Below are 72,089 nucleotides of genomic sequence, written 5' to 3'. Positions count from 1 at the left end.
CCACACTTAAATCAAACATTGTCCTCAATGTTTTAAGCATAGATTCACACAAAACATAAGTAAACTCACAAAAAGCAACTAAACATACTAAACATGGCATAATGTAATTAACAAAGAGAAGAGTTTAGAGACGCAAATCTGGTTATAGAGTATAAATTCCATCTTCTCCTTGGTAATTGCATTGAGGCTTTGATCTTTGTGATTCCACAGGCTTCCTCTTGAATTGCGCTGCTCCCATCGTTGATTTTCCTTTGTGCTACTCATGAACTGGGCAGCAGGCTTCTTTTGGTCTCCCCCGAAGGTCTGAGCTTACTCCTTTGGTCTGTTTCTTTGTTCAATCTTTCCAATTCGTATTGAAAAGGGTTGGAGGATAACTCAGCCTACGTTTGTCTCCACATGCTTCAATGTATCATTTTCCCTTGCCTTACTTGCTCCCCTTTGCAGAAGTGGTCCCTTCTCTGGAAGTGTATCAACCGTTGAAGATGACTACTCGAGAGCAACGCTAGGTAAGCAATCAGGAATGGATTCCAGGCAGTCGGTTCCAGAACAGAAGACTGACTCCAAGTGCCGGCTGATTGCTTCTTTCACTTTGGTATGCGAGTAATAACAAAGACAAAGGAAAAGACAGGGAAAGAGCATGATATAAGATACTTTTGCTTTTGACCTTGATGATATGAGATACCTTTGCTTTAAAGAAGCGGTGAATGAATCAGCACATGCTTCAATCTGCCGTTTCCTCCTGGGTCATATGTACTCCAGGCATCTGGTATCATCTTTGGGGAAGAAGAAAGAATTGAGTATTTCGAAAGGCTTTGCTGGGAGTGCGCCCTCAGAGGTGAGGGAGAGTTGGGCATTTTCTTCAGGTTTGCCTTGCCATAAAAGACGAAGGTCGACATATATAGAGATAATATCAAGTGGTGGTACTTTTTACCCTTGTCGACAAACGTTTTGATCCCGCAAATCCGGCTCTTTGAAATAGTGGCGCCTCTTCGATCTTTGAATACGCCTCTTCGATTTCTGAGCAGGCGCCCCTTCGATTTCTGAACGACGCCCCTTCGCTTTCTGAACGACACGTGGTAGTGCAGATGCGGCTCCTTTTGACAAAGCTGCACGCGTTTTCTGAAAAGAAGAGAAAGCGTCGCCGAACTTTGCGCTTGTCGGCTAAAGATGTGTAGATGCGATGATGGCCTCCACGTGTTTTCAGCTTTGTCAGAAATCTTTTGACAAAGTTGAACGCGTTTTCTGAAAAGCCGAGGGAGCGTCGCCTAAATTACGCCGAAAAATCCGGCTCTTTGAATCGGTGGACGCGTCATCTTGGCTTTTTATAGAGCTATCAATCACCGCCAACAACACACTCTGAAGATTTCCCATTCTTGAAAATCGACTCCGGCCCTTCGAAATTTAACTCCAACCCTTCTCTTTGAACACTTTTGAAAAATGGCAAACTCATCGAACCTTAGCTTGGAATTGAGCCTTAGCAGTGATACGGGCGCGCCGCGTCAAGGTAACGTATGGCGCCCTTCTTTTTTATCTTCTAACGGTCATCTTTCAGGTGAAGACTCTGTGATGCAGGACGCCACAACAGCTACAATAGTAGCTAGGAACCTCCTCACTCCAAAAGATAGTAGGCTGCTGTCAGGACGGTCCGATGAGTTGGCCGTTCAAGAGTCCCTCGCACTTAGTGTTCAGTGTGCGAGTTCTGTGTCCAACATGGGCCAACGCCTGCTTGCCCGCTCCCGTCAGGTGGAATCATTGATGGCAGAGGTGGAAAGTCTTAAGCAGGAGATCAAACTGCTTAAACATGAGAATAGAAGTTTGCACGTGCTTGCCAACAACTATTCGACGGGCATGAAGAAGAAGCTTGATGAGCTGCAAGAGTCTGAGGGTCGAATTCACAATGACCGTCAAAGGCTTGCGTCTTATCTCCAGAGGCACCTTTTTCCTGGGTCATCCAGCGCTTGGCCAAGTATTGAGGCCTGGAATGCTCTAGCTCCGATGCCTCCCGCTTCTATGGCTTCCGCTCCGATGCCTCCCGCTTCTATGCCTCCCGCTTCTGCGCCTTCCGCTTCTGCGCCTCGTAGTGGGGCTTCACGTAAACAACCTTTGTGAAGCTCCACCTTTCTCCATGTTTAGTATCTTTTTTTTTTTTTTTTTTTTCATTTTTTTTACATAAATAAAATCAAACGGCATGGAATTTATCTTTGAATGGGCGGTGATACTTGAAATGATCCGGTAATAGTTTAAATTCCAGATTGGGTGCCTGAATCATTAACCACATGTTAGTATAAAAGAAAATTGAAATTCGGGGAGGCGGCTTACCTGTGTGCTCCAAAATGAACTCCAGAATAAACACCCCTTCGAAAGTTATGACTTGTCCCGTGTCATAAAATCCAACTTCCTTGGGAATTGTGGTTTCAAATATGTCCTCTTTGATGCCTTCTACATCTTCTCCAGCCACTACCTTCTCTTGAATCATTCTTCTTGGTGTACAAAGTCCTTTGAAGAATTCAACACCATCTAAAACTTGCTGTGTTGCACCAAGAATTTGAATAGCATTTTGCACCTTTGGGAAGGCTTCCACGATGTCCTTTTTACTCTCTTCTTGGTTGGGAATCAAAAACCTGCTAGGAAAAGGGACATTGGGTGGAATAACATCAGAATAACATGGAGTTGGGACGTCCTTACTGGTGGTGGGTGGTTTAGAGGGCTTAGGGGGCTGCGGCAAGGGTTGTTCTACCCTTGCCGTGTGCATGTCTTCTTCCTCCTCCTCAATTAGCAGCTCTTCATCCACTTCTAGGCTATGTTTGGACATTTTTAGGTCAGCTCCAACCTCCATAGCACTTCCCAAAGTGATAGCATTATGGATTTCAAAATCTTCCTTCGAGTTTTCAATAGTTGAGTTGGAGAGTTCACTTTGCTCTTGAATTTGTTTCATGAACTCCATAATCTGCCCAAATTGCTCGTCCAATTTACCCAACTCCTTGCCTTGATTTTGTGACCCCTGCGCCAAAGAGGTTAGTAATTGAAAATTTTTATCATTATCCATGGACATACTTGAACTTGATTGGAATTGTTGTGGGGGAGGTTGTGGTGGCTGCATAGGTGTTGTATTGAACTCCTCATATGGTTGCCAATATGCTTCTTGTTGAGCCTCCTTGGCTTGATTTTGTGACCCCTGCGCCAAAGAATTTATTTCATTAAGAATTTGATTATAATCTATTGGCGAACTTGAATTTAATTGAGCATATTGCATATGAAGTTGTGGTGGCTGCATAGGTCTTGAATAGAACTCCTCATATGGTTGCCAATATGCTTCACGTTGAACTTGTTGATCTTCCCACCATATAGAGTTTGAATGATCCCTCCAATCTCTTTGTGGACATTGATTGGCTTGAAATCCTTGCCTATATGAAGCACCAAATGTAGGGACACTCTGCATTGTGGTCCTTTCGGCATACGGCGACAATTTAGAAGTAAGATTTGCCAATTGAGCTTGAATGCTAGCAAAATCCATATCTTACTTCTCTAGTACCTAAATTCAAAGAAAGAGAACTAAATCAAATATCAAAAGTAACAACAAACAAAGAAAACAACATTAAGTTAGAAACTAAAACGAAAACAACTAAACAAAAAAAAAAAAAAAAAAAAAAGAACCAAGGGATTAGCAACTTTGCTAATCCCCGGCAACGGCGCCAAAATTTGATGCGAGAATTATACGCGCATAAATTAAACCCTCTTTTTGACAATTGTAGTATAAGTATAAGTAGGGATCGTTCTGGACCGGGGATTAGGAGGGATTGTTAATCACTTGGATTTGACTCAAAAACGTAAAAACACAAACTAAAACACTATACTAAACTCGAAGAATTCAAAACTAAAAATAAGAAAGATTAAGACTAAGACTTAAACGAAATATGGGGGGATTGATTTTGGACGAATTTAAACTAAAATGGATAGATTGTAAAGAAAACAAATTGTAAATATGAAATTGACGGAAATGAATTGATGGTATGGCTAGCTAAGGGGTTCATCTCCATACATGTTACACTTGCATAATAAAATGATTTCTAATTGTATTTCAATAAACCATGAATTCTCAACACCCCGGGTTAATTAGGTCCGCTTAAATTAACCGTCAAGTTTTCCTTAAGTTAATGAATTGGATGATTGCATACGACAACCCAAAGCATTCCTCACAAGTTCCCTACATGAATTGCATAATAGAGATACAAGCAAGAATCATTAAGCATCATGAAAACTATAAGTGTTGACGAGGCATTCGTTACTATGATTGCATGAAACTTATGCCAAGAATTTGTTTAACGCGATTGTTTATAAGCAACCTCCACTACTTGTGAATATAAGTTCATAACTATTACGTGAAACTCACTTATATTCTAGCGTCAAATTCATGCATGAAAATTAAGCGTTCATTCTTAATAAACATACATAAATAGGTTATCAATCAAACAGTTAAACAAATTGAATTCACAATTTATGAAACGTAATTAAAAGTAATCAAATCATATTACAAACATAAACATAATTTCGAATCACCCCCAAGCTAAAGGGGGGTTTAGTTCCTCATACAAAACAAAGAGAATTGAAATTAAACATTGAAATCAAAGAAACGCCTAAACATTCCAACAACTCAAACTTGAATTGTATGAACGTTTAGGCCCTCTTCTCTTCCTCTTTATTGTAGCATAAGGTCTAGGGATAATTGGTTTGGGGGATGGAAGTGTGGAATGGAAAAATGGTGTTTGGATTATAAGGGGAGAGATGGGAAGCTCACGGCTAGGGAAGGGAGAATGTGTTTGTAATGTGTTGTGTATGAAATTGAGATATTCATGAATGAATGAATGCAAGGGTATTTATAGGAGTAGTGGAGGGAACATATGGCTATGTCATTTGTAGGTGGATGTTGTAGGTGAAGTAGGTGGATGTTGTAGGTGAAGTAGGTGGATGATATGTTAAGTGATAAGTGATAAGTGATATGATATGTGGTTATGATATGATAAGTGGTTAAGTGGTGATGATAAGTGATAAGTGATTAAGTGATATGATATGTGGTGATGATAAGTGATAAGTGCATGTGGGTTAACTAATGAAGGAAATGCATGTGCAATGACAATGTGTTAGAATGGATGTGTGTTATGCATGGCATGATTGGGATTAGGAAAGGTTTAAATGTCCTAAAACTAAAGAGAACAAGGTTCCAACACTTTGGCTCCAATTAGGTCTTCAATTTCGTCCAACACTTTGGCTTCAAGCATAAGCTATCCGTCCTTAGCCCAAAAGTGCTCCAAAAGTCTCCAAAATGCATCTTTTTTTGCTCCCTAAGCCCTTAGAACCTGAAAACACACAAAAGAAGCATAAATAACTAAAATAACTAAAGAAACATAACGTAAATGTACGAGAACAAGCCATTTAAGTCGCATAAATATGCTCCTATCAATTACTAAAGGAATGAGACTTAAAAACGAAGGGGTAGGAGAGGATAAAACCCATGGCATGCATGTGGAATTCCATGCCGTGCCTACATGTAAAGATGAGGCCGACATGGTTGTTGCCCTTGAGTCGTTGCCACAACATTTTGGTAAGCCTCCAAACCCAATTCCAATTCATGTTTCTACTAACAAGTTGTTACCTTCAGTGATTCAGGCACCCATTCTTGAGCTTAAACCATTGCCGGATCATTTGAAGTATGTTTATTTGGGAGAAAATGAGACGTTGCTTGTCATAGTTTCCTTATCCCTCACGACAATGGAGGAGGAGAAATTGATTCGGGTGTTGAAAGAGCACAAAACGGCCATAGGATGGACCTTGGCCGACATCAAGGGTATTAGTCCTACAACTTGCATGCATCGCATACTTCTAGAGGAGGGGGCTAAACCAACTAGAGAGGCTCAACACCGGCTCAACCCTTTAATGATGGATGTTGTGAAAATGGAGATTATCAAGTTTCTTGATTGTGGGGTGATCTATCCTATCTCGAATAGCCGTTGGGTTTCATCGGTTCAAGTTGTGCCAAAGAAATCCAGAGTGACTATGGTGAAGAATGCCGAGAATAAGCTTGTGCCAACCCGTATCCAAACAGGTTGGAGAGTGTGCATTGACTATAGGAAGCTCAATGCCACTGATAGGAGCATATTTATGCTACTTAGTTATGCTGTTTCCTTTCATTTAGCGAGTTAATTACTATTTATTTTAGTCATTTAAGCTATTTTCGTATGTTTTTAGGTCCTAATGGCAATAGGAGCAAGAAAGGGCATTTTCAAGCTAAATGGAGCAGTTTTGGGCATGGATTGGATAGCTTAACCATGGAGCAAAAAGGATGGACGAAATTGAAGTCAAGAAGGGCTAGGAAAGGCTACAAATCTGGAGAAAGAAGTCCAAATGCAAAGAAGATAAGGAAATAGCAAGAAATAAGGAACCTTATCCAACCTTATCTTATCCTATCCTAACCAATCTTATCCTTTCCTAACTCTAACATTATCCTATCTTACCCTATCCAAATCAGGTTAGGACTTAAATCTAGCTAATTAGAGGGGATTAGTTACACATTTAAACACCTATTTCAAGTTCTAGAAGCCCTATTTTCGTGCATTAAGTTTATGCCACATGTAACCCTTCTAGAAGTTCTAGAATCTGTCACAAGGACCATTCCTTGTCCTCCTTGGAATCTAATTGAAAGTGTCCTTGTTCTTTGGTGATTTGAAGTCCTAATTCCTTTCCTTTTCAGCCCAAATTCCTGCCTCCTCTTCACCCTATAAATACTTGATGCCACAACACTCAAAAACCACCACCCTCTACCACAAATTTACACCACACCATCCACCACACCTCAAGAGCCTAAATTCACGCAAATCCCCATTGTTGGTAGCAAGGAAGGAAGGAGGAGCCACCTGGAGTGTTTCTAGGTGTATTCTATCTTTATTTTTAATGTTTAAGTTTAATTATCTTTGTTTTGCGAACATGTGGAACTAACTTCTTTTTAGTTAGAGGTGAATTCGAAGCCACGATTATATGTTTTATATGAACTGATTACGTCCAGTTATTGTTTCTTAAGGCATGAATGTGATTTGCTTATCTAAGTTATTAAAACTTGTTTATGTATGTGGGTTGGGGGTCGACACTTAATTTGCATGCATGAATTTGATGCTAGAGTATAAGGGGGTTTCACGTAATAGTTATTCACTTATATTCACAAGTAGTGGAGGTTGCTAGTCACAATCGTGTTAAGTAAATCCTTGGTATGAGTCTCATGCGGTTCATAGTGATGAATGCCTTGTCAATGCTTATGATTTTCATAGAACTTAATGACTTTTGACATGTATCTCTATCATGCATTTCATATAGGGAACTTGAGAAAGATAATTTGGTTTAGATGCGTATTCCATCTAATTCAATGAAATAAGGAAAATCTGATGGTTAGTTGTGCGATGCAACTAACTTGGGGCATTGTCATTCATTATCTAAAGGAATAATAACTGGAAATTGGTTCATATGCATATGTGTCATGTGTGGAGAATGACCCTCTAGCTAGCGTATCACCTATTGTTTTCCCTAATTTCGTCCAAGTTGTTTAGAGTCTTTATAATCTGTTTGTTTTTACCTTAATTTCGTCCAAAATCCAATCCCCCTTTACGTTGTTGTGTCAAATTAGTTAGAATCTGTCCAAGTTATGTTTTTAAGTGTTTTGAGTCAAGTTAAAAGTAATTTTCGTCCAAATCACCTTTAGAGTCTAGTTTGAGTCTTTTTTATTGTTTTGTGTTGTTTTGAGTCTTTTTAGTTTGTTTTGAGTCTTATAAGTCTAGTTAAGTGTTTTTAAGTGTAGTTTTGTGTTTTTAAGTCAGTTTAGAGTAGATTAGCATCCCTTCTAATCCCCGGCCTAAAACGATCCCTACTTTCATATACTACAATCATAGGGTTTTAATTTGAGTGTTAGAATATTTCACATCAAATTTTGGTGCCGTTGCCGGGGATTAGTAAAATTGCTAATCCCTCTATTTGTTTGTTTACTTTTTTCTTTTGATATTTGATTTAGTTTTATTTTTTTTATTTCAGGTACTAGAGAAGCAAGACATGGAAATTGCTAATCTTCAAGCTCAAATAGTGAATCTTACTTCTCAGTTGTCACAGTATGCTGAAGGGTCCACAATGCAAAGTGTCCCTACATTTGGTGCTTCTTATAGGCAAGAATATCAAGCAAATCAATGGCCACAAAGTGGTTGGGAGAATGTCAATACCTGGGGTTATCAAGATCATAATCAATCAAGGAACAATTTGTTTTCCAACTTGTACAATTCAGATTGGAGTGATCACTCAAACCCTATGTGGTGGGAATCTCAACAAGTTCAAAACGAAGGATATTGGCAGCCATATGAGGAGTTCTATTCAACGTCTATGCAGCCACCACAACCTCATATACAATATGCCCAACCAAACTCAGGTTCGTCAATGGATTGTGCTCAAATTCTTGATGAATTAATTTCTTTGGCGCAGGGCTCTCAAAATCAAGCCAAGAAGGCGCAACAAGGAGAATATTGGCAGCCATATGAGGAATTCTATACAACGCCTATGCAGCCACCACAGTCTGCCCCACAACAATACCAACCAAATTCAGGTCCGTCATTGGATTATGATAAAATTCTTCCAATACTAACTTCTTGGGCACATGAAGTACAAAATCAAGCCCAAGTGATGAGCGAATTGAAGAATCAAATAGGAGAGATCACGGAATTCATCGGGCAAATGCAAGAACAAAGTGAACTATTCGACTCAACTGTTGAAATTGTTGAATCTATCACCTTGGAAAGTGGCATGAAGGTTGGAGATGCACCCAAGACCATCTTTGCCGCAACCCCATATGCCCTCTATGCCATCCACTACAACCAAGGTAAGCCCAAATTCAATTCTTCCTAATCCCATTCCACCAAATGTCCCTATTCCGTGTAGGTTCATGATTTCCACGGAAGAAGAGAGTGAAAAAGACATCTTGGAAGCCTTTCCAAAAGTGCAAAGAAATCAAGTTCCAGAATTGTCCAAAGAACTTCGTACAACAAAAAGAATGATTCAAGAGAAAGAAGTGGCTGGGGAATGTCTAGAATTCATTAAAGAGGATATACTTGAGACAACAATTCCCAAAGAAGTTGGATTTTATGACACGGGACAAGTCATAACTCTCAAAACACCAAATCTAGCTGAATTTTCTAGTCCTACAACTTACGAAGGGGTGTTTATTCTTGAGTTCATGTTGGAGCACACAGGTAAGCCACCTCCTCGAATTTCAATTTTGTTTTATACTAATATGTTGTTGATGATTCAGGCACCCAATCTTGAATTTAAACCATTACCGGATCATTTCAAGTATCACCTTCCATTCAAAGATCAATTTCGTGCCATGGGCTCCAATGAAGTTTAAAGAGAGGTATCGTCCGGCTAGAAGACGTTAAAGCAAGCGCTTCTTGGGAGGCAACCTATGCATGCAAATAAAGAAGACCTAGGAATCTCCAACACTCCATAACCAGATTTGCGTTCCTAAACCCTACTCTTTATTGCTTTTACTTTGCCATGATTGTTGTGTTTGTTAGTTGTGTTATTTGGTTGTTTGTTTGTGAGTCTATGCTTAAAACATTGAGGACAATGTTTGGTTTAAGTGTGGGGGGTTAAATAAAGTGTTTTTCATGAAAATTCGTGGGATTTTATCACCTATCACTTCTAAAGTTGTTATTCATTGTTTTTAAGTGTTTTTAGTGCGTTTTGAAGTATTTTTAAGTGTCTTAAACGGAAAATCCGAAAATTTGAAAAAAAAAATCGAAAAAGAGTGTTTTAAAAACCCAAAAAGAGTTGTTTTTGTTTTTATGTTTGTTTGTGTCTTAGGATACCTTCCAACACAATGATAAGGATTTGGTTTTGAATTGCATGACTATTAAAGAAAGTTACAAACATGGATGGAAGTTTGATATGCTCTTTGGTTTTTGCTTAGTTGTAGTTAACATTTACGAATTCACATGTAATCACAAACGGAAAAAAATCAGTTTTTGTAACATCCTTGAAGGAAGAAACTCAAACTAACGCTACAACCCTGAGAGACTTGAGCCTAAACTTTGTTTGGAGAGTTATTAATCTGAGATGTTTTTGTTTTCTAAAGTCGTTGCATGATCTCATTAATTCTTTGCTTGGTTACTACTTAGAATGCGTTTCATCACTATAGTTCCAAATACTAGAACTCATGCCCATTTCATTCAAAGCATAAAATTGATTGCCTAACATAAAACAAGATGAAGTTGTTTAGTTAAAACGAGAGCCAAAAAGCCTTACCCTTTGCATATGTATTGTATGTTAACCCCTTTGAGCCTTAGTTAGCCTAATTTTCTTTGTTAACCATATTATCCTTACCTAGCCTAGAATAGGACTATCCATACCCTTGTTCTTAAAGTATAGTAAAGCATGGATGGATGATTTATGTGCCAAAGAAAAGAATAGGGCACGAAAAAAAAAAAAAAAAAAAAAAAACGTGAAAAAGAAGGAAAAGAAAGAAAAAGGAGTTGAAAATAAGTGAGAATGAACTCACAAGTGTTGATTGTTGAAGAATGGGTCCAAAAGTTTGAATTTGACCCTGAGTTTTGTGTGAAGTTTCCCTTGGTGTTCAAAGTTGATTTCTGCATTCAAAAGTGAATTCTAAGTGTTTATTTCATTACTTTGCTTACTATTGCTTTAAGAACTTTTGTTTATCCTTACCTTTCTTTTCTAGCCAATACCCTAGCCCCGTTACAACCCTTAGGCTTCGATCTTGATTGTTATGTGTTTCAATATGTGGAGTTTAAAATTGGTTTGAGCATATGGTATCCTTGGTTCTCGCGTCTAAGTAGTGGCATTCTATTCATGGGATCGTATACATGTTAATAATTCCAGAAAGTGCCTTCTTTGATTATATATGTGAGTATTAGTCTACATGTTTACATCAATCTTCTCACATATACCTAGTGTAGGGAGTGCAGTCAGAAAATCTGTGTGAAAATAGAGAGTATATCCAGTGAGGAATTGAGGGAATTCTCTAAGGCATGTTACTACATTCAAAATCATGTTTTAATTGATTAAATGCGAGCTAGTGAGTTGTAACTATGATTAAGTATATACTTGAGGGTAGGGATAACTAAAATCTATGTATGTGGTGTTCTTTAATGTGTCATGTTCATTAGAAATCCCTGAGGTACATGTTGGAAGGTCTAGATTGTGTTTTGTTTGTTTTGTTTATTTCGTTTTGCTCGAGGACTAGCAAAAGCTAAGTGTGGGGGAATTTGATAGGAGCATGATGCGAGAATTACTTGACACTCAAATTAAACCCTCGTTTGACAATTGTAGTAGAATGGATAAGTGAGGGATCGTTCTAGACCGGGGATTAGGAGGGCTTGCTAAAACCTTCTAAATTGACTTAAAAACATAAAAACTAAATTAAAATACTCTTAACAAGACTACTATGACTCAGAATGGCTTTGAAAAACTCAAATTGTCTAAAACAATCAAATTGACTCAAATAGAAGCTAGAACTTGATTTAGACGAATTTGCAATTGTTTATGACTCCAAAAGCTTAAAGATACAAAAATAAAACAAATACGAATGATTAAGACTTAACAAAATAGGGGGGGAATTGTGGTTGGACGATATTAAATTAAAAAGACAGAATATAATTAAAGGCAAAATGTAAATATGAATGTGATAAAAATATGGATGATGGAATAGCCAAGGGGTTCTTCTCCACACATGTTACACTTGCAAACAAAATTGATTCTCAGTTGGTCTTTCGATAAGTTGTGAAACTCAATGCTCCAAGTTAATTAGATCCGCTTAGATTAACTTTCAGATTTCCCTAAATTCGTTGGATTGAATGGAATACGCATTACAACCAAATTATTCTTAATCAAAGTCCCTAACTATGGAATACGCATGATAGAGACATTTAACCAAGATCATTAAGTTCAACGGAAATCATAAACATCGACGAGGCATTCGTTACTATGGAATACGCATGAAACTTATGCCAAGAATTCGTTTAACGCGATTGTTTATAAGCAACCTCTACTACTTGTGAATATAAGTTCATAACGATTAGGTGAAATTCACTTATATTCTAGCGTCATATTTATGCATGAAAATTAAGCTTGCAATCTCAATGAACATACATAAATAAGTTATCAATCAAACAGTTAAACGAATTGAATCCACAACTTATGAAATTCCAACCAAACGTAATCAATTCAAAATGCAAATATAAACATAGTTTCGAATCACCCCCTAGCTAAAGGGGGTTTAGTTCCTCATAACTTTGAAATCAAAGAAACACCTAAACATTCCAACAACTCAAACGTGAATTGTATGAACGTTTAGGCACTCTTCTCTTCCCTTCTCATACGTACAAAACAAAGAGAATTAAATTTAAACTTTGAAATCAAAGAAACACCTAAACATTCCAACAACTCAAACTTGAATTGTATGAACGTTTAAGCACTCTTTTCTTCCTCGTTGTTGTAGCACAAGGTCTAAGGTGAGCTTTGGGGATTATGTGAAGTGTTTTGGAGGGATGGGAAGTGGTTGGATAGTGGCTGCAATGAAGGAGAAAAACTGCACAGAAAATGGAAGTGTTTGTAACTGAAAATGTGTATGGAAGAGTGAATGAATTTTGAGGAGTGTTGGATGCTTATTTATAGGTGAAATGGGGGAACAAAAGAGGGAATATTGCAGCTAGGAGGGGATGAATGATTATGGGTGCATGTGTTTGGAATAATGAAGGGGGAATGTATGTAATAAAACAACTAGGAAAAGTTATGGAAAGTTGGAAATGGGAGTGGGAACTCACGGCATTGTTGGGTTGTTTATGGGAGAATAAATGTATGATAATGGCTAAATAATTAAAGGGAATGAATGGGAGTGACACTAGGTTGGTTATGCATGTGAATGCAAGGAGGAAAGCTGAAAATGCAAGGGAAGCTCACGGCACAATGTTGTTTTGCTTCTTGAAATGCATGTGAATGCATTTGAGTGTAATATGAAAAGAATGACTAATTAATGTATGTAGGGTTGATATGCATGTGAATTAGGTTGGAAAGAGGTGGAAGTGGAATGTTATGCAATGATAATGTCTTGTAAAGATGCTAATAAATAATGCATGTAGGGTTAGCTAGGTTGGCTTTGTTTGGGTGCATGTATGTTAATGGTGGTTTGCATGTGAATTGATGGATTGTTTTTGATGGAATGGATGGTTCTTTGCATGGCTATAAGGGATAGAATAAGAGAGAATGGGCTAGGCCCTTTGTTTTATGTCCAAAGTGAAAATAAGGCCTTCAAATTCGTCCAAACTTTGGCTCCATGGATAAGCTATCCAATCCATGCCCAAAAATGCTCCAAATGGCCTCAAAATGCACTTTCTTGCTCCCTAAGCCCTTAGAACCTGAAAACACACAAAAGAAGCATAAAGAACTAAAATAACTAAAGAAACATAACGTAAATGTACGAGAACAAGCCATTTAAGTCGCATGAATATGCTCCTATCAGAGCATATTTATGCTACTTATTTATGCTGTTTCCTTTCATTTAGCGAGTTAATTACTATTTATTTTAGTCTTTTAAGCTATTTTCGTATGTTTTTAGGTCCTAATGGCAAAAGGAGCAAGAAAGGGCATTTTGAAGCTAAATGGAGCAGTTTTGGGCATGGATTGGATAGCTTAACCATGGAGCAAAAAGGATGGACGAAATTGAAGTCAAGAAGGGCTAGGAAAGGCTACAAATCTGGAGAAAGAAGTCCAAATGCAAAGAAGATAAGGAAATAGCAAGAAATAAGGAACCTTATCCAACCTTATCTTATCCTATCCTAACCAACCTTATCCTTTCCTAACTCTAACATTATCCTATCTTACCTTATCCAAATCAGGTTAGGACTTAAATCTAGCTAATTAGAGGGGATTAGTTACACATTTCAACACCTATTTCAAGTTCTAGAAGCCCTATTTTCGTGCATTAAGTTTATGCCACATGTAACCCTTCTAGAAGTTCTAGAATCTGCCACAAGGACCATTCCTTGTCCTCATTGGAATCTAATTGAAAGTGTCCTTGTTCTTTGGTGATTTGAAGTCCTAATTCCTCTCCTTTTCAGCCCAAATTTGTGCCTCCCCTTCACCCTATAAATACTTGATGCCACAACACTCCAAAACCACAACCATCTACCACAAATTTACACCACACCTCAACAGCCTAAATTCACGCAAATCCCCATTGTTGGTAGCAAGGAAGGAAGGAGGAGCCACCTGGAGTGTTTCTAGGTGTATTCTATCTTTGTTTTTAATGTTTAAGTTTAATTATCTTTGTTTTGCGAACATGTGGAACTAACTTCTTTTTAGTTAGAGGTGAATTTGATGCCATGATTATATGTTTTATATGAACTGATTACGTCCAGTTATTGTTTCTTAAGGCATGAATGTGATTTGCTTATGTAAGTTATTAAAACTTGTTTATGTATGTGGGTTGGGGGTCGACACTTAATTTGCATGCATGAATTTGATGCTAGAGTATAAGGGGGTTTCACGTAATAGTTATTCACTTATATTCACAAGTAGTGGAGGTTGCTAGTCATAATCGTGTTAAATAAATCCTTGGTATGAGTCTCATGCGTTTCATAGTGATGAATGCCTTATCAATGCTTATGATTTTCATAGAACTTAATGACTTTTGACATGTATCCCAATCATGCGTTTCATATAGGGAACTTGAGAAAGATAATTTGGTTTAGATGCGTATTCCATCTAATTCAATGAAATAAGGAAAATCTGATGGTTAGTTGTGCGATGCAACTAACTTGGGGCGTTGTCATTCATAGTCTAAAGGAATAAGAACTAGAAATTGGTTCGTATGCATATATCATGTGTGGAGAAGGACCCTTTAACTAGCCTTTCACCCATTTATTTCACTTAAATTCGTTTTTCCAAAGTATTTTCTACAAAGTTTTTGTTTTAAGTTTTAAATTCGTCAAAAACAATCCCCCTTTCATTTAGTCTTGTTATTTGAGTCAAAATCTGTTTTCTATGAGTCTTTTGAGTCAAATTAAGGTTTATTTTCGTCCAAAACACTTGTTAGGTCTAAAATTGAGTCTTTTTGAATGTTTGTCGCTGTTTTGAGTGTTTTAAGTTAGTTTAGAGTCTATAGAGTCTAATTTAGTGTTTTTGAGTCTTAATAGTGTTGATTAGCATCCCTTCTAATCCCCGGCCTAAAACGATCCCTACTTTCATATACTACAATCATAGGGTTTTAATTTGAGTGTAGAATATTTCACATCAGCCACCACACGGAAAGATCACTTCCCTTTGCCATTCATTGATCAAATGCTTGAAAGGTTAGCCGGTCATTCTTTTTATTGTTTTCTTGATGGTTATTCGGGATATAATCAAATTGTTAAAACTCCAGATGATCAAAAAAATACTACTTTTACTTGTCCATTTGGTACTTTTGCTAATCGTCGAATGCCATTTGGTTTATGTAATGCACTAGCCACCTTTCAATGATGCATGGTAAGTATCCTTTCAGATTTTGCACAAAAGATTATTGAAATTTTCTTGGATGATTTCAGCGTGTTTGGTGATTCGTTTGATGATTGTTTAGATAATCTCACATTAATCTTGAAACGATGCATTGAAACTAACCTTGTTTTAAATTGGGAAAAATGTCATTTTATGGTAAAACAAGGAATAGTTATAGGACATATTATTTCGGCCAAGGGTATTGAAGTGGTTAAATCCAAAATAGATCTTGTACGCTACTTACCCTCTCTTACTTCGGTTAGAGAGGTTCGTTCTTTTCTTGGACATGCAGGGTTCTATAGGCGATTCATCAAAGACTTTTCTAAGATTTCTCAACCCCTATGCCGACTTCTCCAAAAGGATGTACCATTCAAGTTCGATGAGGAATGTGAGAAGGCCTTCAAACACCTAAAGGAGATGCTTACTTCGGCCCCTATCATAGTTCCACCAGATTGGAGCCTTCCTTTTGAGCTTATGTGTGATGCCTCATATTATGTATTAGGAGCTGTTTTAGGCCAAAGGAAGAACAAGCAGCCGCATGTCATATACTATGCATCTCGGACCCTAAATGATGCTCAATTGAACTACTCCACAATGGAAAAAGAACTTCTTGCTATTGTTTTTGCTTTAGATAATTTTCGTTCTTATTTACTTGGTACTAAAGTTATTGATGCGTGTATTATACGCACACAAACTAAACCCTATTTGTGTCAATTGTAGTAATGATGTAAGTAGGGATCGTTCTAACCGGGGATTAACTAGGGGTGCTAATCTATTTTGAATTGACTTGAAAACACAAAAACTAAATGTAAAGACTCTTAACAAAACTACTATGACTCAGAATAGCTTTGAAAGACTCAAACTGCTTAAAACAATCAAATTGACTCAAATAGAAACTAGAACTTGATTTGGACGAATTTGAAAGTGTTTATGACTCCAAAAGCTTAAAGATACAAAAATAAAACAAATACGAATGATTAAGACTCAACGAAATATGGGGGAAATGTGTTTGGACGATATTAAATTAAAAAGACAGAATATAATTAAAGGCAAAATGTAAATATGAATGTGATGAAAATATGGATGATGGAATAGCCAAGGGGTTCTTCTCCACACATGATACACTTGCATACAATATTGATTCTCAGTTGGTCTTTCGATAAGTTGTGAAACTCAATGCTCCAAGTTAATTAGGTCCGCTTAAATTAACTTTCAGATTTCCCTAAATTCGTTGGATTGAATGGAATACGCATTACAACCAAATTATTCTTAATCAAAGTCCCTAACTATGGAATGCGCATGATAGAGACATTCAACAAAGATCATTAAGTTCAATGAAAATTATAAGTGTTGACGAGGCATTCGTTACTATGGAATACGCATGAAACTTATGCCAAGAATTCGTTTAACGCGATTGTTTATAAGCAACCTCCACTACTTGTGAATATAAGTTCATAACAATTAGGTGAAACTCACTTATATTCTAGCGTCATATTCATGCATGAAAATTAAGCTTGCAATCTCAATGAACATACATAAATAAGTTATTAATCGAACAGTTAAACGAATTGAATCCACAACTTATGAAATTCCAACCAAAAGTAATCAATTCATATTGCAAATATAAACATAGTTTCGAATCACCCCCTAGCTAAAGGGGGTTTAGTTCCTCATAACCTTGAAATCAAAGAAACAACTAAACATTCCAACAACTCAAACTTGAATTGTATGAACGTTTAGGCACTCTTCTCTTCCATTACAAAACAAAGAAAATTGAATTCAAACATTGAAATCAAAGAAACACCTAAACATTCCAACAACTCAAACTTGAATTGTATGAACGTTTAGGCACTCTTCTCTTCCTCGTTGTTGTGGCACAAGGTCTAAGGTGAGCTTTGGGGATTATGTGAAGTGTTTTGGAGGGATGGGAAGTGGTTGGATAGTGGCTGAAATGGAGGATAAAAACTGCACAGATTGGAAGGATATGCACGACAATGGATGTGTATTTGTGTGGTGTGTTGTGTTGTGAATGAGATGAATCCATTGTGGCTAGGTTGCATGCTTATTTATAGGTAAATGAGAGGGAACATGACAGCTTGGAATAGGTGGAAATGTGGCTGCAAGTTTGGTGAATGATTATGAGTGAATGCATGTGAATGTGGCTAGGTTGGAAAGCTGGAATTTCTGGAATTGTAATGTACCCCACGACATTGATTGTGTTTGAGTGTTTGTGGCTGCAATGTTTGTTGGTTAAAGATGCATGTGGATGTATTATACAATGGGAAAGTATGTGATTGACAATTAGGGTGAATGGTGGCTGCAATGATGAAGTGTGATGGCTGAAAATGCAAGGGAAGTGCACGGCATTGATTAGTTTTAGGTGCATGTGGCTGCAATGTTTGTTTGATGATGATGCATGTGATGGGTGGGAACAAAGGGGGAAACATGGCACAAGGGTGCTTGAGTGAATGATTGAATGTGCATGTGGATTAAAGAATGAGTGGTGGTGTAATGATGAAGTGAATGCATGTGTTGATGACTAGGTTAGTGGGTGGAAATCTGAAAATGGCATAAGGGAATGGGAGCTAATAAATAATGCATGTAGGGTTAGGAAATAAAATCATAACTTAAAGGGGGATGATTAAAGGGTGTTGAAAGGTTTTGCATGGCTTTGAAGTGATTGTGGATTGGGCTAGAGTTTAAGTACATGAAATGGACCCAAATTGCTCCTCCTTGCATGGCAAGGAATGGTGTTTGTGTTAAGCCCATGGCAAGGTGTTATGTGATTGGGTTAGGGCCATTATTTTGTGTCTTCAAGTGCATACAAGGCCTTCAATTTCATCCAACACTTGGGCTCCAAGTATAAGCTATCCATCCTTAGCCCAATAGTGCTCCAAAACACTCCACAATGCATCCTTTCATCAAACACGCCTTAATATCCTGAAAACACACAAAAGAAGCATAAAGGACTAAAATAACTAAAGAAACACAACGTAAATGCACGAGAACAAACAAAGTAAGTCGCCTAAATATGCTCCTATCAAATACCCCCACACTTATCTTTTGCTAGTCCTCGAGCAAAACAAAACAACAAAAGAACACGAAACTAGACAAAACGAACAAAACACCACCTACACCTTCCAACAATCGTCTCACGGATTTCCAATGCACATAACAAGTTAAAAATCATTATTCCCACAGATTTTAGCCATCTCTACACTTAAGTACATTTTTAATCATAGTCACCACATACTAGTTCACAATTAAGCATTTAAAACACATTTCGAATGTAGTAACATCCCTTAGAGAATTTTCTCAAATCCTTACAAGATATACTCTCGTTTTTCACACAGATTTTCTGACTACACACCCTACACTAGGTATATGTGAGAAGATTGATGTAAACATAAAAATGAACACTCACATATATGTATTTCAAAGGAAGCAATTTCTGGAGTTAATAAGGATGTTTAGGTATGATCTCATGAATGGAATGCTACTACTTAGATGCAAGAACCAGTGACACCATAAGCTCATATCAATTCCAAACTCCACATTATTGAACACATAACGATCAAGATAGAAGTCAAAGGGGTGTAACGGGGCTAGGGTATTGGCTAACAATGAAAGGTGAAGGATAAACAAACATTCTTAAAGCAATAGTGAGCAAAGTATTTGAATTAGGCACTTAGAATTCCCTTTAGAACGCAAAAATCAACTTTGAACACCCAAGGGAAAGTCACACAAAACTTAGGGCCATATTCAACTTTTTGGACCCTTTCTTCAACCATCAACGCTCGTGAGTTCATTCTTACTTATTTTCACTTTTTTTTTTTTTTTTTTTTTTTTTTTTCAATCTCGGAACATACATATAAACGTAAGAACAAACTTTTACTCCCCCACACTCATTTTCTTGCATAATGTAACTCAAAAGGAATTCATTTAAGTCATGCTTACTATACTTTAAGAACAAGGGTATAGGAAAGTCCTACTCTAGGCTAGGTAAGGGTTGATGTGGTTAGCAAAGAAAATAGGATAAACGAGGCTCAACGGGGTTAAAACTAATATATACGAAATATGGGAAGTAAGGCTATTTGGCTATGGTGGCAACTACACAACTTCATCTTGATATATGTTATGCAATTCAATGTCATGCTTTGAATGAAACGGATATAAGTTCTAGCATTTAGTTCTATCATGATACAATTGCATTCTAAGTAGTAACCAAGCAAGGAATAATGAGATCATGCAATAACTTTAGAAAACAAAGAATCACATAAAATAACTCTCCAAAGAAAGTAATGGCTCGAATCTCACAGGGATGTAGCGTTTGTTTGATTCCTTCCTTCAAGCATGTTACAAAAACGAATTTTTCTTTTATGATTGCATGTGAAGTCATACATTATAACCATAACCAAGCATATACCAAGAGCAAATCAAACTTTTTTCTATGTTTATAACTCTTTTTAACCGTCATACAATTACAAACCAAATCCTTATCATTGTGTTGGAAGGTACCCTAAGACATAAACACACAAAAACGACTCAAAACACTCTTTTTAGGCTTTTCAAAACATTTTTTTTTTTTTTCAAATTTTTATGTGATTTTCGGAGTTATAAAACAAAACACTCTAAAACACTCTAAAACAATTTAAAAACACCTTAAAATAGCAAGGAACAACATTTGAAGTTATGTGGGTGATAAAATCCCACGAATTTGCATTAAATATACTTAGTTACCCCCCCACACTTAAATCAAACATTGTCCTCAATGTTTTAAGCATAGATTCACACAAAACATAAGTAAACACACAAACAACAACTAAACATACTAAACATGGCAAAATGTAATTAACAAAGAGAAGAGTTTAGGGACGCAAATCTGGTTATGGAGTGTAAATTCCCTCTTCTCTTTGTTGATTGCATTGAGGCTTGATCTTGATGATTCCACAGGCTTACTCTTGAACTGGTTTCTGCCCATCGTTGATTTTCCTTTGTGCTACTTCTTGAACTGGGCAGCAGAATGGTTCTTTTGGTTTCCCCCGAAGGTCTGAGCTTACCCCTTTTATCTGTTTCTTTGTTTAATCTTTGCAGGAGTGGTCCCTTCTCTGGAAGTGTATCAACCGTTGAAGATGACTACTCGAGAGCAACGCTAGGTAAGCAATCAGGAATAGATTCCAGGCAGTTGGCTCCAGAACGGAAGACTGACTCCAAGTGCCGGCTGATTGCTTCTTTTACTTTGCTATGCGAGTAAGAACAAGGACAAAGAAAAAGACAGGGAAAGAGCATGATATGAGATACTTTTGCTTTTGACCTTGATGATATGAGATACCTTTGCCTTTGAAGAAGCGGTGAATGAATCAGCACATGTATTTGTTGTGCCGTTTCCTCCTAGGTCATCTGTACTCCAGGCATCTGGTATCATCTTTGGGGGAGAAAAAATTGAGTATTTCAAGAGGCTTTTCTGGGAGTGCGCCCTCAGAGGTGAGGGAGAGTTGGGCATTTTCTTCAGGTCTGCCTTGCCATAAAAAAATGAAGGTCGACATATATAGAGATAATAGCAAGTGGTGGTACTTTTTACCCTTGTCGACAAACGTTTTGATCCCGCAAATCCGGCTTTTTGAAATAGTGGCGCCTCTTCGATCTCTGAGCACGCCTCTTCGATTTCTAAATACGCCTCTTCGATTTCTGAGCAGGCGCCCCTTCGATTTCTGAGCAACACGTGGTAGTGCAGATGCAGCTCCTTTTGACAAAGCTGCACGCGTCTTCAGAAAAGCAGAGAAAGCGTCGCCGAACTTTGCGCTTGTCGGCTAAAGATGTGTAGTTGTGATGATGGCCTCCACGTGTTGTCTGAAAAGAAGAAATCTTTTGACAAAGTTGAACGCGCCTTCTGAAAAGCCGAGAAAGCGTCGCCTAAATTACGCCGGAAATTCCGGCTTTTTGAATTGGTGGACGCGTCGCCTTGGCTTTTTTATTGAGCTATCGATCACCACAACAAACACACTCTGAAGATTTCCCATTCTTGAAAATCGACTCCGGCCCTTTGAAATTTAACTCCATCCCTTCTCTTTGAACACTTTTGAAAAATGGCAAACTCATCGAACCTTAGCTTGGAATTGAGCCTTAGCAGTGATACGGGCGCGCCACGTCAAGGTAACGTATGGCGCCCTTCTTTCTTTTCTTCTAACGGTCCTCTCACAGGTGAAGACTCCGTGATGCAGGACGCCACAACAGCTACAATAGTAGCTAGTGTCACGGGCCATATGTTACAAACAAAGAAAATGCCCAAGACATCATTTATCTAAGCCCATAAAGCCTTGTCTTCATGGAAGCTTCCGGAACATCCTGGAGAAATCAAGAACATGGCGGAGCGTTCAAGATAATCTAGGGCATTCCGGAACAATCCACACAAGTGTACAAATTCAAGTCTCACCTAGAACAATCTAGATTAGGCAAGTTGTATCTAGAACTATTCTAGATATTTTTGGATGTAAGTAGGGAATTCTAGAACCCTCCATTGAGGAGGTTACTTAGGCCTATAAATAGGAGGCAAGGCCATTTGGCCAAGGCATCCAAGAGTTGTAAGCAAATGTAAAGCTCTCCTAAGTTTCAATACAAAGCTTCCTTTCTCCCATCTTCTAAGTGATCTTAGCATTCTCCAAGCTATCTTAGCTTTCTTTGTGATTCAATCCGGGGAAGCGAGGCTTCAAAGGCTTACTTAGCTTGTTCATCGAGGTTTCAAGTCTAAGTGCCGCACGGGCGGAAGGCTTAAAGAGTCATCCCGTGACAGCTGGTATCAGAGCCAAGCTCGTGAATCACTTGAAGGAAAGTAGGATATGGCAAGTGGAGAGATGGTGTCCAGAGTCTCCGACCCAAGGGAGCGCACTGCCGAGGTCCAAGATGTTGCCAAGAGCAAGCCAAAGTTAAAGGACTTGCAAGCATCGATGGAGACCATAGAGGAGCGACTCGAGAAGGTGGAACGAACCATACTCGAGTTCGATACTCGACTTGATGAGGACGTTATCGACAAGGAGGAAATCCAAACCATGGTGGACGATGGTAAGGATGAACTGCGTGGCTTGGTGGAAGGGCTACGAGATGAGCTCCTTGGCGCCCTCAATACCATGGCAGACAAGATGCGGAGGGAAGTCCAGGTTCACCTTGACAACATGGAGGCAAGGCTTGTGGCACTTCAAGAGGAGATAAAAGACACAAAAGAGCTTAAGGGAGATGTGGCGTTTTGTAAAGAAGCAGTCGTGAAGCAATTCGTGCAAGGGCCGAGGGAAATCAAGGCGTTGGACTCCAAGGTAATCGACTCCTTTAAACCCAAATCCTATAATGGGAAAAGGGAAGCAAAGGAGCTCGACACATTCGTGTGGAACGTGGAGCGATACTTCAAGTACCTGAAGCTTGAAGATGACGAGTCCAAAATCGCAACAGCAACCATGTTCTTAGCTGACAATGCCCTTATGTGGTGGCGTCACCGGAGCATGGAGATTGAACAAGGTACGTTCTCCCTCACCACTTGGGATGAATTTAAGAAAGATCTTATGTTGCACTTCTATCCCCAAAATGCTAAGTACGAAGCCAAGGAGAAACTAAGGTGGCTCAAGCAAACGGGGAGCGTCAAAGACTATGTCAACACCTTCGTGAGTTTGTTATTCGAGGTGCCCAACATGTTAGAGGAAGACAAGCTCATGTACTTCATGAGTGGACTGCAAAATTGGGCAAAACTCGAACTACAAATGAGACACGTGCAGACATTGTCTGATGCCATTGCCGCCGCCGAATCCTTGATTGAGTTTAGATCAAGCCACCAAGGTGATTCCAAGACCACGGGGAAGAGGGGTAACCAGGAGAAAAGTGGGGGAGCACATAAGCCGAAGGATAAGGCTGAGACAAGCAAAGGGGCTGAGACAAGCAAACCGAAGGAGAAGAAAGCCGATAAGCATGACAAAGGCAAGGGTAAGTCTTGGCAACCCACTTGTTACTTATGCAACGGCCCTCACATGATGCGAGATTGCCACAAAAGAACGCCCTTAAGGCCATAGCTTTCAAGGAGGACAAGGCCGAGGAGAGTAACGATGCAAAGATGGGATGCATTCGTTTGCTGAATGCCATCCAAACAACCCTTCCACAACCTAAGGCTCAAGTTGAGGGAGGATCATTGTTCGTCGACGTCAAGACTGGTGACAAGACGACGCGTGTGTTGGTGGACACGGGAGCAACCCACAACTTCATGACGTCGGAGGAAGCTATAAGGCTTGGCCTCCGAGTCACAAAGGAGCCCGGTAGCGTGAAGACGGTAAATTCCGCTGCCACCCCCATCGTCGGAATTGCGCGCAATGTACAAGTAGACATTGGCGCATAGAAGGGAAAGATCGACTTCACCATAGTCAAGATGGACGACTATGGCGTAGTCATTGGGTTAGAGTTCATGGACAAGGTACGAGCCTTTCCCATTCCCTTCTACAATCTTTTCTGTATCTTGGATGAAGGAAGACAACCTTGCCTGGTGCCATTGGAGAGGCAAGCCAAGAAGTGTACCCAGCACTTGTCGGCAATTCAATTTGCCAAGTCCTGGAAGAAAGGCGAGGCCACATTTCTTGCAACCCTAATGTTGAATGAAGGGGAGGAGAAGTACGGGCCTTTGCCGAAACAAGTGGAAGCAGTCCTTATGGAGTTTGCGGACGTGATGCCTAAGGAACTGCCAAAGAAGTTGCCACCAAGGAGAGAGGTCGACCATGCGATTGAGTTGGAGCCTGGTGCTAAGCCTCCCTCCAAATCACCTTATAGGATGTCGCCACCCGAGTTGGAGGAATTGAGGAAGCAACTCAACGAGCTACTTGATGCTGGCTACATCCAACCCTCCAAGTCCCCATATGGTGCACCCGTCTTGTTCCAACGCAAGAAAGAAGGTAGCCTAAGGTTGTGCATCGACTATAGAGCATTGAACAAGATTACCATCAAGAACAAGTACCCACTTCCGTTGATCGCCGATTTATTCGATCAACTTGGTGAAGCAAGGTACTTCACAAAGTTAGATCTTTGATCGGGATACTACCAAGTGAGGATAGCCCCTGGAGACGAATCGAAGACGGCGATGGTGACCAGATATGGATCGTTCGAGTATAAAGTCATGCCATTTGGTCTGACCAATGCCCCTGCAACATTCTGCACATTAATGAACAAGGTATTCCATCCTTATCTTAACAAGTTTGTCATGGTTTACATTGATGATATTGTTATCTATAGCAAGACATTGGAGGAGCACGTCAAGCACTTGCGCATAGTGTTCTAGACCCTTCGGGAACATGAACTCTATGTCAAGAAGGAGAAATGCTCCTTCGCCACACAAGAAGTAGAATTTCTTGGCCACAAGATAAAGGAGGGGAAACTTATGATGGAAAAGGGCAAGGTCAAGGCCATTCAAGAGTGGGAACCGCCGACCAAGGTACCAACACTACGATCCTTTCTGGGGCTAGCCAACTACTATCGGAGATTCATTAAAGGGTACTCAGCTATAGCGGCACCCTTAACAGACCTTCTTAAGAAGAACAAGGCATGGGAATGGACGGACAGGTGTCAAGAGGCATTTGAGAGGTTGAAGAAGGCCCTAATGGAGGAGCCTGTACTAAGGTTGCCCGACCTTAGTAAGCCATTCGAGTTGCACACTGATGCTTCCAACTTTGCCATAGGAGGAGTGTTGATGCAAGAGGGACATCCGATAGCCTATGAAAGTCGCAAGCTAAACAATGCCGAGAAGAGGTACACGACCCATGAAAAGGAGATGACCGCCATCGTCCATTGCCTTAGAGTTTGGATGCATTACTTGCTTGGTACTTCCTTCATCATCAAGACGGACAACGTTGCCACTAGCTACTTTCAAACCCAACAAAAGCTCACACCTAAGCAAGCAAGGTGGCAAGAGTTCTTAGCGGAGTTTGATTACAAGCTAGAGTACAAGCAAGGGAAGGAGAACGTGGTGGCCGATGCTCTAAGTAGACGAGTAGAGTTAATGGCTACGGTACTCAAGCCGCAAAGCCATCTCTTGGGCCGTGTCCGAGAAGGTTTATCACATGACGTCCAAGCCAAGAACATTGTGGAGTTTGTCAAGGATGGGAAGACAAGAAGGTTTTGGCTTGAGGACGGCTTGCTATACACCAAGGGCAAGCGGATCTACGTCCCAAAGTGGGGAAGCTTAAGGAAAGAAATCCTGAAGGAGTGCCATGACTCAATGTGGGCAGGACATCCTGGCACTCACCGCACGTTGGTTTTGGTGAGCGATGCTTATTATTGGCCACAAATGCGGGATGATGTAGATTCCTACGTGAAGACTTGTCTTGTGTGCCAACAAGACAAAGTGGAACAAAGGCAACCGGGAGGACTGTTGGAACCACTTCCCACCCCATCAAGACCATGGGAGTGTTTAACCATGGATTTCATCACACATCTGCCCAAGTCTGATGGATGTGGATCTATCTTCGTCGTGGTCGATAGATTCACCAAGTATGCCACTTTCATACCCGCACCAGTGGAGTGCACAGCCGAAGTAGCTGCACGCTTGTTTCTAAAGCACGTGGTGAAGTATTGGGGTGTTCCAAGGAGCATAGTCAGTGATCGAGATGCTCGCTTCACGGGTAGATTTTGGAAGGAGCTCTTCAAGCTACTTGGCTCAAAATTAGACTTCTCCACCGCTTTTCATCCCCAAACTGATGGACAAACGGAGCGGGTTAATGCATTGTTAGAGACTTATTTGCGGCACTATGTTAGTGCCAATCAACGAGATTGGGCTAAGTTACTTGATGTTGCCCAATTCTCTTATAACTTGCAACGTTCGGAGTCGACGGGGAAAAGTCCGTTCGAGTTGGCTATAGGGCAACAACCCTTGACCCCGAACACGGTCGCGACTGGCTACACGGGGAATAGTCCAGCCGCTTTCAAAACCGCTAAGGAGTGGCAATTAGCCCACGAACTTGCTCGAGCTCATTTGGAGAAGGCTTCAAAGAAGATGAAGAAATGGGCGGATCGTAAGCGAAGGAATGTGGAGTTCCAAACCGGCGACCAAGTCTTTGTGAAGCTTAATGTGTCTCAGCACAAGAGTACTCGTGGCTTGCACAAGAGCTTGTTGCGGAAATACGAGGGACCATTCCCTATCATCAAAAAGGTTGGCAAAGCCGCTTATGTCGTGGAACTCCCACCCCGTCTCACGTTTCACCCGGTGTTCCATGTGAGCAACTTGAAACCTTATCATGCAGACAATGAGGAACCAAGCCGAGGTGAGTCTCATCGAGCACCCCCTTTGATGACGGAGGCATTTGACAAAGAAGTGGAGAGCATCGAAGCCAAGCGTGTCGTGGTGCGACCAAGACAACCAAAGCATGTGGAGTACTTTGTCAAATGGAAAGGGCTACCATACTCCGAAGCAACATGGGAGAAGGAGACGTCCTTATGGCAATATAAGGACTTGATTAATACATTCGAGAGGCAAGAGTCGACGAGGACGTCGACGGCTTAAGTGGGGGAGGATGTCACGGGCCATATGTTACAAACAAAGAAAATGCCCAAGACATCATTTATCTAAGCCCATAAAGCCTTGTCTTCATGGAAGCTTCCGGAACATCCCGGAGAAATCAAGAACATGGCGGAGCGTTCAAGATAATCTAGGGCATTCCGGAACAATCCACACAAGTGTACAAATTCAAGCCTCACCTAGAACAATCTAGATTAGGCAAGTTGTATCTAGAACTATTCTAGATATTTTTGGATGTAAGTAGGGAATTCTAGAACCCTCCATTGAGGAGGTTACTTAGGCCTATAAATAGGAGGTAAGGCCATTTGGCCAAGGCATCCAAGAGTTGTAAGCAATTGTAAAGCTCTCCTAAGTTTCAATACAAAGCTTCATTTCTCCCATCTTCTAAGTGATCTTAGCATTCTCCAAGCTATCTTAGCTTTCTTTGTGATTCAATCCGGGGAAGCGAGGCTTCAAAGGCTTACTTAGCTTGTTCATCGAGGTTTCAAGTCTAAGTGCCGCACGGGCGGAAGGCTTAAAGAGTCATCCCGTGACACTAGGAACCTCCTCACTCCAAAAGATAGTAGGCTGCTGTCAGGACGGTCCGATGAGTTGGCCGTTCAAGAGTCCCTCGCACTTAGTGTTCAGTGTGCGAGTTCTGTGTCCAACATAGGCCAACGCCTGCTTGCCCGCTCCCGTCAGGTGGAATCATTGATGACAGAGGTGGAAAGTCTCAAGCAGGAGATCCAGCAGCTTAAGTACGAGAATAGAAGTTTGCATGTGCTTGCAAATAACTATTCGGCGGGCATGAAGAGGAAGCTTGATGAGCTGCAAGAATCTGAAGGTCGGATTCAAAGTGACCGTCAAAAACTTGCTACTTATCTCCAGAGGCACCTTTTTCCTGGGTCATCCAGCGCTTGGCCAAGTATTGAGGCCTGGAATGCTCTAGCTCCGATGCCTTCTGCTCCGATGTCTTCTGCCCCTATGCCTTCCGCTTCTATGCCTTCTGCTTCGACGCCTCGTAGTGGGGCTTCAAGTAAACGCCCTTTGTGAAGGCTCCATCTTTCTTTGTTTAGCAGTGCCTATCAATAAATCAAACATTTTCTCAATGTTACAATCATAGACTCACACAATTAATAAACAAACAACAATAAATAAACAACCTAACAAGGCAGAAACGAAATAGCAACAAAGAGAAGAGATTTTTTTTTTTTTTTTTTTTTTTTTTTTTTTTTTTTTTTTTTTTTTAGGAATCTGGAGTTGGAGTGCTTTCTAAGTCTTCCTTTGTTGAATGCATGGGTTGCCTCCCAAGTAGCGCTTGCTTTTACGTCTTGCAGCCGGACGGTACCTCCGTTTAAGCTTGACTAGGTTCCACGGCATGGAGGGGTACCTCCTCCACGACATGCTCCTCAAACGTCTCGTAATAGGGCTTCAATCGATGCCCATTCACTTTGAATTCTTGCTGCGTCCTTGAACTTTTGATTTGTACTGCACCATGAGGGAAAACATTAGTGACAATAAAAGGACCAACCCATTTGGAACGCAACTTACCCGGAAACAACCGAAGGCGAGAATTGAACAACAACACTTTCTGCCCAATAGAGAACGTCTTGGCACGAATCATCTTGTCATGGAATGCCTTCGTTTTCTCCTTGTAAATCCGGGCATTCTCATATGCTTCATTTCAGATTTCATCAAGCTCACACAATTGAAGCTTCCTATGTAAACCTGCGGCATCAAGGTCCATATTGAATGTTTTGACGGCCCAATGTGCACGATGCTCTAATTCGACGGGAAGATGGCATGGCTTCCCATAGATGAGCCGAAAAGGTGACATCCCAATGGGGGTTTTGTAGGCAGTGCGATACGCCCACAATGCATCGTTTAAGCGCAAACTCCAATCCTTCCTTGTAGGCCCCACAGTCTTCTCAAGAATCTGCTTGATTTCCCTATTCGAAACCTCGGCTTGCCCGCTCGTTTGAGGATGATAAGGTGTGGCCACCTTATGTGTGACATTGTATTTCTTGAGCAACGCCTCGATTGTTCGATTACAAAAATGGGAACCTCCATCACTGATTAGCACTCGTGGCATTCCAAACCTTGCAAAAATGTTAGTTTTCACAAAATCTGCAACCACTCGAGAATCATTAGTTCGGGTGGCTTTTGCTTCCACCCATTTCGACACATAGTCCACAGCAAGCAATATATAAAGAAACCCATGTGACGAAGGAAAGGGACCCATAAAATCAATACCCCAAACATCAAAGATTTCAACACTAAAAATGGGGGTTTGCGGCATTTGCTGTTTAGGACCAATATTGCCCGTTCTTTGGCATCTATCACAAGACATGCAAAATGTTCTAGCATCCCTAAAGATGGTAGGCCAATAGAAACCACATTCTAACACCTTAAGTGCTGTTCTTTGAGTGCCAAAGTGTCCCCCACAAGCATAAGTGTGACAAAAGGTTAGAATAGCATTAAACTCAGAATCGTGCACACACCTACGTATAACTTGGTCAGGGCAATATTTCCATAAATACGGGTCATCCCACACATAAAACCGTGCCTCTTTCTTCAATTTATCACATTGGTGTTTAAGTAATTCACTAGGAACATGTTTAGACACCAAATAATTCACCAAATCAGCATACCACGGTTCACTTACCTTAACGGACATCAGTTGCTCATCTGGGAATGTCTCTATGATAGGCACGACATCCTCCTCATGCACCATACGGCTTAAGTGGTCAGCCACCACGTTTTCACTTCCTTTCTTGTCCCGGATTTCGATATCGAACTCTTGGAGAAGAAGCATCCAACGAATGAGTCGTGGTTTGGCCTCCTTCTTGGTGAACAAATACTTCAATGCTGCATGGTCAGTATAAATAATAACTTTAGTACCAAGCAAAGAAGAACGAAATTTGTCTAAAGCAAATACAACAGCAAGAAGTTCTTTTTCAGTGGTAGAATAATTCAATTGTGCATCATTTAAAGTCTGAGAGGCATAATAGATAACATGCGGTCTCTTTTCCTTCCTTTGCCCCAAAACAGCTCCTAATGCATAATCGGAAGCATCGCACATAAGCTCAAAAGGAAGGCTCCAATCCGGTGGAACTATGATAGGGGCCGAAGTTAGTGTTTCTTTGAGGTGATTGAACGCCTTCTCACACTCCTCGTTGAAGTCAAACGCCACATCTTTCTGGAGGAGACGGCAAAGAGGGTTTGAGATTTTGGAGAAGTCCTTGATAAATCGCCTATAAAATCCTGCATGACCAAGAAACGAACGAACCTCTCGAACCGAAGTAGGAGAGGGTAAGTAGCGTATAAGATCTATTTTCGATTTATCCATTTCAATTCCTCTTTCTGAAACAATATGCCCTAGAACTATGCCTTGTCTAACCATAAAATGACATTTTTCCCAATTAAGCACAAGGTTAGTTTCTACACATCGTTTCAAAATCATTGTGAGATTTTCCAAACAACCATCAAATGAATCACCAAACACACTGAAATCATCCATAAATACCTCAATAATCTTTTCCACAAAATCTGAAAAGATACTTACCATACACCTTTGAAACGTGGCCAGAGCATTGCATAAACCAAAAGGCATGCGACGATAAGCAAAAGTACCGAAGGGGCATGTGAAAGTTGTCTTTTCTTGGTCATCCGGCGCTATGACAATCTGATTATATCCAGAATAACCATCAAGGAAACAATAAAAAGAATGACCGGCTAACCTTTCAAGCATTTGATCAATGAACGGCAAAGGGAAGTGGTCCTTCCTTGTGGTGGCGTTGAGCTTCCTATAATCAATGCACACTCGCCAACCTGTTTGGATACGGGTTGGCACAAGCTCATTCTCAGCATTCTTCACCACTGTCACTCCGGATTTCTTTGGAACACATTGCACCGGTGACACCCAACGACTATCAGAGATCGGATAAATTACTCCACAATCAAGAAGTTTGATAATCTCCTTTTTCACAACTTCCATCATTGGAGGGTTGAGACGGCGCTGAGCCTCTCGAGTTGGTTTAGCCCCCTCCTCTAGAAGTATGCGATGCATGCACGTAGTCGGGCTAATTCCCCTAATATCGGCCAAAGTCCATCCAATGGCCGTCTTGTGCTCTTTCAACACTCGAATCAACTTCTCCTCCTCTATGGCCATGAGTGATGAGGAGACAATGACGGGCAATGTCTCGTTGTCTCCCAAGAACACGTACTTTAAATGATCGGGCAACGGTTTAAGCTCAAGTACGGGTGCCTGAATCACTGAGGGTAACAACTTATTAGTGGAAACTGAAATTGAAATTGGGTTGGAAGGCTTACCAAAGTGTTGTGGCAATGACTCAAGTGCAGCGACCATCTCGGCCTCATCTTCACTTCTAGGCACGGCAAAACCAGATTTTTGCCCAATTCCTTATGCAATTGTTGTTTCAAGTGTATCCCTCTCCAAAGAATCGAGAAATTCCTGCGCCAAATCATCAATTATATCAATAGAAAAGCAAGAATGATCGTCCTTAGGAAATTTAATACTTTCAGAAAGATTGAAATCAATGACTTCCCCATCAAATTCCATCGTTAACGTTCCTTTAAACACATCTATCTTGGTGCGGGCTGTCTTCATGAAGGGCCTCCCTAATAAAATCGGCAATGGGGTGGAATGGGGTGAATCCTCCATGTCAAGCACGTAGAAATCCGCTGGGAAGATCAAATTATTCACCTGCACTAAGACATCTTCCAATACGCCCTTTGGATAGGCATTAGATCTATCGGCCAACTGAATAATCACACCATCATTTTTCAATTCACCAAGGTTCATTGAGGCATAAATAGAGTATGTCATGACGTTAATTGAAGCTCCTAAGTCTAACATAGCATGTTCGAACTTAGTTTGACCAATAATACAAGGGATTGTAAAGCTACCTGGATCTTTGCATTTAGGTGGTAGTTTCCTTTGTAGCACTGCAGACATATTCTCACTTACCTGGACCACCTCCTTGTTTGAAATCCTCTTCCTCGTTGTGCAAAGCTCTTTTAAGAACTTGGCATACTTAGGGACTTGCTTGATTGCATCAAGGAGCGGAATGTTGACTTGAACTTTCCTAAAGGTTTCCAGAATGTCCTTTTCACTCTCCTCCTTCTTTGATTGCCTAAACCTGCTAGGAAAGGGCACGTTTAGTGGAATAGAACTTGACGAAGTCAAATTTGGACTTACCTTAGGCGTGTTGGACGGTTTTGGCACAATAAGGGGTTGCGGCAAAGTTTCTTTCACCCTTGTCGTGGCCTTCTTTGCTTGTTCCTCCTCTTCTTGTAGCAACATGTCCTCTTCTTGACTTGTTTTGGACGGCCTTAGGGTGGTTCCGACCTCCTTACCACTTCTCAAACTTATGGCGTTTGCAGATTCGAATCCTCCTTTCGGAGTCACCTGCGTTGAACTTGGTAACTTGCCTTGTTCTCTATTAAATTGCCCCATGAATTCAGCCATTTGTCCCATTTGTCTCTTCAACTCCTTCACCTCTTGAGCTTGATTCTGCACCTCATTGGCGTAATTGTGCATGTCCTTTGTTTGTTTTTCTTGCCCCTGCGCCAATGTAGTTAGCAATTGAATAACTTGAGAATTATCAAAAGACGAACCTGAGTTGTTTTGGGACGATGGTGGTTGGTTGGATTGGAATGGTCGCGGGAATCCAGGTGGGTTTTGTTGAAATCCCCTTTGTGGTGCAGATTGTTGGGCAGGTTGTTGTGCATCTCTCCATCTGAAATTTGGGTGGTCTCTCCAACCTGGATTATATGTGTTAGAATATGGATCGTTCCTCGGTTGGTTTTGATTCCCATAACCTATGGCATTGGCAGATTCCCATCCCCCATTCTCTATTAATTGAGGGCATGTCTCGGATGGATGCCCTTGCATTGTACACACGCCACACACTTGGTTTTCTTGTGATTTTGACCCCTTGACAACCTGAGACACGAGAGAAGTAAGATTAGCCAATTGTGACTGAATATCAGAAATTGCACTTACCTCATTCACACTTTGTTGTCGTGGCCCTTCTTTTTGTCCAACACCTTCATATTGTTGTGCATTTAGAGCACGGTTTGCAATTAGGGTCTTGGCTGCCATAGGTGTTTTGTCCACCAATGCACCTCCCGCCGAAGCATCGAGCATTTGCCTTTCAATGGGAAGAAGGCCCTCATAGAAGTATTGAAGGAGAAGCTCCTCCTTCATTTGATGTTGAGGACATGATGCAACAAGGGTTTTAAAACGCTCGTAGTATGCCGGAAAAGATTCTCCTTGACTTTGTTGGATTCCGCTAATTTTCTTCCTCAAGAGAATGACTTTTGAAGTAGGGAAGAACTTCTCCAAGAAGGCTCTCTTCATGCTCTCCCAAGAAGTAACGGTCCCGGGTGCCAATTCATAAAGCCAATCCTTAGCCTTTTCCACAAGAGAGAATGGAAAAGCCTTCATCATCAGAATGTTCCCATCGACATTTATGGGTGTCATGCTCGAACAAACAACCTCGAACTCCTTGAGATGCTTGTTGGGATCTTCCATGGAAAGCCCATGGTACTTCGGAATGTGGTGCAACAAGCTTGACTTCAATTCGAATTCATCGGTCTTCTCTTGGGCAGCCGCGGGGTATTGAATGCAAAGAGGGACTGCATTGGCCAAACCTGAGGCAGAAAGCTCTTTAATGGTTCGATTATCCACGGCCATGGTTGGTACTTCCTCTTTAACCCAATCCGTGGCTTCCTCTTCTACTTCAGGTTCGGGACTAGGAGGATTAGACTCTTGCAATTTCTTGTTCCTTCTCAAAGTCCTCTCGAAATCACCGTCAAAGTCGGAGATTTGCCCACGAACAGGTTGTGAGCTACGGGTCATAAACTAGTACCTACACACAAAAGTAAACAAGATAAGTAGCCAACTTAATAGACTTGGCACAAGTAAGAAAACAAGTTGCCACACACGGCACAAAAACACATACACACGGTGCAAAAAAAAATTAAAACAAAATAGAAACTAAACAATTTAAACAAGACTCAAGACAAGGGATTAGCAACTTTGCCAATCCCCGGCAACGGCGCCAAAATTTGATGCGTGTATTATACGCACACAAACTAAACCCTATTTGTGTCAATTGTAGTAATGATGTAAGTAGGGATCGTTCTAACCGGGGATTAACTAGGGGTGCTAATCTATTTTGAATTGACTTGAAAACACAAAAACTAAATGTAAAGACTCTTAACAAAACTACTATGACTCAGAATAGCTTTGAAAGACTCAAACTGCTTAAAACAATCAAATTGACTCAAATAGAAACTAGAACTTGATTTGGACGAATTTGAAAGTGTTTATGACTCCAAAAGCTTAAAGATACAAAAATAAAACAAATACGAATGATTAAGACTCAACGAAATATGGGGGAAATGTGTTTGGACGATATTAAATTAAAAAGACAGAATATAATTAAAGGCAAAATGTAAATATGAATGTGATGAAAATATGGATGATGGAATAGCCAAGGGGTTCTTCTCCACACATGTTACACTTGCATACAATATTGATTCTCAGTTGGTCTTTCGATAAGTTGTGAAACTCAATGCTCCAAGTTAATTAGGTCCGCTTAAATTAACTTTCAGATTTCCCTAAATTCGTTGGATTGAATGGAATACGCATTACAACCAAATTATTCTTAATCAAAGTCCCTAACTATGGAATACGCATGATAGAGACATTCAACAAAGATCATTAAGTTCAATGAAAATTATAAGCGTTGACGAGGCATTCGTTACTATGGAATACGCATGAAACTTATGCCAAGAATTCGTTTAACGCGATTGTTTATAAGCAACCTCCACTACTTGTGAATATAAGTTCATAACAATTAGGTGAAACTCACTTATATTCTAGCGTCATATTCATGCATGAAAATTAAGCTTGCAATCTCAATGAACATACATAAATAAGTTATTAATCGAACAGTTAAACGAATTGAATCCACAACTTATGAAATTCCAACCAAAAGTAATCAATTCATATTGCAAATATAAACATAGTTTCGAATCACCCCCTAGCTAAAGGGGGTTTAGTTCCTCATAACCTTGAAATCAAAGAAACAACTAAACATTCCAACAACTCAAACTTGAATTGTATGAACGTTTAGGCACTCTTCTCTTCCATTACAAAACAAAGAAAATTGAATTCAAACATTGAAATCAAAGAAACACATAAACATTCCAACAACTCAAACTTGAATTGTATGAACGTTTAGGCACTCTTCTCTTCCTCGTTGTTGTGGCACAAGGTCTAAGGTGAACTTTGGGGATTATGTGAAGTGTTTTGGAGGGATGGGAAGTGGTTGGATAGTGGCTGAAATGGAGGATAAAAACTGCACAGATTGGAAGGATATGCACGGCAATGGATGTGTATTTGTGTGGTGTGTTGTGTTGTGAATGAGATGAATCCATTGTGGCTAGGTTGCATGCTTATTTATAGGTAAATGAGAGGGAACATGACAGCTTGGAATAGGTGGAAATGTGGCTGCAAGTTTGGTGAATGATTATGAGTGAATGCATGTGAATGTGGCTAGGTTGGAAAGCTGGAATTTCTGGAATTGTAATGTACCCCACGGCATTGATTGTGTTTGAGTGTTTGTGGCTGCAATGTTTGTTGGTTAAAGATGCATGTGGATGTATTATACAATGGGAAAGTATGTGATTGACAATTAGGGTGAATGGTGGCTGCAATGATGAAGTGTGATGGCTGAAAATGCAAGGGAAGTGCACGGCATTGATTAGTTTTAGGTGCATGTGGCTGCAATGTTTGTTTGATGATGATGCATGTGATGGGTGGGAACAAAGGGGGAAACATGGCACAAGGGTGCTTGAGTGAATGATTGAATGTGCATGTGGATTAAAGAATGAGTGGTGGTGTAATGATGAAGTGAATGCATGTGTTGATGACTAGGTTAGTGGGTGGAAATCTGAAAATGGCATAAGGGAATGGGAGCTAATAAATAATGCATGTAGGGTTAGGAAATAAAATCATAACTTAAAGTGGGATGATTAAAGGGTGTTGAAAGGTTTTGCATGGCTTTGAAGTGATTGTGGATTGGGCTAGAGTTTAAGTACATGAAATGGACCCAAATTGCTCCTCCTTGCATGGCAAGGAATGGTGTTTGTGTTAAGCCCATGGCAAGGTGTTATGTGATTGGGTTAGGGCCATTATTTTGTGTCTTCAAGTGCATACAAGGCCTTCAATTTCATCCAACACTTGGGCTCCAAGTGTAAGCTATCCATCCTTAGCCCAATAGTGCTCCAAAACACTCCACAATGCATCCTTTCGTCAAACACGCCTTAATATCCTGAAAACACACAAAAGAAGCATAAAGGACTAAAATAACTAAAGAAACACAACGTAAATCCATGAGAACAAACAAAGTAAGTCGCCTAAATATGCTCCTATTAGTTATAATCTATTCTGATCATGCAGCATTGAAGTACTTACTTACGAAGAAGGAGGCCAAACCAAGACTTATTCGTTGGATGCTTCTACTTCAAGAGTTCAACATCGAAATCCGGGACAAGAAAGGAAGTGAAAACGTGGTGGCTGACCACTTAAGCCGTATGGTGCATGAGGAGGATGCCGTGCCTATCCCAGAGACATTCCCAGATGAGCAGTTGCTGTCCATCGAGGTAAATGCACCATGGTATGCCGATTTAGTGAACTATTTAGTGTCTAAACAAGTTCCAAGCACCCTAAACAAGCACCAAAGTGATAAACTTAAAAAGGATGCACGTTTTTATGTGTGGGATGACCCATATTTGTGGAAATATTGCCCTATCAGATTTTACGTAGGTGTGTGCATGAAACGGAGTTTAATTCAATTTTAACTTTCTGTCACACTTATGCATGTGGGGGTCATTTTGGCACTCAAAGAACAGCACATAAAGTCTTAGAATGTGGATTTTATTGGCCTACTATATTTAAGGATGCTAGAACTTTTTGTGTGACTTGTGATCCTTGCCAAAGAACGGGCAATATAGGTGCCAAGGACCAAATGCCGCAACATCCCATCTTTTCTGTCGAAATCTTTGATGTTTGGGGCATTGATTTTATGGGTCCTTTTCCTTCATCTTATGGTTGTATTTATATTTTACTTGCGGTTGATTATGTTTCGAAATGGGTGGAAGCTAAAGCCACCCGTACTAATGATTCCAAAGTGGTTGCAGAATTTGTGAAAACTAACATATTTGCAAGATTTGTAATGCCAAGGGTTCTTATAAGTGATGGAGGTTCTCACTTTTGTAATCGGACCATAGAGGCATTGCTCAAGAAGTACAATGTCACACATAAGGTGGCAACACCTTATCATCCTTAAACAAGTAGGCAAGCCGAGGTTTATAATCGAGAAATCAAGCAGATTTTAGAGAAGACCGTTGGACCAACTCGGAAGGATTGGAGCTTGCGTTTGAAAGACGCATTGTGGGCATATCGTACCGCCTACAAAAAACCAATTGGGATGTCTCCATTTCGACTCATTTATGGGAAACCATGCCATCTTCCCTTTGAATTGGAGCATAAAGAACATTGGGCTGTAAAGACATTCAATATGGACATAGATACCGCCGGAGTTCATAGAAAGCTTCAATTGAATGAGCTTGAGGAGATAAGGAATGAGGCTTATGAGAACGTGCACATTTACAAAGAGAAAACAAAGGCTTACCACGACAGGATGATTCGTAGCAAGACATTCTCAATAGGGCAGAAAGTGTTACTTTTCAATTCTCACCTTCGCTTGTTCCCAGGTAAGTTACGTTCTAAATGGATAGGTCCTTTTGTTATTACTAATGTCTTTCCTCATGGTGCAGTCCAAATTCAAAGTTTGAAGACGGGACATGAATTTAAAGTGAATGGACATCGGTTGAAGCCCTACTACGAGAATTTCAAGGAGCATACTATGGAGGACATACCCCCTCCACGCCGTGAGCCCTAGTGAAGATTAAAAAGAGGTATCATCCGGCTAGAAGATGTTAAAGCAAGCGCTTTGTGGGAGGCAACCCATGTGTTCAAATGAGGAGATGATGGAACTCTAGCTCCACAACCAGATTTGCATTCCTAAACCTACTCTTTATTGCTTTTACTTTGCCATGATTGTCATGTTTGTTAGTTGTGTTATTTTTTTGTTTGTTTGTGAGGCTATGCTTAAAACATTGAGGACAATGTTTGGTTTAAGTGTGGGGGGGGGGTAAACAAGTTGTTTTTGCATGAAAATTCGTTGGATTTTATCACCTATTCTTCTAAAGTTGTTTTTCACTGTTTTTAAGTGTTTTGAGTGTGTTTTGAAGTGTTTTTATGTGTCTTAATCAGAAAATCCGAAAATTGGAAAAAAAAATTGAAAAAAGTGATTGAAAAACCCAAAAAGAGTTGTTTTAAGAGTCGTTTTTGTTTTTATGTTGTTTGCGTCTTAGGATACCTTCCAACACAATGATGAGGATTTGGTTTTTAATTGCATGACTATTAAAGAAAGTTACAAACATGGATGGAAGTTTGTGCTCTTTGGTTTATGCTTAGTTGTAGTTGACATTTACGAAGTCACATGTAATCACAAAGAAAAAATCAGTTTTTGTAACATGCTTGAAGGAAGAAACTCAAACTAACGCTACAACTCTGAGAGACTTGAGCCTAAACGTTCTTTGGAGAGTTATTAATCTTGATTTCTTGTTTTCTAAAGTCGTTGCATGATCTCATCATTCTTTGCCTGGTTGCTACTTAGAATGCATTTTATCACTATAGTTCCAAATACTAGAACTCATACCCGTTTCATTCAAAGCATGAAATTGATTAGCATAGAAAATAACAAGATGAAGTTGTTTAGTAGTCACCACCATAGCCAAATAGCCAAATCCACCCTTGTCATTTGTATTGTAGGATTAAACCCCTTTGAGCCTTATTTAGCCTATTTTCTTTGTTAACCACATCACCCTTACCTAGCTTAGAATAGGACTTCCCATACCCTTGTTCTTGAAGTATAGTGGAGCATGACTTAGAAGGAATTCTTTTTGAGTGACATTATTGCAGAAAACAACTGTGGGGGAAGGGAATTTTGTGTGTATGTGTGTGCCAAAGTCTTAAAGGAGGCACGGGAAAAAGAAAAAAAAATGTGAAAAAAAAGAAAAAGAAGAAGAAAGAAAGAAAAGGAGTTGAAAATAAGTGAGAACGAACTCACAAGTGTTGATTGTTGAAGAACAGGTCCAAAAAGTTGAATATGGCCCTAAGTTTTGTGTGACTTCTCCGTGGGTGTTCAAAGTCGATTCTTGCATTCTAAAGGGAATTCTAAGTGCCTAATTCATTACTTTGCTCACTATTGCTTTAAGAACGTTTGTTTCCTCTACCTTTCCTTGTTAGCCAATACCTTAGCCCCATTACAACCCTTAGACTTCTATCTTGATTGTTATGTGTTTCAATATGTGGAGTTTAAAATGGGTTTGAGCATATGGTATTCCTGGTTCTCGCGTCTAAGTAGTGGCATTCCATTCATGAGATCATATATATACATGCATTAATAATTCCAGAAAGTGCTTTCTTTCATTATACATATGTGAGTGGCTCGTTGATGCGAGAATTATACGCACACAAATTAAACCCTCTTTTCGTCAAATTGTAGTATATGTATAAGTAGGGATCGTTCTGGACCGGGGATTAGGAGGGATTGTTAATCACTTGGATTTGACTCAAAAACGTAAAAACGTAATATAAAACACTAAACTAGACTCAAAGAATGTAAAACTAAACTTTAAAACACTAAAACAAACCAAAAGACTCAAACAGTACCCAAAGCACTCGAAACTGCCTTAAAAACACAATCTGGGCAGTTTTGAGCACCTTGAGTACTGTGGACGAATTTGGGAAACAAAATGAATCAAAACACTTATAAACACAAACTAAATGTATTTCTAACTAATCTAACACTTTAAAATAAATGGGGGATTGGTTTTGGATGAATTTAAACTAAAACAGAAACTTGGAATTAAAACAGATTCTAAAAACGAAATTAATGAAATAGAATGATGAAAAACTAGTTAGAGGGTTCCTTATCCACACATGAACATAAGCATATAAATTGACTCCCAGTTATGACTTCAACAAACGATGAATGACAATGCTCCAAGTTAATTAGGTCCGCTTAAATTAACTTTCAGATTTCCCTAGATTCATTGGATTGGATGATTGCATACGACAATCCAAAGCATTCCCAATCAAAGTCCCTAACCATGGAATACGCATGATAGAGACATTCAACAAAGATCATTAAGTTCAACGGAAATCATAAACATCGACTAGGCATTCATAACTATGGAATACGCATGTTAATCCAGCCTAGGGTTTACTAAACACAATCGTGACTAGCGATTTTTACTACTCATGAATATAAGTTCATAACGATTAGATGAAATTCCCTTATATCCTAGCATCAAGTTTAGGCATGCAAATTAAGTGTCGACCCTCAACCCACATACTTAAACAAGTTCTTAATCAAAACAGAAAAGTAACCCACATCTAGAGTTCATGAATTCATAACTGGAGTAAATCAAATCATAACCAACATATGTCCATGGCTTCAAATTCACCTCTAACTAAAAAGAAATTAGTTTCACATGTTTAACATAATTGAACAACAAGTTAAATTAAACATGAAAACAGAAACAAGAAAAGAAAGAACAAATGGATGGAATTGAATGGATGGAAAGTTAGCTACGGGGTTCATCTCCACATATGTTATACTTGCATAATAAAATGATTTCCAATTGCGTTTCAATAAATCATTAATTCTCAACTCCCCAAGTTAACCGTGATGCACTAATTAACCTTCAAATCTTCCTAACGTTATTGAATTGGATGATTTCATACGACAATCCAAAACATTCCCCACAAGTCCCCTACATGATTGCATAATAGAGATACAAGCAAGAATCATTACGTTCTATGAAAATTATAAGTGTTGACGAGGCATTGATGCGAGATTTATACGCACACAAATTAAACCCTCTTTTCGTCAAATTGTAGTATATTTATAAGTAGGGATCGTTCTAGACCGGGGATTAGGAGGGATTGTTAACCACTTGGATTTGACTCAAAAACGTAAAATAACAATATGAAACACTATACTAGACTCAAAGAATGCAAAACTAAACTTTAAAACACTAAAACAAACCAAAAAACTCAAAACAACACAAACACACTCAAATCTGCCTAAAAACCACTTTCTGGGCAGATTTGAGCACAAACACAAATTTGGATGAATTTGTGTAACAAAATGACTCAAAACTCTTATAAACACAAACTAAGACACTTTCTAACTAAATTAGACAATAAAGTAAAGGGGGATTTTAATTTGACGAATTTAAACTAAAAGAACAGATTGTAAGTAAAAGCAAAATGTAAATGTGAATGTGTGATAGAATTGAATGGAATGAAGGCTAGCTAAGGGGTTCATCTCCATACATGTTATACTTGCATAATAAAACGATTTCCAATTGCATTTCAATAAATCATTAATTCTCAACACTCCAAGTTAACCGTGATGCACTAATTAACCTTCAAATCTTCCTAACGTTATTGAATTGGATGATTGCATACGACAACCCAAAACATTCCCCACAAGTCCCCTACATGATTGCATAATAGAGATACAAGCAAGAATCATTACGCTCTATGAAAATTATAAGTGTTGACGGGGCATTCGTTACTATGATTGCATGAAACTTATGCCAAGAATTCGTTTAACGCGATTGTTTATAAGCAACCTCCACTACTTGTGAATATAAGTTCATAACGATTAGGTGAAACTCACTTATATTCTAGCGTCATATTCATGCATGAAAATTAAGCGCGCATTCTCAATAAACATACATAAATAAGTTATCAATCAAACGGTTAAACAAATTGAATCCACAACTTATGAAACGCAATTAGAAGTAATCAAATCAAAATGCAAGTATAAACATATATTTTGAATCACCCCCTAGCTAAGGGGGGTTTAGTTCTTCATAACATTGAAATCAAAGAAACACCTAAACATTCCAACAACTCAAACTTGAATTGTATGAACGTTTAGGCACTCTTTTCTTCCTCTTCGTTGTAGCACAAGGTCTAAGGATAGTTTGATGGTGTGAATGGTTTGGGGAGTGATGGAAATGGAAGAGGAGTGGTGTTTGGATTTGTAGGGAAACTCACGGCCAAGGGGATGTTTCTTGGTGTGAATGGATGATTTTCTGAAATGTGGAAGAATGAATGAGAATGAATGCTTATTTATAGGTGAAATGGGGGGAACATGACAGCTAGGAGGGAATGTGGCTGCATGTTTGAATGATTAAAGGATGCATGTGGGTTGGAATTGCATGTGCAATGAATATGTGGCTGCATGTGCAAGGGTACAATCTGATAATGCATGTGAAAGCATGTGTTGGCTGCAATGATGAAATGGATGGGAGTGCATGTGGCTTAATTAATTAAAGGGAGTGCATGTGCAATGTTTTAAAGGATGGAATGCATGTGAATATGATGGAAATCTGATATGGTGATGGGAGATGCATGTGGCTGATTTATGCATGTGAATGCATGTGGCTGCAATGGATTAGGAATCCTTCAATTTCGTCCATTCCTTTTGCTCCAAACATAAGCTATCCATTCCAAGTCCAATTTTGCTCCAAAATGCTCCAAAATGCATCTTTTTGCTTCCTTAGCCATATGAACCTAAAAACACACGAAAATGGCTTAAACGACTAAAACAACTATGAATTAACAATATAAATGCACGAAAACAAGCTAAGTAAGTCGCCTAAATATGCTTCTATCAAATTCCCCCACACTTATCTTTTGCTAGTCCTCGAGCAAAACAAAACAAAAGAAACCAAAAACAAAACAAAACGAACAAAACACAACCTATACCTTCCAACAATCGTCTCAGGGATTTCCAATGCACATGACAAGTTAAAAATCATTATTCCCACAGATTTTAGCCATCTTTACACTTAAGTACATTCTTACTCATAGTCACCACATACTAGTTCACAATTAAGCATTTAAAACCATGATTTGAATGTAGTAACATGCCTTTAGAGAATTCCCTCAATTCCTCACTAGATGTACTCTCGTTTTTCACACAGATTTTCTGACTACACTCCCTACACTAGGTATATGTGAGAAGATTGATGTAAACATGTAGACGAACACTCACATATGTTATAACAAGGAAAGCATTTTCTGGATTTATGATAATGACATGAATATGATCTCATGAATGGAATGCTACTACTTAGGATGAGAACCAGTGATTCCATAAGCTCATATCAATTCCAAACTCCACATTATTGAACACATAACGATCAAGATAGAAGCATAAGGGTTGAAACGGGGCTAAAGGTGTTTGGCTAACAAAGAAGGGATATGGAAAACAAAGGTTCTTAAAGAAATAGCGAGCAAAGCATTTGAATTAACTTAGAATTCACTTTTGAATGAAAACTCAACTTTTGAACAACAAGGGGGAACGAGCTCTTTTTTTTTTTCTTTCTTTCTTTCTTTTCTTTTCTGTTTTTTTTCTTTTTCATATGTTTTTCAGAATTTTTTCTTTTCTTTTGACTCTCAAAACATACATAAACGCTTAAGAACAAAACATTGTCTCCCCCACACTCATTTTCTTTCATAATGTACTCAAAAGGAATTCATTTAAGTCATGCTCACTATCTTTTAAGAACAAGGGTGTGGACAGTCCTAAACTAGGCTAGGTTAGGATAATGTGGGTTAACAATGAATAAAGGCTAAACAAAGCTCAACGGGGTTAAAACTTACAACAAATACGAAAAATGGGAAGTAAGGCTATTTGGCTATGGTGGCAACTACACAACTTCATCTTGATATATGTTATGCAATTCAATGTCATGCTTTGAATGAAACGGATATAAGTTCTAGCATTTAGTTCTATCATGATACAATTGCATTCTAAGTAGCAACCAAGCAAGGAATAATGAGATCATGCAACAACTTTAGAAAACAAAGAATCACAGAAAATAAATCTCCAAAGAAAGTAATGGCTCGAGTCTCACAGGGATGTAGCGTTATTATGAGTTTCTTCCTTCAAGCATGTTACAAAAACGAATTTTTCTTTTATGATTGCATGTGAAGTCATATATTATAACCATAACCAAGCATATACCAAGAGTAAATCAAACTTTTCTCCATGTTTATAACTCTTTTTAACAGTCATGCAATTACAAACCAAATCCTTATCATTGTGTTGGAAGGTACCCTAAGACACAAACACACAAAAACGACTCAAAACACTCTTTTTAGGCTTTTCAAAACATGTTTTTCAAATTTTTATGTGATTTTCGGAGTTATAAAACAAAACACACTAAAAACACTCTAAAACAACTTAAAAACACCTTAAAACAGCAAGGAACAACATTTGAAGTTATGGGTGATAAAATCCCACGAATTTGCATTAACAACATTAGTTACCCCCCCCCCCCCCCGCGGCACTTAAATCAAACATTGTCCTCAATGTTTTAAGCATAGATTCACACAAAACATAAGTAAACACACAAAAAGCATTTAAACATACTAAACATGGCAGAATGTAATTAACAAAGAGAAGAGTTTAGGGACGCAAATCTGGTTATGGAGTGTAAATTCCCTCTTCTCCTTGGTGATTGCATTGAGGCTTTGATCTTTGTGATTCCACAGGCTTACTCTTGAACTGGTTTCCGCCCATCGTTGATTTTCCTTTGTGCTACTCTTGAACTGGGCAGCAGGATTCTTTTGGTCTACTCCACTTGTTGATTTTCCTTTGTGCTACTGGGCTGGAGGATTCTTTTGGTCTTCCCCGAAGGTCTGAGCTTACCCCTTTGGTCAGTTTCTTTGTTCAATCTTTCCAATTCGTATTGAAAAGGGTTGGAGGATAACTCAGCCTATGTTTGTCTCCACATGCTTCAATGTATCATTTTCACTTGCCTTACTCGCTCCCCTTTGCAGAAGTGGTCCCTTCTCCGGAAGTGTATCAACCGTTGAAGATGACTACTCGAGAGCAACGCTAGGTAAGCAATCAGGAATAGATTCCAGGCAGTTGGCTCCAGATCGGAAGATTGACTCCAAGTGCCGGCTGATTGCTTCTTTTACTTTGCCATGCGAGTAAGAACAAGGACAAAGAAAAAGACAGGGAAAAAGCATGATATGAGATACTTTTGCTTTTGACCTTGATGATATGAGATACCTTTGCTTTTGAAGAAGCGGTGAATGAATCAGCACATGTATTTGTTGTGCTGTTTCCTCCTGGGTCATATGTACTCCAGGCATCTGTTATCATCTTTGGGGAAGAAGAAAGAATTGAGTCTTTCGAAAGGCTTTGCTGGGAGTGCGCCCTCAAAGGTGAGGGAGAGTTGGGCATTTTTCTTCAGGTTTGCCTTGCCATAAAAGACGAAGGTCGACATATATAGAGATAATATCAAGTGGTGGTACTGTTCTTTTACCCTTGTCGACAAATGTCTCTTCGATATCAGAACGACGCCTCTTCGATTTCTGAGCAGGCGCCCCTTCGATTTCTGAACGACGCCCCTTCTCTTTCTGAACGACACGTGGTAGTGCAGATGCGTCTCCTTTTGACAAAGGTGCACGCGTTTTCTGAAAAGTAGAGAAAGCGTCGCCGAACTTTGCGCTTGTCGGCTAAAGACGTGTAGTTGCGATGATGGCCTCCACGTGTTTACAGCTTTGTCAAAAATCTTTTGACAAAGTTGAACGCGTTTTCTGAAAAGCCGAGAAAGCGTCGCCTAACTTACGCCGGAAATTCCGGCTCTTTGAATCGGTGGACGCGTCGCCTTGGCTTTTTATAGAGCTATCGATCACCGCCAACATACACACTCTGAAGATTTCCCATTCTTGAACATCGTCTCCGGCCCTTTGAAATTTTAACTCCATCCACCCCTTCTCTTTGAACACTTTCGAAAATGGCAAACTCATCGAACCTTAGCTTAGATTTGAGTCTTAGCAGCGATCCGGTTGCGCCCCGTCAAGGTAATGTATGGCGCCCTTCTTTTTTATCTTCTAACGGTCTTCTTACTGGTGAAGACTCCGTGATGCAGGACGCCACAACAGCTACAATAGTAGCTAGGAACCTCCTCACTCCAAAAGATAGTAGGCTGCTGTCAGGACGGTCCGATGAGTTGGCCGTTCAAGAGTCCCTCGCACTTAGTGTTCAGTGTGCGAGCTCTGTGTCCAACATGGGCCAACGCCTGCTTGCCCGCTCCCGTCAGGTGGAATCATTGATGGCGGAGGTGGAAAGTCTTAAGCAAGAGATCCAGCAGCTTAAGTTCGAGAATAGAAGTTTGCATGTGCTTGCAAATAACTATTCGTCGGGCATGAAGAGGAAGCTTGATGTGCTGCAAGAATCTGAGGGTCGAATTCACAGTGACCGTCAAAGGTTTGCGTCTTATCTCCAGAGGCACCTTTTTCCTGGGTCATCCAGCGTTTGGCCAAGTATTGAGGCCTGGAATGCTCTAGCTCCGATGCCTCCCGCTCCGATGCCTTCCGCTTCTATGCCTCCCGCTCCGATGCCTTCCGCTTCTATGCCTTCTGCTTCGACGCCTCGTAGTGGGGCTTCACATAAACATCCTCTATGAAGGCTCCATCTTTCTCCATGTTTAGTATCTTCTTTCTTTTTTTTTCTTTTTTTTTTTTTTTAACATAAATAAAATCAAACGGCATGGAATTGGTCCTTGAATGGAAGGTGATACTTGAAGTGAACCGGCATTGGTTTGAATTCTAGTGTAGGTGCCTGATTCATAAAAAACAGCAAGTTAGTATAAAATGTAATGGAATTTGGAAAAAAAAACTTACTTGTTTTGTCTGATAAGAACTCAATGACAAACACCACTCCTTTCAAAGTTTCAGGGATATTGGACTTGGCCAGATTGCAAGTGATGGTTATGACTTGTCCCATGTCATCAAATTTAACTTCTTTGGATTTTGTGGTTTCAAGAACGTCCTCTTTGATGAATTCATGACATTCCCTACTTTGCACCTTTGGAAGGGCTTCCAAGATGTCTTTTTCACTTTCTTCTTCCTTGGAATTCATGAACCTGCAAGGAATAGGGATATTTGTTGGAATGGGGTTAGAACTAATTGGAACAACCTTACTTGAATTAGGTGGCGTATGAGCAATAAGTGCTTCTGACAAAGGTGCTTCAAATCCTCCCTTCGGATTTACAATGGTTGAACTAGGGAGTTTGCCTTGGTCGCAAAATTGTCCTACGAACTCCGCTATCTGCCCAATTTGCTTTTCCAAGTGGTCCAACCTTTTGTCTTCTTGTCGAGCCTCATTGTCTTGATTTTGTGAGCCCTGCACCAAACAAATTAATTCGTTAAGCTTTTGATTATAATCTATTGACGAACTTAAATTTGGTTGGGCATATTGAATATGAGGTTGTGGTGGGTGTATAGGTCTTGAATAGAACTCCTCATATGGCTGCCAATATCCTTCTTCTTGAACATGTTGAGGTTCCCACCACATAGAGTTTGAATGATCACTCCAATCTGAACTGTAAGTATTGGAAAACAAGTTATTCCTTGATTGAAGATCAAATATATCAACACTTTGCATTTGAGACCTTTCCATGAGCTGTGACAAAAGAGAAGCATTATCAAGTGCCATGTTGTTCTTCTCTAGTATTTGAATTCAACAAACAAAACAAAAATCAAAAACTAAAACTAAAATACATAACAGAAACAAACAATCCAAGAGATTAGCAAATTTGCTAATCCCCGACAACGGCGCCAAAATTTGATGCGAGATTTATACGCACACAAATTAAACCCTCTTTTCGTCAAATTGTAGTATATTTATAAGTAGGGATCGTTCTAGACCGGGGATTAGGAGGGATTGTTAACCACTTGGATTTGACTCAAAAACGTAAAATAACAATATGAAACACTATACTAGACTCAAAGAATGCAAAACTAAACTTTAAAACACTAAAACAAACCAAAAAACTCAAAACAACACAAACACACTCAAATCTGCCTAAAAACCACTTTCTGGGCAGATTTGAGCACAAACACAAATTTGGACGAATTTGTGTAACAAAATGACTCAAAACTCTTATAAACACAAACTAAGACACTTTCTAACTAAATTAGACAATAAAGTAAAGGGGGATTTTAATTTGACGAATTTAAACTAAAAGAACAGATTGTAAGTAAAAGCAAAATGTAAATGTGAATGTGTGATAGAATTGAATGGAATGAAGGCTAGCTAAGGGGTTCATCTCCATACATGTTATACTTGCATAATAAAACGATTTCCAATTGCATTTCAATAAATCATTAATTCTCAACACTCCAAGTTAACCGTGATGCACTAATTAACCTTCAAATCTTCCTAACGTTATTGAATTGGATGATTGCATACGACAACCCAAAACATTCCCCACAAGTCCCCTACATGATTGCATAATAGAGATACAAGCAAGAATCATTACGCTCTATGAAAATTATAAGTGTTGACGGGGCATTCGTTACTATGATTGCATGAAACTTATGCCAAGAATTCGTTTAACGCGATTGTTTATAAGCAACCTCCACTACTTGTGAAAATAAGTTCATAACGATTAGCTGAAACTCACTTATATTCTAGCGTCATATTCATGCATGAAAATTAAGCGCGCATTCTCAATAAACATACATAAATAAGTTATCAATCAAACGGTTAAACAAATTGAATCCACAACTTATGAAACGCAATTAGAAGTAATCAAATCAAAATGCAAGTATAAACATATATTTCGAATCACCCCCTAGCTAAGGGGGGTTTAGTTCTTCATAACATTGAAATCAAAGAAACACCTAAACATTCCAACAACTCAAACTTGAATTGTATGAACGTTTAGGCACTCTTTTCTTCCTCTTCGTTGTAGCACAAGGTCTAAGGATAGTTTGATGGTGTGAATGGTTTGGGGAGTGATGGAAATGGAAGAGGAGTGGTGTTTGGATTTGTAGGGAAACTCACGGCCAAGGGGATGTTTCTTGGTGTGAATGGATGATTTTCTGAAATGTGGAAGAATGAATGAGAATGAATGCTTATTTATAGGTGAAATGGGGGGAACATGACAGCTAGGAGGGAATGTGGCTGCATGTTTGAATGATTAAAGGATGCATGTGGGTTGGAATTGCATGTGCAATGAATATGTGGCTGCATGTGCAAGGGGACAATCTGAAAATGCATGTGAAAGCATGTGTTGGCTGCAATGATGAAATGGATGGGAGTGCATGTGGCTTAATTAATTAAAGGGAGTGCATGTGCAATGTTTTAAAGGATGGAATGCATGTGAATATGATGGAAATCTGATATGGTGATGGGAGATGCATGTGGCTGATTTATGCATGTGAATGCATGTGGCTGCAATGGATTAGGAATCCTTCAATTTCGTCCATTCCTTTTGCTCCAAACATAAGCTATCCATTCCAAGTCCAATTTTGCTCCAAAATGCTCCAAAATGCATCTTTTTGCTTCCTTAGCCATATGAACCTAAAAACACACGAAAATGGCTGAAACGACTAAAACAACTATGAATTAACAATATAAATGCACGAAAACAAGCTAAGTAAGTCGCCTAAATATGCTTCTATCAGGCATTTGTAACTATGAATGCATGATACTCTTGCCAAGAATTCATTTAACGCGATTGTTTATAAGCAACCTCCACTACTTGTGAATATAAGTTCGTAACTATTAGGTGAAACTCACTTATATTCTAGCGTCATATTCATGCATGAAAATTAAGTGTGCACTCTTAATAAACATACATAAATAAGTTATCAATCAAATAGTTAAACAAATTGAATCCACAACTTATGAAACGCAATTAGAATTAATCAAATCAAAACGCAAGCATAAACATATATTTCAAAGGGCCGGAGACGATGTTCAAGAATGGGAAAACTTCTGAGTGTGTATGTTGGCGGTGATCGATAGCTCTATAAAAAGCCAAGGCGACGCGTTCACCGATTCAAAGAGCCGGAATTTCCGGCATAAGTTAGGCGACGCTTTCTCGGCTTTTCAGAAAACGCGTTCAACTTTGTCAAAAGATTTCTGACAAAGCTGAAAACACGTGGAGGCCATCATCACAACTACACGTCTTTGGCTGACAAGCGCAAAGTTCGGCGACGCTTTCTCTGCTTTTTAGAAAACGCGTGCAGCTTTGTCAAAAGGAGCCGCATCTGCACTACCACGTGTCGTTCAGAAAGAGAAGGGGCGTCGTTCAGAAATCGAAGGGGCGCCTGCTCAGAAATCGAAGAGGCGTCGTTCTGATATCGAAGAGACATTTGTCGACAAGGGTAAAAGAACAGTACCACCACTTGATATTATCTCTATATATGTCGACCTTCGTCTTTTATGGCAAGGCAACCTGAAGAAAATGCCCAACTCTCCCTCACCTCTGAGGGCGCACTCCCAGCAAAGCCTTTCGAAATACTCAATTCTTTCTTCTTCCCCAAAGATGATACCAGATGCCTGGAGTACAGATGACCCAGGAGGAAACAGCACAACAAATACATGTGCTGATTCATTCACCGCTTCTTCAAAAGCAAAGGTATCTCATATCATCAAGGTCAAAAGCAAAAGTATCTCATATCATGCTCTTTCCCTGTCTTTTTCTTTGTCCTTGTTCTTACTTGCATGGCAAAGTAAAAGAAGCAATCAGCCGGCACTTGGAGTCAGTCTTCCGATCTGGAGCCAACTGCCTGGAATCTATTCCTGATTGCTTACCTAGCGTTGCTCTCGAGTAGTCATTTTCAACGGTTGATACACTTCCGGAGAAGGGACCACTTCTGCAAAGGGGAGCGAGTAAGGCAAGTGAAAATGATACATTGAAGCATGTGGAGACAAACATAGGCTGAGTTATCCTCCAACCCTTTTCAATACGAATTGGAAAGATTGAACAAAGAAACAGACCAAAGGGGTAAGCTCAGACCTTTGGGGAAGACCAAAAGAATCCTCCAGCCCAGTAGCACAAAGGAAAATCAACAAGTGGAGGAGACCAAAAGAATCATGCAGCCCAGTTCAAGAGTATGCCTGTGGAATCACCAAGATCAATGCCTCAATGCAATCACCAAGGAGAAGAGGGAATTTACACTCCATAACCAGATTTGCGTCCTTAAACTCTTCTCTTTGTTAATTACATTTTGCCATGTTTAGTATGTTTAAGTGCTTTTTGTGTGTTTACTTATGTTTTGTGTGAATCTATGCTTAAAACATTGAGGACAATGTTTGATTTAAGTGTGGGGGGGGGGGGGTAACTAAGTATATTTAATATAAATTCGTGGGATTTTATCACCCATTACTTCAAATGTTGTTCCTTGCTGTTTTAAGGTGTTTTTAAGTTGTTTTAGAGTGTTTTTAGTGTGTTTTGTTTTATAACTCCGAAAATCACATAAAAATTTGAAAAACATGTTTTAAAAAGCCTAAAAAGAGTGTTTTGAGTCATTTTTGTGTGTTTGTGTCTTAGGGTACCTTCCAACACAATGATAAGGATTTGGTTTATAATTGCATGACGGTTAAAAAGAGTTATTAAGATAGAGAAAAGTTTGATTTACTCTTGGTATATGCTTGGTTATGGTTATAATGTATGACTTCACATGCAATCATAAAAGAAAAATTCGTTTTTGTAACATGCTTGAAGGAAGGAACTCAAACTAAAGCTACAACCCTGTGAGACTCGAGCCATTACCTTCTTTGGAGAGTTATTTTCTATGATTCTTTATTTTCTAAAGTTGTTGCATGATCTCATTATTCCTTGCTTGGTTGCTACTTAGAATGCAATTGCATCATGATAGAACTAAATGCTAGAACTTATATCCGTTTCATTCAAAGCATGACATTGAATTGCATAACATATATCAAGATGAAGTTGTGTAGTTGCCACCATAGCCAAATAGCCTTACTTCCCATATTTCGTATATATTAGTTTTAACCCCGTTGAGCCTCGTTTAGCCTATTTTCTTTGCTAACCACATCACCCCTTACCTAGCCTAGAGTAGGACTTTCCTATACCCTTGTTCTTAAAGTTAAGTGACCATCACTTAAATGAATTCCTTTTGAGTTACATTATGCAAGAAAATGAGTGTGGGGAGTAAAAGTTTGTTCTTACGTTTATATGTATGTTTTGAGATTCAAAAGAAAAAGAAGAAGAAAAGAAAAAAAAAAAAAAAAAAAAAAAAAAAAAAAAAAGGGAGTGAAAATAAGTAAGAATGAACTCACGAGCGTTGATGGTTGAAGAAAGGGTCCAAAAAGTTGAATATGGCCCTAAGTTTTGTGTGACTTTCCCTTGGGTGTTCAAAGTTGACTTCTGTGTTCTTAAGAGAATTCTAAGTGCCTGATTCAATACTTTGCTCACTATTGCTTTAAGAATGTTTGTTTTACTTTACCTTTCTTTGACCATTACCCTTAGCCCCGTTACAACCCTCAACTTCTATCTTGAGTGTTATGTGTTTCAATTTGTGGAGTTTGAACTTGGTATGAGCATATGGTGTCACTGGTTCTCGCATCTAAGTAGTAGCATTCCATTCATGAGATCATATCTAAACATGCTTATTAACTCCAGAAATTGCGTTCTTTGTGATACATATATGTGAGTGTTCGTTTTCATGTTTACATCAATCTTCTCACATATGACTAGATTAGGGTGTGTAGTTAGAAAATCTGAGTGAAAATCGAGTGCATATCTTGTAAGGAATTGAGCAAATTCTCTAAGGCATGTTACTACATTCAAAACATGGTTTTAAATGCTTAATTGTGAACTAGTATATGATAGGAGCATATTTATGCGACTTAAATGGCTTGTTCTCGTACATTTACGTTATGTTTCTTTAGTTATTTTAGTACTTTAAGCTATTTTCGTGTGTTTGTAGGTCCAAAGGGCTAAAGGAGCAAAAAGATGCATTTTGGAGACTTTTGGAGCACTTTTGGGCTAAGGACGGATAGCTTATGCTTGAAGCCAAAGTGTTGGACGAAATTGAAGACCTAATTGGAGCCAAAGTGTTGGAACCTTGTTCTCTTTAGTTTTAGGACATTTAAACCTTTCCTAATCCCAATCATGCCATGCATAACACACATCCATTCTAACACATTGTCATTGCACATGCATTTCCTTCATTAGTTAACCCACATGCACTTATCACTTATCATCACCACATATCATATCACTTAATCACTTATCACTTATCATCACCACTTAACCACTTATCATATCATAACCACATATCTTATCACTTAACATATCATCCACCTACTTCACCTACAACATCCACCTACTTCACCTACAACATCCACTTCACCTACAACATCCACCTACTTCACCTACAACATCCACCTACTTCACCTACAACCTCCACTTACTTCACCAACCTCACACACTTACTTCACCTACAAATCACATAGCCATATGTTCCCTCCACTACTCCTATAAATACCCTTGCATTCATTCATTCATGGACATCTCATTTTCATACACAACACACCACAAACACATCCCTTTCTCTCTTAGCCGTGAGTTTCCCTTAGAATCCAAAAACCATCTTTCCATTTCCATCACTCCTCACTCCATTCCACACTTCCATTCCCCCAAACCAACTATCCTTAGACCTTATGCTACAATGAAGAGGAAGAGAAGAGGGCCTAAACGTTCATACAATTCAAGTTTGAGTTGTTGGAATGTTTAGGTGTTTCTTTGATTTCAATGTTTAATTTCAATACTCTTTGTTTTGTACGAATGAGGCATGGAAGAGAAGAGGGCCTAAACGTTCATACAATTCAAGTTTGAGTTGTTGGAATGTTTAGGTGTTTCTTTGATTCTCTTTGTTTTGTACCATGAGGAACTAAACCCCCCTTTGGCTAGGGGGTGATTCGAAATATATGTTTATGCTTGCATTTTGATTTGATTAATTCTAATTGCGTTTCATAAGTTGTGGTTCAATTTGTTTAACCGTTTGATTGATAACTTATTTATGAATGTTTATTAAGAATGCGCGCTTAATTTTCATGCATCAATATGACGCTAGAATATAAGTGAGTTTCACCTAATAGTTACGAACTTATATTCACAAGTAGTGGAGGTTGCTTATAAACAATCGCGTTAAATAAATTCTTGGCATAAGTTTATGCGTAGTCCATAGTAACGAATGCCTCGTCAACACTTAAAGTTTTCATGATGCTTAATGATCTTTGATTGTATCTTTATTGTGCTTTTCACGTAAAGGACTTTTGGAGAATGTTGTGAATTGCGTTGCGCTAACCCATCCAATTCATTAACTTAAGGAAAACTTGACGGTTAATTTAAGCGGACCCAATTGACCCGGGCGTTGAGAATTAATGATTTGTTGAAATGCAATTGGAAATCGTTTTATTATGCAAGTATAACATATGTGGAGATGAACCCCGTAGCTAACTTTCCATCCATTTGTTCTTTCTTTTCTTGTTTCTGTTTTCATGTTTAATTTAACTTGTTATTCAATTATGTTAAACATGTGAAACTAATTTCTTTTTAGTTAGAGGCGAATTTGAAGCCATGGACATATGTTGGTTATGATTTGATTTACTCCAGTTATGAATTCATGAACTTTAGATGTGGGTTACTTTTCTGTTTTGATTAAGAACTTGTTTATGTATGTGGGTTGAGGGTCGACACTTAATTTGCATGCCTAAGACTTGATGCTAGGATATAAGGGAATTTCACCTAATCGTTATGAACTTATATTCATGAGTAGTAAAAATCGCTAGTCACGATTGTGTTTAGTAAACCCTAGGCTGGATTAACATGCGTATTCCATAGTTATGAATGCCTAGTCAATGTTTATGATTTCCGTTGAACTTAATGATCTTTGTTGAATGTCTCTATCATGCGTATTCCATGTGAGAGACTTTGATTAGGAATAATTTGGTTGTAATGCGTATCCCATTCAATCCAATGAATCTAGGGAAATCTGAAGGTTAATTTAAGCGGACCTAATTAACTTGGAGCATTGTCATTCATCGTTTGTTGAAGTCATAACTGGGAGTCAAATTATATGCTTATGTTCATGTGTGGATAAGGAACCCTCTAATTAGTTTTTCTTCATGCCATTCCATCAATTTCATATTTACATTCTGTCTAGTTTATTTAACTTGTTTCGTTATTTCAATTTTCGTATAAACTTAAATCCCCCTTTACTTTAATGTCAATTTAGTTAGAAATACATTTATTTTGTGTTTTTACGTTTTTTGAGTCAAATCCAAGTGATTAACAATCCCTCCTAATCCCCGGTCCAGAACGATCCCTACTTATACATATACTACAATTTGACGAAAAGAGGGTTTAATTTGTGTGCGTATAAATCACGCATCAGTATATGGTGACTATGATTAAGAATGTACTTAAGTGTGAAGATGACTAAAATCGGTGGGAATGATGATTTTTAACGTGTCATGTGCATTGGAAATCCCTAAGACGGTTGTTGGAAGGTTTAGGTTGTGTTTTACTTGTTTCGTTTCGTTTGGTTTTGTTTTGTTTTTCTTTCTGTTTTGCTCGAGGACTAGCAAAAGATAAGTGTGGGGGTATTTGATAGGAGCATATTCATGCGACTTAAATGGCTTGTTCTCGTGCATTTACGTTATGTTTCTCTAGTTATTTTAGTCCTTTATGCTTCTTTTGTGTGTTTTCAGGTTCTAAGGGCAAGGTATGCAAAAGGATGCCTTTTGGAGCCTTTTGGAGCAAATTAGAGATTGGAATGGATATCATATGCTTGGAGCCAAGAGGATGGACGAAATTAAAGACTTGAAGTAGGAAAGTTAAATCCTAAAAGACCTCATGTTTAAGCATCATTGAAGACTCCTACGCATTTTAGAACACAAAAACAACATTCCTTGCAACCTTAGGACATTGTCGTGTGTTTCCTTGTGTCTCCCTTCCTTGCCATGCAAGGAAGGGCTTTGTTCCCTATTTTAAACACTTAAAGCATTCACTTATCATATCATTCACTTATCATATCATTCACTTATTATAAGCATTCACTTATCATATCATTCACTTATCAAACCATTCACTTATCACTTATCACTTCCATTCACTTATCACTCACCACATATCATTCATTTATCACTTAACATATCATTCATTTATCACTTAATACATCATTCACTTATCACTTATCATACTCATAATCATCTACACATTTCAACCATTTAAACATATGCATTTCAACTCACATGCATCATCATCATGCAACCAACCTTGCCACATGCTTTCCAAGCTTTCCCCCTTCATCATTAAGCCACATTCACTCCCATTTCTCTCCCCTTAACAGCCCTAAACCGTGCATAATTAAAGGACACCATTCAACACACACATGCACCAAAAGACAACATTGGCATGCATCACATGCATTTCCAACACTTCCCCCTTTGTGCCGTGCCTTCCCTTCCACTTTCCAACCACATTCTTTCAATTCCCACTTCATCATTACACCACCTAAGCCACATGCACTCCCATTCTTTAATTCAGCCACTTAATCATTCAACCACAAAACAATCACACAACACACCAACACACATGCATCCTGAAATTCTTTGCCGTGCAATCACATGCATTTCCCTTGACATTTTCAGCCATCACACTTCATCATTACACCACCATTCACTCTTTAACCCACACACACTTCACACAAACAACATTCACATGCATTCACATGCATTTCCAACACAAAACACACTCAAAACCGTGGCCAACTTTGCATTTCAGCATTCCCATTTGCATTTTCAGATTTCCAGCTTTCCAACCTAGCCACATTCACATGCATTCACTCATAATCATTCACCAAACTTGCAGCCACATTTCCACCCACCTCCTAGCTGTCATGTTCCCTCCATTACTCCTATAAATACCCTTGCATTCATTCATTCAATATCATCTCATTTCATACACAACACACCACAAACACACCACCAAACTTCCTTTGCCGTGGCTTCCCATCTCTCCCTTATAATCCAAACACCATTCCTCTTCCATTTCAATCATTCCCCAATCCATTCAACACACCAACAACATCTCTTAGACCTTATGCTACAATAAAGAGGAAGAGAAGAGGGCCTAAACGTTCATACAATTCAAGTTTGAGTTGTTGGAATGTTTAGGTGTTTCTTTGATTTCAATGTTTAATTTTAATTCTCTTTGTTTTGTATGAGGAACTAAACCCCCCTTGGCTAGGGGGGGATTCGAAATATATGTTTATGCTTGCATTTTGATTTGATTAATTCTAATTGCGTTTCATAAGTTGTGGATTCAATTTGTTTAACTATTTGATTGATAACTTATTTATGTATGTTTATTAAGAGTGCACACTTAATTTTCATGCATGAATATGACGCTAGAATATAAGTGAGTTTCACCTAATCGTTATGAACTTATATTCACAAGTAGTGGAGGTTGCTTATAAACAATCGCGTTAAACGAATTCTTGGCATAAGTTTCATGCAATCATAGTAACGAATGCCTCGTCAACACTTATAATCTTCATAGAGCGTAATGATTCTTGCTTGTATCTCTATTATGCAATCATGTAGGGGACTTGTGGGGAATGTTTTGGGTTGTCGTATGCAATCATCCAATTCAATAACGTTAGGAAGATTTGAAGGTTAATTAGTGCATCACGGTTAACTTGGGGAGTTGAGAATTAATGATTTATTGAAACGCAATTGGAAATCATTTTATTATGCAAGTATAACATATGTGGAGATGAACCCCGTAGCTAACTTTCCATCCATTTGTTCTTTCTTTTCTTGTTTCTGTTTTCATGTTTAATTTAACTTGTTGTTCAATTATGTTAAACATGTGAAACTAATTTCTTTTTAGTTAGAGGCGAATTTGAAGCCATGGACATGTTGGTTATGATTTGATTTACTCCAGTTATGAACTCATGAACTTTAGATGTGGTTTACTTTTCTGTTTTGATTAAGAACTTGTTTATGTATGTGGGTTGAGGGTCGACACTTAATTTGCATGCCTAAACTTGATGCTAGGATATAAGGGAATTTCACCTAATCGTTATGAACTTATATTCATGAGTAGTAAAAATCGCTAGTCACGATTGTGTTTAGTAAACCCTAGGCTGGATTAACATGCGTTTTCCATAGTTATGAATGCCTAGTCGATGTTTATGATTTCCGTTGAACTTAATGATCTTTGTTAAATGTCTCTATCATGCATATTCCATGGTTAGGGACTTTGATTAGGAATGCTTTGGATTGTCGTATGCAATCATCCAATCCAATGAATCTAGGGAAATCTGAAAGTTAATTTAAGCGGACCTAATTAACTTGGAGCATTGTCATTCATCGTTTGTTGAAGTCATAACTGGGAGTCAAATTATATGCTTATGTTCATGTGTGGATAAGGAACCCTCTAACTAGTTTTTCATCATTCTATTTTATCAATTTCGTTTTTATAATCTGTTTCCAAGTTTCTGTTTTAGTTTAAATTCATCCAAAACCAATCCCCCATTTATTTTAAAGTGTTAGATTAGTTAGAAATACATTTATTTTGTGTTTTTACGTTTTTGAGTCAGTTTCCAAGTGATTTGCAATCTCTCCTAATCCCCGGTCCAGAACGATCCCTACTTATACATATACTACAATTTGACGAAAAGAGGGTTTAATTTGTGTGCGTATAAATCTCGCATCAAAATGGAAGGATGGTGTTTGGATTGTAAGGGAAACTCACGGCACAAAGGAGGAAGTGTTTGTGGTATGTACAAAGAAATGGAAGTAGTCTTTGGAATGGGTGAATTTCTGGCACAAAGGCCTTATTTCTGTGGTGAATGGATGACAAATGAATGAAGTGTGTGTGGTTTATATAGGGAGAGAGTGGGTGAGAATGTGGCTGCAATGCATGTGAAAAACAGCTAGGAAAGTGGGTGGAAAGCTGGAATTGCACAAGGGGAATTCTGGAAATGCTAGTGTGTTTTGGAAATGGGAATGAAAGCCACGGCAAAGGCTTGTGGATGAGTTGGAAAAGCATGTGAATTAGGTGGAATGTAGGTGGGTTATGATGATGAAAGCATGTGGAATTGCAAGGAGGAAAGGTGCAGAAAATGGAAAGGAATGCACGGCAATGTGTAGGCTGTTTTGTGTTGGAATGGTTGTTGTTTTGCATGTGAATTTTGTTTATGTGTGAATGTATGTGGGTTAAATGATTAAAGGGGGTGGAAGATGGCTAAATGATAGATTGAATAATGAGGCTCTAGGGTGGAATAAATGGTGATGCATGTGGATTAAAGTGATACACGGCTAGGAAATGTGAGTGAATGATGTGCATGTGGGTGAATGTGAAGGGAATACCATGTGCACGGCAAAGAAGGATTTATGGTGAAATGGATGAATGATTAAGAGTGCATGTGGGTGATTTGTGGTGCAATGATGAAGAGAAGTTGCTGAAAATCTAAGGGGAATGCATGTGACTTATTTATGAAGGAAATGCATGAATGACAACTAGATATGTTGATGAATGCATGTGATTGGTGGGAACAAAGGGGGAAACAAGGCACAAGGGTGCTTGAGTGAATGATTGAATGTGCATGTGGATTAATGAATGAATGGTGGTGTAATGATGAAGTGAAATGGCTAGAAAGGGTATGAAATGCACGGCAAAGAGTTGGGAAATGAATGATTAAATGTGCATGTGGGTTGAAATGCAAAGGGAATGCAAAGTGAATGAATAATGAATGCATGTGGGTGAATGTGAAGGGAATGCATGTGTTGATAGGAGCATATTCATGCGACTTAAATGGCTTGTTCTCGTGCATTTACGTTATGTTTCTCTCGTTATTTTAGTCCTTTATGCTTTTTTTGTGTGTTTTCAGGTTCTAAGGGCCTAGGGAGCAAGAAAGTGCATTTTGAGGCCATTTGGAGCATTTTTGGGCATGGATTGGATAGCTTATCCATGGAGCCAAGAGGATGGACGAATTTGAAGGCCTTGTATGCACTTGAAGACACAAAACAATGGCTCTAGCCCAATCAAACACATTATGCCATACAAACCAACCTATTTTAGGCCCATTCTATGTACTTAAACCCTAGCCCTTTAAACTAATTCATTTATCACTTATCAAACCATTCACTTATCACTCACCACATATCATTCACTTATCACTTAACATATCATTCATTTATTTCACTTCCATACTCCTCTTAATTCCACATGCATTCTCACACATGCACATCATTCACTCACATTTCCACCATTCATTCTTTATTCCTTTCCAAACATCTCACATGCATTTCCACCTTCCTACTTCATCATTTCACCACATTCTCCCTCTTTAACTCACATGCATTCATCATAATTCACAACACAAAACAACTTCATTGCCGTGGGTTCCCATTTCCTTTCCAAACATCTCACATGCATTTCTTCATTATTTCCTAACCCTACATGCATTATTTATTGCATCTTCACATGCATTCACACACACTTTACACATTCAAACCGTGAGCTCCCATTCCTATATGCCATTTTCAGATTTCCACCCACTAACCTAGTCATCAACACATGCACTTCCACCTTTCATCCACAATGATTCATGATTCATTCACTTTGCATCCTTTAATTCAATCACATACTTTTCCATCATTAATTAGCCACTTGCATCTTAAACAAACAGCCATATGTTCCCTCCACTACTCCTATAAATACCCTTGCATTCATTCATTCAATTCATATCTCATATTTCCATTCACAACACTTCACACAACACAAATACACATCCATTGCCGCAATTCCCCTTCCATTTTCTGTGCAGTTTTTCTCCTTCATTGCAGCCACTATCCAACCACTTCCCATCCCTCCAAAACACTTCACATAATCCCCAAAGCTCACCTTAGACCTTGTGCTACAACAACGAGGAAGAAAAGAGTGCCTAAATGTTCATACAATTCAAGTTTGAGTTGTTGGAATGTTTAGGTGTTTCTTTGATTTCAAAGTTTAAATTTAATTCTCTTTGTTTTGTATGTATGAGAAAGGAAGAGAAGAGTGCCTAAACGTTCATACAATTCACGTTTGAGTTGTTGGAATGTTTAGGTGTTTCTTTGATTTCAAAGTTATGAGGAACTAAACCCCCTTTAGCTAGGGGGTGATTCGAAACTATGTTTATATTTGCAATTTGAATTGATTACGTTTGGTTGGAATTTCATAAGTTGTGGATTCAATTCGTTTAACTGTTTGATTGATAACTTATTTATGTATGTTCATTGAGATTGCAAGCTTAATTTTCATGCATAAATATGACGCTAGAATATAAGTGAATTTCACCTAATCGTTATGAACTTATATTCACAAGTAGTGGAGGTTGCTTATAAACAATCGCGTTAAACGAATTCTTGGCATAAGTTTCATGCGTATTCCATAGTAACGAATGCCTCGTCGATGTTTATGATTTCCGTTGAACTTAATGATCTTTGTTGAATGTCTCTATCATGCGTATTCCATAGTTAGGGACTTTGATTAAGAATAATTTGGTTGTAATGCGTATTCCATTCAATCCAACAAATTTAGGGAAATCTGAAAGTTAATCTAAGCGGATCTAATTAACTTGGAGCATTGAGTTTCACAACTTATCGAAAGACCAACTGAGAATCAATTTTGTTTGCAAGTGTAACATGTGTGGAGAAGAACCCCTTGGCTATTCCATCATCCATATTTTCATCACATTCATATTTACATTTTGCCTTTAATTATATTCTGTCTTTTTAATTTAATATCGTCCAACCACAATTCCCCCCCCCTATTTTGTTAAGTCTTAATCATTCGTATTTGTTTTATTTTTGTATCTTTAAGCTTTTGGAGTCATAAACAATTGCAAATTCGTCTAAATCAAGTTCTAGCTTCTATTTGAGTCAATTTGATTGTTTTAGACAATTTGAGTTTTTCAAAGCCTTTCTGAGTCATAGTAGTCTTGTTAAGAGTATGTTAATTTGGTTTTTATGTTTTTAAGTCAATTTAGAAGGTTTTAGCAAGCCCTCCTAATCCCCGGTCTAGAACGATCCCTCACTTATCCATTCTACTACAATTGTCCAACGAGGGTTTAATTTGAGTGTCAAGTAAATCTCGCATCAAATTTTGGCGCCGTTGCCGGGGATTAGCAACTTTGCTAATCCTTTGTCTTTATTTTTATATTTTTTTTTTTTTTTTTTTAGTTTTTCGTGCATTCTTATTTCAGATTCTTAGTTTGTTTGTTTCCTTGTTTTTTAGGTACTGTGTATGACTCGTCGCTCTCGGCCTATTATAGAGAACATCTCCGACTTTGACGGTGATTTTGAACGCACTTTGAGGAGAACGAGGAGTCAACAAGAGCCACCACAACCTCCACCACAACCTCCACCACAACCTAGGCTTGAAGAAGACGAAGTAGGTGTAGAAGAAAAGCCCACGGATCAGATTTTTGAAGAAGAACAAGCCATGGCAGCAGATAATAGAACCATCAAGGAGCTTTCGGCCTCGGGTTTGGATAATGCATTGCCTCTTTGTATCCAATACCCCACGGCTGCAGAGGGGAAGACTGAGGAATTTGAACTCAAATCCAGTTTGTTACACCATATTCCGAAGTTCCATGGCTTGTCTATGGAAGACCCCAACAAACACTTGAAGGAGTTCGAGGTGGTTTGTTCGAGCATGACCCCCGTCAATGTGGATGGGAGTATATTGAAGATGAAGGCCTTTCCATTTTCACTTATGGACAAGGCCAAAGATTGGCTCTACGAACTAGCCCCGGGAACTGTGACTTCGTGGGAGAGTATGAAGCGTGCTTTCTTGGAGAAATTCTTCCCTACTTCGAGAGTGATTCTCCTACGGAAGAAAATTAGTGGTATTCAACAGAATCATGGTGAGACATTCCCGGCTTATTATGAGCGCTTCAAGGGCCTTGTAGCTTCATGTCCTCAACATCAAATGAAGGAGGAACTTCTCCTTCAATATTTCTATGAGGGCCTCCTTCCTATCGAACGTCAAATGCTTGATGCATCAGCGGGAGGAGCATTGGTGGACAAAACACCAAGGGATGCCAAGATTCTCATAGCCAACCGAGCGCTCAACGCTCAACAATATGAAGGAGTGGGCCAAAGGGAAGCCCCACGGCAACAAAGTGTAAATGAGGTGAGTGCTATTTCTGAAATTCAATCACAACTTGCTAATCTTAATTCTCTTGTTTCTCAGGTTGTGATTGGTCCAAAAGCACAAGAACACCAAGTTTGTGGCGTGTGCTCAATTCAAGGGCATCCATCCGACAAGTGCCCTCAACTAATCGAGAATGGTGGGTGGGAATCTGCCAATGCAATTGGTTTCCAAGGACAAAATCAAAACAACCCATACTCGAACACTTACAATGCCGGATGGAGGGACCATCCAAACTTCAAATGGAGGGAGCCACAACAAGCTGCCCAACAAGGAGGATTTAGGCCAAACCCCCCTGGTTTTTATTCCAAGCCGTATGCACCCCAACAACCTTCGACATCATCTCATTCAGGTACGTCCTTGGAAAGTGATCAAGCTATGCAATTACTAACCTCTATTTCGCAGGGGTTGCAAAATCAAAACAACCGGATAGCAAATAACGAGAAGGAGATGACGGATATGAAGAAACAAATAGGGCAGATTTCTGAGTTCCTTGGACAGATTAGAGAGCAAGGAAAGCTTCCTAGCTCAACCACAGTCAATCCAAAGGGAGGATTCGAATCCGCCAAGGCCATCACCCTAAGGGGTGGAAAAGAAGTTGGGACCGAGCCAAACAATCCCAAATCTGCCCAGAAAGTAGATGAAGAGATGACACAACCTGAGGCAGATCACCCTAACTCGGCCAAATCAGGTAATTTAAGTTCAAATTCATGTACTCCACGTCCTAATCTGCCCAATGTACCTTTTCCTCGCAGGTTCATGCAAGAAAAAAAGGAAGAAAGCGAGAAGGACATTCTTGAAACGTTCCGGAAAGTGCAAGTGAACATACCGCTTCTCGATGCAATCAAACAGGTTCCAAAGTATGCTAAATTCCTCAAGGACCTATGCAATACAAAGAGAAGAAGGGCAAACAAAGAGGTAGTGAAGGTAAGCGAGAATGTGTCCGCTGTTTTGCAACGTAAACTGCCTACCAAGTGCAAAGACCCCGGTAGTTTCACGATTCCTTGTGTAATTGGACATAATCGTTTTGAACATGCCATGCTTGATTTAGGTGCATCCATAAATGTCATGCCTTATTCTATTTATGCATCTATGAATTTGGGTGAATTAAAACAAGATGGTGTAATTATACAATTGGCTGATCGTTCTAACGCGTATCCAAAAGGAGTTTTGGAGGATGTGCTTGTGCAGGTGAACCATTTAATTTTTCCGGCTGATTTCTACGTCCTAGACATGGAGGATTCAGCCCATTCTACATCTTTGCCGATTCTCCTTGGTAGGCCATTCATGAAGACGGCCCGAACGAAGATTGATGTATACAAAGGCACCTTGACAATGGAATTCGATGGGGAAGTGATTGATTTTAATATTTCTGAAACTATGAGATATCCCGTTGATGACCATTCTTGTTTTTCCATTGATGTTATCGATTCTTTGGCGCAGGTATACCTTGAAGAATTGAACGAGGACGCCCTGGAAACAACCATCACTAAGGCCATAGAGCGCAAAAATGAAGGATTTGGGCCAATGCAAGGCCACGGCAAGGAGGAGGAATTCTTTGCAATGGGTTCTAGTGAAGAAATAATTGAGGTTGTGGCAACCCTTGAGTCATTGCCACAACAATATGGTAAGGTTCCACTCTCACTTTCAAATTCAGTTTCCACTAAGATGCTACCTTCTGTTGTTCAGGCACCATCGCTTGAACTTAAGCCGTTGCCGGACCATTTGAAGTATGTGTTTTTGGGAAAAGGCGAAACATTGCCCGTCATCATTTCATCAAGTCTCACGGCAATGGAGGAGGAGAAGCTTGTGAGGGTGCTGCGAGAGCACAAAACGGCCATAGGGTGGACTTTGGCCGACATTAAAGGAATAAGCCCTACCACATGCATGCACCGTATACTTCTTGAGGAGGGGGCTAAACCAACTCGAGAGGCTCAACGCCGTCTCAACCCTCCGATGATGGAAGTGGTGAAGAAGGAAATAATCAAACTTTTGGATTGCGGAGTGATCTACCCTATCTCCGATAGCCATTGGGTCTCTCCAGTTCAAGTCGTTCCCAAGAAGTCCGGAGTAACTGTTATCAAGAATGATGAGAATGAGCTCGTGCCTACACGCATTCAGACTGGATGGCGAGTATGTATCGATTACCGGAAGCTAAATGCCATGACTAGGAAAGATCACTTTCCTTTGCCATTCATCGACCAGATGCTCGAAAGGTTAGCCAGTCATGCTTTTTACTGTTTTCTTGATGGATACTCTGGATATAACCAAATTGTGATAGCCCCGGATGATCAAGAGAAGACCACATTCACATGTCCCTTTGGAACATTTGCTTATCGTCGCATGCCATTTGGCTTATGCAACGCACCGGCCACTTTCCAAAGGTGTATGGTAAGTATATTTTCCGATTTTGTTGAAAAGATCATTGAGGTTTTCATGGATGATTTCAGTGTATTTGGGAGTTCATTTGATAATTGCTTGGATAATCTGACCTTAATTTTGAAACGATGTGTTGAAACTAACCTTGTCTTGAATTGGGAGAAATGTCACTTTATGGTGAAACAAGGTATAGTTTTAGGACATATTGTTTCAGAAAAAGGAATTGAAGTAGATAAATCAAAAATAGACCTTGTACGTCACTTACCCTCTCCTACTTCGGTTAGAGAGGTACGTTCGTTTCTTGGCCATGCAGGGTTCTATAGGCGTTTTATCAAGGACTTCTCCAAGATGTCCAACCCTCTTTGCCGATTGCTTCAAAAAGATGTGACATTCAAGTTTGATGAAGAGTGTAATTCGGCATTTAACCAACTCAAGGAGAAGCTAGTCTCAGCCCCCATTATTGTACCTCCAGATTGGAGCCTTCCGTTCGAGCTCATGTGCGATGCATCCGACTATGCATTAGGAGCTGTTCTAGGACAAAGAAGAGACAAGCGGCCGCATGTCATATACTATGCCTCTCGGACTCTCAATGATGCCCAATTGAACTACTCCACGACGGAAAAAGAACTTCTAGCTGTGGTTTTTGCTTTAGATAAATTCCGTTCATATTTAATTGGTACTAAAGTAATCGTTTATTCTGATCATGCAGCTTTGAGGTACTTGCTCACGAAAAAGGAAGCAAAGCCGAGGCTTATCCGTTGGATTCTTCTTCTTCAAGAATTTGATATTGAAATCCGGGATAAGAAAGGAAGCGAGAATGTAGTGGCTGACCATTTAAGCCGAATGATCCATGAGGAGCATGAACATGCCGTACCTATCCCTGAAACTTTTCCCGATGAGCAGCTGCTTTCCATTGAGGTAAGTGAACCATGGTATGCAGATTTAGTGAATTACTTGGTGGCTAAACAAATTCCAAATGAACTAAACAAGCACCAACGTGATAAGCTTAAAAATGATGCACGTTTCTATGTTTGGGATGACCCTTATTTGTGGAAGTATTGCTCAGATCAAATTATACGTAGATGTGTGCATGATTCTGAATTTCACTCAATTCTAAGTTTTTGTCACACATATGCATGTGGTGGTCATTTTGGCACACAACGCACTGCCCTCAAGGTTTTAGAGTGTGGTTTTTATTGGCCGACTATATTTAGGGATGCTAGAACCTTTTGTATGTCTTGTGATCGTTGCCAACGAATGGGTAACATAGGTACCAAGGACCAAATGCCGCAAACCCCTGTCTTTAATGTTGAAATTTTTGATGTTTGGGGCATTGATTTCATGGGCCCTTTCTCTCCATCTTATGGTTTCACTTATATCTTGCTAGCCGTTGATTATGTTTCTAAATGGGTGGAAGCAAAAGCCACCCGTACTAACGATTCTAAGGTGGTTGCAGATTTCGTGAAAACTAACATTTTTGCTAGGTTTGGAATGCCGAGAGTAATCATAAGTGATGGAGGGTCTCACTTTTGCAATCGGACCATTGAGGCGTTGCTAAGAAAGTACCATGTCAACCATAAGGTCTCCACACCTTACCATCCTCAAACAAATGGCCAAGCCGAGGTGTCTAACCGAGAAATAAAACAAATTTTGGAGAAGACCGTTGGTCCAACAAGGAGGGATTGGAGCTTACGTTTAGATGATGCACTGTGGGCATATCGTACGGCATACAAAACACCCATTGGGATGTCACCTTTTCGGCTCGTCTATGGTAAGCCATGTCATTTGCCCGTAGAGTTAGAGCACAAGGCACATTGGGCCGTGAAGATTTTCAACATGGACATAGATGCAGCGGGAGTTCATAGGAAGCTCCAATTGAATGAACTTGAGGAAATTCGGAATGAAGCCTATGAGAATGCCCGGATGTACAAAGCCAAGACCAAAGCATTCCATGATAAAATGATTCGAACCAAGACCTTCACAGTTGGGCAGAAAGTGTTACTTTTTAACTCTCGCCTACGTTTGTTTCCTGGTAAGTTGCGTTCTAAATGGATTGGCCCGTTTGTTGTTACTAATGTTTTCCCTCATGGTGCAGTGCAAATCAAAAGTTCAAGGACGCAGCAAGAATTCAAAGTGAATGGGAATCGATTGAAGCCTTATTACGAGATGTTTGAGGAGCATGTCGTGGAGGAGGTACCCCTCCATGCCGTGGAACCTAGTCAAGCTTAAACGGAGGTACCGTCCGGCTGCAAGACGTAAAAGAAAGCGCTTCGTGGAAGGCAACCCATGCATCCGAATAGAGAAGAACTTGGAAACCCCTTTAAGAGACTTATTTTTATTCCTTTCTTTTTCTTTACTGCCTTTACTTTGCTTTCTTTCTCGTATTTGTTTATTTGCTTGCTCTGTTGTGACTTTCTGCTTAAAACATTGAGGACAAAGTTTGATTTAAGTGTGGGGGGTAAACAATTTGTATTTGCATGAATTTCGTGGGATTTATTCACCTATCACTTAGAATGTTGTTTCTTGCTGTTTTAAGCGTTTTTAGAGTGTTTTAGTGTGTTTTATAGTGTCTTGGTATAAAACTCCGAAAATTTGATAAAAAAAAAAAAAAAAAAAAATTGTTGCTATTTCGTTTCTGCCTTGTTAGGTTGTTTAGTTGTTATTGTTTGTTTGTTTATTAATTGTGTGAGTCTATGATTGTAACATTGAGAAAATGTTTGATTTATTGATAGGCACTGCTAAACAAAGAAAGATGGTGCTTCACAAAGGTTGTTTGCTTGAGGCCCCACTACGTGGCTTTACTCTTGAAGCGGAAGGCGTAGGAACAGAAGGCATCGGAGCGGAAGGCGTAGGAACAGAAGGCATCGGAGCGGGAGGCATCGAAGATAGAGCATTCCAGGCCTCAATACTTGGCCAAGCGCTGGATGAGCCAGGAAAAAGGTGCCTCTGGAGGAAAGACGAGAACCTTTGACGGTCACTGTGAATCCGACCTTCAGACTCTTGCAGCTCATCAAGCTTCCTCTTCATGCCCGTCGAGTAGTTGTTTGCAAGCACGTGCAAACTTCTATTCTCATACTTCAGCTGCTGGATCTCCTGCTTGAGACTTTCCACCTCTGCCATCAATGATTCCACCTGACGGGAGCGGGCAAGCAGGCGTTGGCCCATGTTGGACACAGAACTCGCACACTGAACACTAAGTGCGAGGGACTCTTGAACGGCCAACTCATCGGACCGTCCTGACAGCAGCCTACTATCTTTTGGAGTGAGGAGGTTCCTAGCTACTATTGTAGCTGTTGTGGCGTCCTGCATCACGGAGTCTTCACCTGTGAGAGGACCGTTAGAAGAAAAGAAAGAAGGGCGCCATACGTTACCTTGACGCGGCGCGCCCGTATCACTGCTAAGGCTCAATTCCAAGCTAAGGTTCGATGAGTTTGCCATTTTTTCAAAAGTGTTCAAAGAGAAGGGATGGAGTTAAATTTCAAAGGGCCGGAGTCGATTTTCAAGAATGGGAAATCTGCAGAGTGTGTTTGTTGTGGTGATCGATAGCTCAATAAAAAAGCCAAGTCCACCAATTCAAAAAAAAAAAAAAAAAAAAAAGCCGAATCTCCGACGTAATTTAGGCGACGCTTTCTCGGCTTTTCAGAAGGCGCGTTCAACTTTGTCAAAAGATTTCTTCTTTTCAGACAACACGTGGAGGCCATCATCACAACTACACATCTTTAGCCGACAAGCGCAAAGTTCGGCGACGCTTTCTCTGCTTTTCTGAAGACGCGTGCAGCTTTGTCAAAAGGAGCCGCATCTGCATTACCACGTGTCGTTCAGAAAGCGAAGGGGCGTCGTTCAGAAATCGAAGGGGCGCCTGCTCAGAAATCGAAGAGGCGTGTTCAGAAATCGAAGAGGCGTGTTTAGAGATCGAAGAGGCGCCACTATTTCAAAAAGCCAGATTTGCGGGATCAAAACGTTTGTCGACAAAGGTAAAAAGTACCACCACTTGATATTATCTCTATATATGTCGACCTTCGTCTTTTATGGCAGGGCAAACCTGAAGAAAAATGCCCAACTCTCCCTCACCTCTGAGGGCGTACTCCCAGCAAAGCCTTTCGAAAAACTCAATTCTTTCTTCTTCCCCAAAGATGATACCAGATGCCTGGAGTACATATGACCCAGGAGGAAACAGCACAACAAATACATGTGCTGATTCATTCACCACTTCTTCAAAAGCAAAGGTATCTCATATCATCAAGGTCAAAAGCAAAAGTATCTCATATCATGCTCTTTCCCTGTCTTTTTCTTTGTCCTTGTTCTTACTCGCATGGCAAAGTAAAACAAGCAATCAGCCGGCACTTGGAGTCAGTCTTCCGTTCTGGAGCCAACTGCCTGGAATCTATTCCTGATTGCTTACCTAGCGTTGCTCTCGAGTAGTCATCTTCAACGGTTGATACACTTCCGGAGAAGGGACCACTTCTGCAAAGGGGAGCGAGTAAGGCAAGTGCAAATGATACATTGAAGCATGTGGAGACAAACATAGGCTGAGTTATCCTCCAACCCTTTTCAATACGAATTGGAAAGATTGAACAAAGAAACAGATAAAAGGGATAAGCTCAGACCTTCGGGGGAGACCAAAAGAACCATCCTGCTGCCCAGTTCAAGAAGTAGCACAAAGGAAAATCAACGATGGGCAGAAACCAGTTCAAGAGTAAGCCTGTGGAATCACAAAGGTCAAAAGCCTCAATGCAATTACCAAGGAGAAGATGGAATTTACACTCTATAACCAGATTTGCGTCTCTAAACTCTTCTCTTTGTTAATTACATTATGCCATGTTTAGTATGTTTAAGTGCTTTTTGTGTATTTACTTATGCTTTGTGTGAATCTATGCTTAAAACATTGAAGACAATGTTTGATTTAAGTGTGGGGGGGGGGGGGGGTAACTAAGTATATTTGATGCAAATTCATGGGATTTATTCACCTATCACTTCACATGTTGTTTCTCACTGTTTTAAAACTGTTTTAGTGTGTTTTGTCTTAAAAATTCGAAAATCCCATAAAAATTTGAAAAATTGTTTTGAAAAACCCAAAAAGAGTTGTTTTAAAGTTGTTTTTGTGTGTGTGTTTGTGTCTTAGGATACCTTCCAACACAATGATAAGGATTTGGTTTGTAATTGCATGACTGTTAAAAAGAGTTATTAACATAGAGAAAAGTTGGATTTACTCTTGGTATATGCTTGGTTATGGTTATAATGTATAACTTCACATGCAATCAAAAAAAAAAAAATTTAGTTTTTGTAACATGCCTGAAGGAAGGAACTCAAACAAATGCTACAACCCTGAGAGACTTGAGCCTATAACGTTCTTTGGAGAGTATAATCTGTGATTTCTTGTTTTCTAAAATCGTTGCATGATCTCATTATTCTTTGCTTGGTTACTACTTAGAAGGCGTTTCATCATATAGTTCCAAATGCTAGAACTCATGCCCATTTCATTCAAAGCATGTTATTGATTTGCATAACATATATCAAGATGAAGTTGTGTAGTTGCCACCATAGCCAAATAGCCTCGCTTCCCATATTTCGTATATGTTGTAAGTTTTACCCCCGTTGAGCCATGTTAACCCATGTTCTTTGTTAACCCACTTTATCTTCACCTAACCTAGAATATGACCGTCCTTACCCTTGTTCTTAAAAGATAGTGAGCATGACTTAATTGAATTCCTTTTGAGTTACATTATGAAAGAAAATAAGTGTGGGGGAGAGAATGTTTAAGTGTTTTTGTTTTGAGATTCAAAAGAAAAAAAAAAAAAAAAAAAAAAAAAAAAAAAAGAGAAAAGAATAAGTGATTGAAGAAAGGTTCCAAAACACCAATTCTGGGCGTAAATTGTCTAAATTCTCCCTTTTTGTTCAAAAGTTGAGTTTTCATTCAAAAGTGAATTCTAAGTTGATTAAAATGCTTTGCTCACTATTTCTTTAAGAACCTTTGTTTTCCATATCCCTTCTTTGTTATCCACATACCCCAAGCCCCGTTACAACCCTTGACTTCTATCTTGAGTGTTGTGTATTTCAATTTGTGGAGTTTGAACTTGGTATGAGCTTATGGTGTCACTGGTTCTCGCGTCTAAGTAGTAGCATTCCATTCATGAGATCATATCTAAACTTGATTATTAACTCCAGAATTTGCGTTCTTTGTGATACATATATGTGAGTGTCGTTTTCATGTTTACATCAATCTTCTCACATACGACTAGATTAGGGTGTATAGTTAGAAAATCTGAGTAAAAATTGAGTGCATATCTTGAAAGGAATTGAGCAAATTCTCTAAGGCATGTTACTACATTCAAAACATGGTTTTAAATGCTTAATTGTGAACTAGTATATGGTGACTATGATT

At 39.4% G+C, this 72,089-nt stretch overlaps 1 pseudogene across 1 annotated transcript; it reads right to left on the bottom strand.

Annotated features, from left to right (window-relative positions):
- Nucleotides 1-28,439: 28,439 nt before the first annotated feature.
- On the bottom strand, nucleotides 28,440-36,077 carry LOC148693520 (uncharacterized; annotated as a pseudogene). Its single transcript, XR_015952122.1, has 3 exons — nucleotides 31,689-36,077; nucleotides 29,569-29,657; nucleotides 28,440-29,445 (listed from the first exon to the last, which is right to left on the bottom strand). The product of XR_015952122.1 is annotated as an uncharacterized LOC148693520 (transcript).
- Nucleotides 36,078-72,089: the final 36,012 nt, after the last annotated feature.

This window comes from Pyrus communis, chromosome 10, assembly GCF_041283825.1.
Source record: "Pyrus communis isolate YQ-2024b chromosome 10, ASM4128382v1, whole genome shotgun sequence".
Taxonomy (NCBI): domain Eukaryota; kingdom Viridiplantae; phylum Streptophyta; class Magnoliopsida; order Rosales; family Rosaceae; genus Pyrus; species Pyrus communis.
This window is presented reverse-complemented; position numbering and strand designations above follow the sequence as displayed.